General features: G+C 36.3%; 4 protein-coding genes and 1 long non-coding RNA gene across 6 annotated transcripts in view; 2 read left to right on the top strand and 3 right to left on the bottom strand.

Annotated features, from left to right (window-relative positions):
• Positions 1-4364: 4364 nt before the first annotated feature.
• On the bottom strand, positions 4365-5947 carry LOC148272462 (uncharacterized). The gene is made up of 3 exons (XR_015824828.1): positions 5755-5947; positions 5436-5626; positions 4365-5283 (listed from the first exon to the last, which is right to left on the bottom strand). It is a non-coding gene; the product is annotated as an uncharacterized LOC148272462 (long non-coding RNA).
• Positions 5948-10359: 4412 nt separating this feature from the next.
• LOC148272463 (ATP-dependent DNA/RNA helicase DHX36-like) lies at positions 10360-28348 on the top strand. 2 transcript variants are annotated; one of them, XM_088239999.1, is made up of 10 exons: positions 10360-10886; positions 11456-11833; positions 14387-14719; positions 17227-17797; positions 19153-19321; positions 20530-20933; positions 23270-23791; positions 24259-24454; positions 24730-24903; positions 28173-28348. In XM_088239999.1, the coding sequence occupies exons 1-9, from the start codon at positions 10581-10583 to the stop codon at positions 24794-24796; spliced, it is 2946 nt and encodes a 981-aa protein (XP_088096125.1). In that variant the 5' UTR covers positions 10360-10580; the 3' UTR covers positions 24797-24903; positions 28173-28348. The 2 variants fall into 2 exon arrangements, with proteins under 2 accessions (XP_088096125.1, XP_088096126.1); XM_088240000.1 differs by lacking the exon at positions 28173-28348 and having other exon boundaries at positions 10372-10886; positions 20522-20933; positions 24730-24820.
• On the bottom strand, positions 28346-37231 carry LOC148272464 (lanC-like protein 2). Its single transcript, XM_088240001.1, has 6 exons — positions 37195-37231; positions 36707-36791; positions 36451-36627; positions 36221-36372; positions 29095-29236; positions 28346-29017 (listed from the first exon to the last, which is right to left on the bottom strand). Exons 1-6 carry the CDS (start codon positions 37203-37205, stop codon positions 28379-28381), a joined length of 1206 nt encoding a protein of 401 aa, XP_088096127.1. The 5' UTR covers positions 37206-37231; the 3' UTR covers positions 28346-28378.
• A 5996-nt stretch (positions 37232-43227) lies between these two features.
• On the top strand, positions 43228-45156 carry Rad23 (UV excision repair protein Rad23). The gene has a single exon (XM_088240002.1). The coding sequence runs from the start codon at positions 43453-43455 to the stop codon at positions 44383-44385; it is 933 nt and encodes a 310-aa protein (XP_088096128.1). The 5' UTR covers positions 43228-43452; the 3' UTR covers positions 44386-45156.
• Positions 45157-48216: 3060 nt separating this feature from the next.
• Positions 48217-72089, bottom strand: part of LOC148272466 (actin-binding protein IPP) — a 24058-nt gene continuing 185 nt past the window's right edge. Inside the window, exons 1-10 of the mRNA XM_088240003.1 lie at positions 72020-72089; positions 71718-71897; positions 70657-70801; positions 69499-69637; positions 66975-67320; positions 59613-59776; positions 59412-59547; positions 59040-59250; positions 58328-58548; positions 48217-56572 (exon numbers count right to left, since the gene is read on the bottom strand). The exon at positions 72020-72089 is cut by the window's right edge and continues 185 nt beyond it. Of these exons, the coding sequence (XP_088096129.1) occupies positions 56339-56572; positions 58328-58548; positions 59040-59250; positions 59412-59547; positions 59613-59776; positions 66975-67320; positions 69499-69637; positions 70657-70801; positions 71718-71879 (1758 nt within the window). The 5' untranslated portion in view covers positions 71880-71897; positions 72020-72089 and the 3' untranslated portion in view covers positions 48217-56338. The remainder of the gene's footprint in view (positions 56573-58327; positions 58549-59039; positions 59251-59411; positions 59548-59612; positions 59777-66974; positions 67321-69498; positions 69638-70656; positions 70802-71717; positions 71898-72019) is intronic.

Consider the following 72089-nt stretch of genomic DNA (forward strand, 5'->3'; position numbering starts at 1 on the left):
TCTTTTCCCTCTTTCTAAATTATGAAAGTTTACTTCTTAATGTAAATGTATCGATTCTATCTAAATTTTTACGTAACTGCACTTTTTCAAGTTGGTGGTATAACTTAAAAAAAAACTCATTTATGTAGTTATTTTATAAGTTTTATAATAGTGTACTTTGTTTAGATTTAAGAAACTAATTCTGATGCTTTTCTTATGTGAACATTTAAATATGATTAAACCCTGTAGAGAAATAAGGAGCCATTGGATGCTAACTTTTTTACACTTATTTTCTGTAATGTGTACATTTTTGAACTTTAAGACGTCAAGTTATCAGGCAAAAAGCAGTTGAAACTGCACTCACAATTTTATTTATTCTCAAAACATGTTTAAAATTTGTATTATTTTTTTTTTAGATTTAAGAAACCATTTAAGTAGTTTGTGAAAAAACCTTGCATATATAAGCAAGGTGAAATTAATGAAAGGATAATAAAATTATTTAAAAAAAAAAAAAAAAACCTAACCTAACCTAACCTAACCTAACCTAACCTAACCTAACCTAACCTAACCTAACCTAACCTAACCTAACCTAACCTAACCTCTGCATACAAGAATCTTCGAGAAATCTCGAGAAAAGAGGCATTGAATGCAAATTCTTGTGGATACGTGGTCATAACGGTCTCTCTGGAAATGATAGAGCTGATGAGTTAGCGAAAGATGCAGCCTTACACGTAAAAACTGTAAAGCTATACACAAAGTTTCCACTAAGCTACGCAAAAAGGGAACTAAGAGAAAAGTCTCTCGAAGAATGGGAAAACCGATACCAAACAAGCTCTACTGGGTCAGTAAATAAATATTTCTTTGAAAATTTAAATGACTGCAAACAATTTGGCAAAGCAAACAAACACACCTTTGAATTAACACAAATTCTCACAGGTCACGGTGCTACACTTTCGTATCTTCACAGATTTAAATTGAAGAGTAGCAGTGCCTGCCCATGCGATACGCTAAGCGAGCAAAATGTCCAACATCTTCTCCTTCACTGCCCAATGTTTGCGAAAGACAGGTATGATTTGGAAAAAGAGTGCAACAAAAGAAAAATTGCAATTGAAGATTTTCGGACAGTTCTACAGCACAGCATATTGTCCCAAAAGTTCGTGTCTTACGCTAAACTAATAATAGAAAAAATAAGGCCAATGAACAAGTAATGGGGCAAGTACCCAAAACTTTTCAACTGTGATATGCATGCACTAACAATAGACATAGCTATATTTTATATTTAAATTGCTATAGTTTAACCATTTTACAGTTGTTACTGTTATTTTGTTACTTGTTGTTACTTGTTGCTTTGACTGACTCTGTAATGTAACTTTTGTTACATTATTGTTTTGAAGTTGATATGTAACTTTTGCTACATATATATTGTTATGAAGTAGGTGCGTAACTTTTGTTAAGTATCTATTGTTAAATAACTTATTGTTACAAATTATTATGTAACTTTCGTTACATTTATTGTTATTATGTTATAGAAATATAAATTTATGTTAATCCCTTTCCAGTCAAGGTTTTACATGGTTCCCTTGACAACGGTGCTGATTCCAATTCCGAGTCTCGACATGCGCACGTGTTGCTGGATATGTTGTGGTGACTAAGTTAGTGTACGCAGAGCGCACTTGGCAAAAACCGCAAGGTGACCGCCTGTGCATGAAGCGTGACACTGGACTGGGAATCGCGACATTGTTTGGTAAAACGTGGGCGGGCGGGACGAAGATGGATAGGCACTAGACGAATGTCGGAAAGTGCAAATAGTCCATGTCACAGCTTCAACACAAAACATAAACACATAAAATCATACACAAAGCACTAACAAAAATAACAGCCCAAAAATATCACCTTGTATAGTTATAAGCAAGGGATATCAAATAACACAACAAAGAAAAAAAAAAAAAAAAAAAAAAAACCTAACCTAACCTAACCTAACCTAACCTAACCTAACCTAACCTAACCTAACCTAACCTAAACGAATAAAAAAATACTTTTGTCGGCCTCGTGGTGTAATGGTCAGCGCATTTGCCTACCAAGCAAGAGGTCTCGGGTTCGATTCGCGACATGGTCGATACAAAATATTTATTTAAAGGGTGTTTTTACACCAAAATATTTCATAGTCGTCGAGCCTTGATTACTTTACCAAATTCACGAGGTACCTCGGCATACTCCACAATGTCCTGTTCGGACCAGTGCGAAGGGATGCCTTTGATAACACCCTGTTTAGTAATTTGGAAAGTCGGGATTAATACCTACATTGAAATTACCCTTTTTGGCTATTTCAGATGCTACAAACGTATTGGCTTCGTTTGCCGTCTTAAACTCCACAGAAACGCGGTTACGACCGACGGACTTAATTCCGTCCCGGGCAGTCCAGATGTTATTTCTATGAAAAAATCAACCAAAGTCAATATCTTACAGGTTGGTCGGGGTGACACCGTCTACTTGTACCTACTTTGGTTACGTGTACAATGAATGGTGCGCGATCCATTCCATTATACATTCGGGATTGAACTTTGGTAGGTGTGGTGGTAGGTGGAACCGCGTTTAGGACCTGTGAGGTACTTGTGGTTGCAGAAGTCAGAGGTCGAGAGGTTGAGGGTTTGTGTGGGAGGGGGTGGTCTAAATCAGAACTCGATTTCTTCTTCGTATTAATAAGTTTCGGTTTTTTGGATTTAGCCTTTATTGTTACAAATTCGGCGGGGTCTGGAACTGCATCCATAGTGCCGCACGATAAATCAGATTGGGATTCATCCGGTGAATCCGGTGGTTTCTCTTTATCATCCATGTGTTTTTTTAAAATATTACAATGAAAATTAACTAAATTAAAGAATATTTACACATGCGGAAAAAAAAGTTTTGTTACCTGGTTTGAGGTTTCAGGACAATCGGAATAAAACAAAACTAAAATAAACTCATTCTACTATAGACACTTTATAGTATAAAAAGAATATAACTAACCCTCTGTTTTTTAACAAATTAGTACGTTATTTTCAATTAAACATATATTAAACACAATTATAATTTTTTACGACACAAAATCAACTGCCACCAATGTAAGTCATAGACAATCATTTCTCCAATTTATAAATCAGGCCCTAAATCGGAGGTCATAAATTATAGACCGATTTCTAAACTATCCATTTTTTTCAAAACTACTTGAGAAGAAAATTAATTATCAAGTATCCGTAGCACTTAAGTCTTCTCTTAGTTTATTCTTCACAGCATGGATTTACATCTGGTAGATCTACCATGACCAATTTAGTTTATTATACTAAATATCTTCTTAAAACTTATGGACAACCGATTCCAAGTTGATTTAATCTACACGGATTTTAGTAAAGCCTTCGATTAAGGTGAGGTCATAAAGTTCAACTTCAAAAAGTTAAACTAATTGGCATTAGTGGTAATTTATATCGATGGACGTGTCCTTTCATTAAATACAAAACCAACTGGTTTTCCGTTACTTCTGGCATACCCCAAGGATCAATAAATTCTAGGGCCCCTTCTATTTAACATATTTATCAACGTCATTCAGGAATGCTTTCTTCGTGCCAAATCTGTACTCTTGCTGACAATAGTAAAATATTTATGAAAATAAATTCAATTGAGGACTGTAATCTCTAAAGCTAGGGTTTCCTAGGACAGCGGCGCCCCTTGTCTTAACTGCCGTAGTGAACGGTGATGCGGTGTTGTCAACACCGTTTTTCTAGGAAACCACTCTCTAGTCACCGTTACGACGGCTGTCCACCGCATCACCGTTCAGTCTTAGGAAACCCTAGCTTCACAGGCTGATTTGATCCGCCTTTCAGATTATTGCTGCATCAACTATCTTAGCCTTAATATAAAAAAATGCACTGCTTTCTCGCGTAAACATAACACTTTAAATTTTTAGTATGCGAGAGTTTTTATGAGAACGGATCAAATTATAACTAAAGTAAATACATTTTTAAAAGATCCTCCAAACTCGAAATGCGTGTTTGGTGGGGGCCAGTTTTGCAATCCAGATTACCGATATCTTTACTCTCCTTATTAAAAACTTTTACATTTAATGTTTTCCAATAAATACAATGTAAAAGAAGCAAGAATATAAAATTACTAACTTATTGATTTAAGTTAATAGGTAAGTACACGTTCAATGCATAATGTTTTAGATAATTAAATATACCCGACCAAAACAGAGATTTGATAATTCCTTATGGGTGAATTAATAATTAAGTGATATTAGTGAGCATGAAGTGTCCGGGCGGGTGAAAACTACAGTTTTCGGTGTAAAATGAAACCAGATTTTTGGACATGGATTATTATATTTTTCATTACACTTTACATTTATACAAACGTATAATTATTGGTATAAATTTAAGTTACTAGAATTTCACTCGTCCATGCACTTTGTAGCTGCAAGACGATTAGTAATCTAGCTTCAATAGGTAAATGTTATCAACCATTAAATTTCCAAATTGAGTAAATTGGGTCTAAAATTCCAACCGTCCGTGCGCTCAGTAGCTGCAAGACTTGATGTAATCTAACTTCTATTTATATATATATATTTTTTTTTTAATATCACTTAAACTCATTTATTGTACAGCGCCCTTGAGATGATTTCTACAAAAACGGCGCTTTATAAATTATCCAACATATTGGTCGCTCACCGGTTATTCCATATGCCATCTCAGTGATACATTCCAGTTCGAGCAAACCAATTATGCGTAATCCCGTTATATTTTTTCTAAAAATGTCAAAGATGCCACGTTCTACGTTAAATCAGGCAAATAAAAAAAACTGGTGGTCATAACCCAGATAGCAATTTAAACTTGCCTCAAGCTTGTATCAAGTTTGAAGTATCAAGAGTTCAAGCTTGACCCAAGTTTGAGATTGCAACTCTGTAAACTTGAGGCAAGTTTAAAGCAAACTTCCTAGTTACCATCCAACAAACTTGCATGATGTTTGTTTTTACAAACATCATGCGAGTTTGGATTTATTTAGAAAAAAAACAACAAAAAAAAAACAAAAAAAACAAAAAAAAAAAGAAAAAAAAAGAAAAAACAAAAAAAAACAAAAACAAAAAAAAACACGAAGCTTCTTAAAAATATTAATATTAAATAAAATATCTTGTTATTATTACTCAGTATATTTATTTTAAATAAATAATAAAAATTACGGGCTATTTTTGCCAAGAAAGTCAGATGATGTGATGTCAAATAATTTATGTCAATTGACTAGAGATCAGAGTCCGGTGCATTTTTTTGTCTCTCAGCTCTGAAACAAATAAATAAAACTGTTTTATGACTTACTATCTTTTTGACTAATGGAATTTCATCATGGTTAAAAGTATCCGATATTCAAATCCAAACTTGTTGCAACAGAGGGAAAACATTTTGAGAAGGGAATATGGAAGTCTAGGTATTTACTGGGTTTATGTACTGTCATTGGCTGGTTTAAGTGGCCACTTTACAAACTGTGTAACATTAAGCGTTCTGCCTGCGTTTAAACATCTTCATTTCCTCAACTCTTCCATCTGTTAACTTTTGTGAAGTATAAGATCCTCTGGGGTTAAAGTATTGGTTTATTATACCCATATATTATCAACAGCCTTTTCGTTCTGTAAATAAAACATAATTCAATCAATTCTATTTAATAATAGTATAATGTTTGTGATATTTAATAATTAATCAGTTTAAACTCTTGTTAGCATTATGCAGTGGATGAGATTATCATACTCGTACTTACATTTAAAGAGCTCTTGACAAGACGGTTTTGTCGAGTGACAGTGCAACAAAAACTCATTTTTAATGTTTTTTCCTCAGTGGCATATCAATTGTTTATCCTTTAAACTAAATATTAACACTTAGACAGTATTAAAAGTTTTAAAATCGCCGGAAAAACGTCCAATGATAAATGCATTAATAAAAATGACATGACACCCACGTACAAAAACGGTGAAATATTTCATTTTTCTATGACTTTGATAGTATTGCCAATCTGAATGTTGTTTGGAATTAACCTCTTTTTTGGATATTTGTCATGCACTAATTTAATTCGGCGGCCTCCGTGGTGTAGTGGTTAAGACATTTGGCTCACACATGGAAGGTTCTGGATTCGACTCCTGGTGAGGCTGGGCGTACCGTGCTGTAATTCACTGTTGTGGTGCCAAAAAAAAATCGGTCTTGTAGAAAAGTCCTGGGATTGATTTGAATTGATTTCATTCTATGTACCACCTAGATTAAGCAGAACATCTACAATATTTTATTGTCAAAATTCTCGAACGGTAGCTCAATATAACTCACCTATTGTTATATTACAGAATACCGGGAATGAATATGCATCACATTTTGATATATTTAGTTTATCTCTGCCTAACTTAAAAAATAAAGTGACCAACATATTTTTATCAAAAAGAGCAAATCATCTTCAGAGGATTGGGTTGGAATAGTTATAATTTGATTGATTAATGTATTTTGTTATTGTATAATTTCTTTAATATATGTATGTATTTCAAGTAATTAATAATGTGTACAGTACGAGTATATTAATATTTCATACTCGATTTTTTTTTGTAGAAATGCCGTATATAAATAAATAAATAAATAAATAAATAACAGTTTAAATTAAAAAAAGGAATTCTCTCCATAGTTTTATGTATATGGCAATGTTTTGATCATCACTATATGACTTCTGGAGCTCAATCACAGATGGCTATCGACATGCTAAAAAACGTGCTAAGTATTTGAGCGATCACCACGAACAATCATGAACACGCTGAAGTTAAAGCGGTCGCGTTGCAAAACGAAATTCAACTTCGGTCAGTTCAAGAGGATTGGTTGAATCTCGCACAGGAACTTATCTATGGCGTTTTGCAACGCGACCGCTTTAACTTCAGCGTGTTCATGATTGTTCGTGGTGATCGCTCAAATACTTAGCACGTTTTTTAGCATGTCGATAGCCATCTGTGATTGAGCTCCTGGATTCTGAAATACCATTCTTGACATAACAAGAGTCCAGCAAGTTTCGTCAAAACTTGTCTCTTCAAATTTGACATAACAATATTCCAGCAACTTTTGATAAAAACTTGTCGCGTCAAATTTTCCTTTTCAACCTTCCATCAATCTTAAATCAAGTTTGTACCAAGTTTCACTGCTATCTGGGAACTGTCAACTGCTAAACCCTAGTATTGCTAATATGTTATTGCGTCACTCTCGTATTTAAAATGTCAACATGAACCAATTGAATTTATTTAAAATAAAACACTTTGTTAATTTACCACACAAGAGTTTAATACATTAAAACACGACTAGTTTCGGGTAATCAGTATTACTCACCCTCAGGTGTAAATATTTACACGATTACCCCAATTTACTGATTACCCGAAACTAGTCGTGTTTTAAATGTATTGAACTCTTGTTTGGTAAATTTACAAAGTGTTTTATTTTAAATAAATTCAAAATGCTTTTCCCACAAAGTAAATGCTGAAACGATAAATAATATGAAATAATTGTTTAATGGGTCGTATCACACTGTTATATTTTATCATTATTAAACTAGCACCTGAAGCGTGAAATCGATCGCCTTACTTTATAGTAAATACTTGCGATAAGCTGCATTTATTTTATCTTACAGCATCTTATGTTCCATCAGGTAAGGGGATAAGGCTTTGAAGATGATAATTTTTATAAAAAAATACGTTCGAAATTGATAGTTTGTCACTGATTATTTATTTCAAATGTAGAAAATATGCATGAATCTATCCTCTCTGCTTACTCTTTTGTAGAAACATCATGATGGCAATATACTTAATTAATGGTTAAAGCTTTATTGTTAATAGTATATATTCGTAGGTATTATTAAATATTGATTTTTTTTAAACAAAAATGAAGGTATGCAGTTATTGCAAACATAAACAATCGAAAAAAATCATGTTAACTGATGATTTGAAAATTACAGTTTTAGTCATTTAATTTATCCAGTCATAAAAATATTTTTTATTTCGATATTACACACTTAGCTAGATCTATTAAACGAACCCTTGGATGTCTAGACTGACCATATATGGTGATGTAACACGTATTGAGCTCGTGGCGAGCACGTGCAATGAGGGCCAGTCTCGTTGAACAGGGTTGTAGCACAGACTAGGGTATAGAAAAAACGTCATTCGAGACTTGAGAGTTGTTTTAGATTTCAAGCAAAATGCTTGGCTTAAAAGGATAAAGAAAAAACGTATAAATTTAATAAAATACAAATTTGATTTTACTCCAAATGCAATTCAAACCTGGAGTACAAAAAAAGTGATTGCAGATCAATTATTACCAAACTACATTCAATTTGCCGGTACCCAGGACAAATTCAAGAAAGAATGATTTTTTCAATAGAGCATATCATTATTACAATAGACGTTTTATAATACGCCTGCACTTACGTCATCAAAAATGTACATTTATGTTTATGTTTTGTATTATCTTCAATGTTTTTATATAAGTTGTTTTGATTTATTTTCGTGTTTTAAAAATATATTTATTAATTTACTTATTTATTGTATATAAATAAATAAATATTTTTCATTTATTACAATTATTTCATTTTTTTAATTACTTTTATTTAATAAATTAATATTTATATTTATTACACAAACATATTTTATTTGTAGTATAAGAACTACTAATATTTTTTAATTTTTAAATTAATTTTATTTTACTACTGGGTACTGGATAAAATATGTGTACACTTTATATTATGTATCTTTTTTGGGTGATACCGTGTATGTTGGATTTGATCCGACGTTTCGGCTACCATTGCAGGAGCCATCTTCAGGGAAAACTGTGTGTTTTATAAAGAAATGTATGTGTTTATGTACTAGTAATTTGTACCGTGTCACAGTCAGTAGTAGGCACATTTCTAGTTTTGTAGGAAAGAATAATTATGTTTATGTAAGAAACAAATTGACAACATTATTAAATCGCAAGGGACAAAGAAGAACAAGGAAGAAGATATTACCAGAGGGACTGCATACCTGCCATATGTACAGAATGTAACTGACATGATAGCCAAAGTGCTGAAGAAACAAAATATTGCAACAACGTTTGGGACTGTGGGAAAAATAAAAGACCATTTAGTAAACCCAAAAGTTAAAAATCCTCTAGAAACTGAAGCCGTGTACAAACTAAGTTGCCAAGGATGTGATAAAGTGTATATTGGACAAACAGGGCGCACAGCAAAGAAGAGAATTGACGAACACAAAAGAGCGTGTAAACTTGGCCATCCAGACAAATCCGCAATAGCGGAACACTTTATAGACACCGGACATTTTTTCGCCTTTAAACCAAAAATTCTACATAAACCTAGTAATTATAGTGCACGAATAATAAAAGAGGCAATTGAAATACACAGACATCCAGATAATATAAACAATGACGACGGGCTTAAATTAAATTCAACATGGTTCCCAGCACTACATATGACAAAAACGAATAGATATATGCCTACTGCCGGCTGCGACACGGTACAAATTACTAGTACATAAACATAATTATTCTTCCTACAAAACTAGAAATGTGCCTACTGCTGACTGTGACACGGTACAAATTACTAGTACATAAACACATACATTTCTTTATAAAACACACAGTTTTCCCTGAAGATGGCTCCTGCAATGGTAGCCGAAACGTCGGATCAAATCCAACATACACGGTATCACCCAAAAAAGATACATAATATTGATAACAGTGACCGTGAAAACCTTCGCACCTATGTGTACACTTGTTTGATATTTTATATTTCTGTGGAAAACGATCACTAGATATTTTTACGATAACTATTTTAGTTTTAATGTACTCTAATTTTCCATATGAATGATATGTAAAAACTGTTTTGTTTTTCCCAAATAAATCAATAAACATACGTACATATTTAAGCTTTTTAAATTATTTTCCAAATTACACGTTTTCAGAATAGATCCAAGTTTTATTCTTTTCTTTTGGACATAAATTTCATTTGGGTTTAATAAAAATTACATTATCCTGACTGAGAATTAAAATAAGAAAAACACATGACAAATTATTTTCTATCTTTTATATTTAAAATGGTACCAGGAAGACGTGATTTTCTATTTAATATCATGTTTCTGATCGGCGGATCTTCCTTCCAGCTTCTTCTCAGTTGGCGGAGAGATGAAAAGCTTCCGTTTTTTTATACGTGCGAAGCGCGAAACTTTATTTTACACCCTCTGAAATAATTTAATCTCATCCTATTTTTTTCTCAATCTCGCACCTTTTCAATAACAAGTTACCCCATATTTAACTCCGATGAATAATCATCCACACCAAAGAAGAAGAAAAAGATCAAGAAAATGAAATAATCAAATAATTTGACATTTGACAATAAATCGTTGATTAGTTTTGTCATTTTTTGTTAGATAGACGGATACGGGATAAGTAATTTTTGGTAACAAGATTGACAAGCCGATATCAACTTCATCAATGTAGAATGCACAAACAAAAATAACTACGTGAAATGTGCTCGTAATGATTATTTGACATAGTTGTAAGTTAAGTAAACATATTAATATGTCATTCGCGAATAGTGATAGCTCTCGAGGGCGCCGAAATCGATATTTTCAAGAGTCTGACCATCGCTATCCGCAGCTCTCAACTGGAGACAGTAGTGGAGACCACAGACCGTACGGTCGCGGCCATCGCGAAACATTCAGCAGTCGAGACCCCCTCGAGCAGGAGCCCTCGAGATTCCGCAGGGGAAGAGGCGGGCGCGGAAGACCCTTCAAGCGATCAAGTCATCCACCGCATTTACAAGGAAAAGAAATTGGTCTTTACTATAAAAACAAAAAGAGAATGAACAGGGATAAAAAAAATATGGTAAGAACCTACTTTACAGTTTTACGTTGTTGTTATCAGCTTGTGTGCGTGTATCAACTCATGTGGCTGGCGAACTGCTGAATGCCGTAATGTCCCTGTTTTTTTGTAATCACTACACCTTGATGTGGATCTTTGTATCGCGTTTAGATCAATAGATTCGCTTTTATTTATCATCATTCCTTCAGCGGGACATTAGTCTCCGCCTGTCCATGAACCGTATTCCGACAATCCACAAGTACAAACATCCCTCATTGGATAACAGCTGGGTGGTAATGAACTCTTCAGTGATTAGGGTTGATATATTCCTAACAAATATTTCTTATAATTTACTCGCACATTTCAATTTATAGACCATTTTCAACTCGTCAGAAATAACCCTGAACTAGTTGAAATTTTACTAAAACAGTGTTTGAACCTCAAATCTCTGATCTATAGTAAATGGCACTACCACAGGACTAAAACCAGAATCCAATTTACTCTACATAATCGTTCAACGGAAGAAAATATTCAGAGTTCATTATCGCGTAGAAAATAACATTTCTAATCTGATGTTTTAAAAATATTTCTAGCCAGTACTGGAACTACCCGAAGAGAGGCAAGTAGCCATCGAGAGGTTGTTGGACTCTCTCAGGTCCGATCCAGCGGAGCCGCTCCTGGCGGAAAACTTGCTGTTTCGAGATGAATACATCGATATTACTACTGTCCCTTTTCTGGACAAACTTGACCAGTGCTTAGAGAAAGGTTTACGGGCTTCGATACCTTCGGATCTCAATGTTGCATTGCGTTCGGAACTTTTTAACAAAATCAACAACCCCGAATTCGTGAAGATGTTAGATTTTCGTAAAAAGTTACCGGCATACCAGAAAAGGGGCGAAATCTTAAAAAGTATTCAAGAAAACCAAGTGACAGTCATCAGCGGAGACACAGGCTGCGGAAAAACCACTCAGGTTAGTTGACATACTTAATACCTTCTTTACTCTCCAACCCCAAAATCCCAACTATCCGGATTAATGAGTTCCAAATGCTATCACATCAAAACTTACTTAAACAACTCCGGCAAAGTTAATTGCTTCGACGAAGAAATGGGCCGGCTGCCAACTCCCTTTTTTATTTAGTATTATAACATCTCCTTAATTTTTTATTTCCTGATAACGATCCTGATATTTGGCCATCCGGATGACTGGAGTTCAGATAAACAGAGTTTTACTGTAATTATTACAATAAACCTCTACTCTTTCTAATGTTTTTTTTTTACATTTTTATTATTTTTTTGAAATTATAAATGATATTGCATTAAAAATTAAATTTTCTAAATTTCATAAATACAAAATTTATATTTGAAGCACTAACTTTGTGGTTATTAATTTGATGGTTAAAAATAAATGGCTTATTTTAAAATTTGTTTTGTTTGCTGATGACCTTAAAATATTCAAAATCATAAAAGACTAAAGACTATTGATAACTGCCATAAATTACAAAATTACCTTGATGCTTTATTGTATTGGTATTATGATAATTATATATATTTTTTGTATAAGTAAATGTTTGTCTATTAAATTTACTAAAACATAAAAAGAAATGTATTTAATTAATAACACCATTTTAATAAACGTTGAGACGATCAAAGATCTTGGGATAGCATTTGATAGTAAAACTAAATCACATTGATTACATCTCTAAGAGAGCATCCAAAGTCGGTGGATTTATTTTGAGAATATCTAAACCATTCAAATACCCAACAATTGCAATTTCACCGTCTAAAGGGACTTTTTTGGTGCAAGTCTTTCTATCAAACAATCACTAAGATAGACCAGATCTTGTCTCGAGGTAGTAATTATTATTTAATTCTTGTCCTACTTTAATTTCCTTTAGTTGTATTTTATTTCAATTATACCTGTAAATATTATAAAAAAATGTATATACCATTTTTAAATGGACTTAATAAGTCCGTTAATAAATAAATAATTTGTTCATAGCTTGCTTAAATTTAATTCTATAATATGGTGTTATAATCATAATTGGATTGATTCAGTTCAATGTAAATTTTTTAAATCTTTGATTTTTAAAAAATAATGAAATACTCTTATAATTAACTATTATGATCGTCTAGAACAGCCTTTTCCAACCTTTTAAGCCTGCAGACCGGTGAAAATGGGAGAAAAATTTTGCAGACTGGTAACGCAGGTATAAAAACTTTCATTTATGTAGTATTTTGTTTATTGGTTTTTATTGTTTTATTATAACAGGTGGAAAGGCAAATAAAAGCGGCCGATTCAATGACGATGGTGGGACAGGTGGCCCGTCGCACTTATTAACAGGACTTAACCTTTTATTCTGAACAGAGACTCATTCTCGAGGTCGTAGTTCTCTTTCTAACAATCTTAGGTGACCTCTCCTACAGTCTCCATCGCTTTACATTAAAAGATGGGGTGCTACACTACTTAATAGAGAGAGAAAATTTACTTTACGCACAGAGTTTAATCACTAAGAGCTGAGGCGTCAGTTTGAGAAACGGGTTCGAGGCGTCGAACCCGTTTCTCACACTGAGGAGCCGGTCGCCGTTGGACAAGGTGGTACCCGATTCTCCACGCGCAACCGCCGCTCCTGCACTTGTCTCGGGGGTACGGCATGTACCAAACGGTTTCCTTGTTCTCCATGGGACAGTCGAGGGACGGCGGTTACCCGGAGCGTTGAGCTCTGGACATAGGCTACTCGGGTGGTGTTCTGGAAAGACAATACGAGTATGTGTCTAATGTAGAGGATCGGATCGCGTTGTGTACATTTTTGAGGGCTTGAATTCTGGAATTTACTTCCTGACAAGGTATAGAAATAACAGATCATGCTTTAGTTAGTACAGGAATTTAATAATGGGCGACAAGTAATTCTGCGGACCGGCGGTTAGGAAACGCTGGTCTAGAATACTTTCACATTTTCATTTTAGAATTCAGAAGGGTTTTGGCTGGTTTAATATTCTTGCACAAAATAATATATGACTATATAGATGTCCATGATATCCTTGCTCAGATTAACCTTAAAGTACCTTACTGTAATTTGCGTACCAATGCTTTCTTTGCTGCAGGAAATTTTACAATGTCGGGTTCTTTTCCCCTCTGCCAACGATTCTCTGAACAATTAACAAAATCTTACTAAACTGTACTGTCGATGTGTTCCTACAGCAAAGGCTAGCATTCAAGAAGCAAGCGGTATAATTGCTCCTTTTTCAAAGGTGACACACTTCCCATGTCTGCCTAGATCTTGCCATGTATACTTTTAAATGGTTTCTTAAATAGTTTTTTAGATTCCAAGATGGCAAAGATTACTTACATTGTTTATGTTAAGTTTAATTCAATATGTTTCTGTCAATAATGCCAACCTATAAAGGCTTCCTTAAGCCTGTTGATTGACTCAAAAAAACTAATTAATAAAAATTAAAATATCTGCGCCTGCATACTAGGTAGGGTGGGATTCCCCATGAGGTTGTTGTATTTTTTTGTTCCCAGGTAGGACAACTAATCCTGGACGAAGCGCTGGTGGGCGGGCGAGGGGCGCAAGTGAGAGTGATGGTGACGCAGCCCCGGCGCCTGGCAGCCACCAGCGTGGCAGCGCGCGTAGCCGCGGAGCGCGCAGAGCCGCTGGGGGTTAGCACCGGCTACACCATCCGGCTGGACAGCGCGCCGCCGCGCATCCACGCCAGCCTGGAATTTGTCACAGCCGGCGTCCTGCTGCAGCGCCTGCAGCGGGACCCTGCGCTGCTAGGCCTCTCGCACTTGCTGCTCGACGAGGTCCACGAAAGGGACACCACTTGCGATATTCTGCTGGGAATTTTAAAGCTGGTGAGACACTTACCACTCCACGTTGCGTATAATGCTCGACGAAAAATACTCAATGTTATCTTTTATTTTTATTATTTTATTTTTATTTTTATTTTGTCTTTAAATAGTACAAACATAATAAATGAATGTCCTAATATTAACTTATATCTAATTATTATTAAAACATATACTAATTATTAACATTTTTCAAACGATATACGTACACTTAAAAAGAAAACTTCTATAAAGCTAACACGAAAATTTATCTGCTAAACACATGTTTTTTTAATTGACAAATGTCAAATGTCAAAAAAATATTATTTCATTTAAATAAATGAAATAATATTTTTTTGCTCTCTTATTTCCAATGGTATTTCCTTATAATATAACTGTACAGCTCGGTGCATCAATGAGTTCTGTGTACTTGTTTTCCTACGAAATGGTAGTCTTACTTCATGTTTATTTCTTGTTTTATATCCGTGTTCACATTGATTAGAAAAAACCTTTTGAGTCAACTCTTTTGAGGTATAACCATTAATCATTTTATGAACAAAAAACATTACATTAAAATATATTAGTTGACATACTGTCATAATTTTTGCTTGTTTCAGCATCATCCTTATTCTGGTGTATTTATTTTTTTTCAAAATTACTCTCATAGCCCTATTCTGCAGAACAGTAAGTTTATTTTTTTCCCCTTCAGTTGCCAAAAACAAAATACTACTACAATAATTTATATGAGGCACAATTATGGAATTATAAATCATCCTGCACGAAGCTGCAGTTATATATCTTCTGATTCTTCCCATAAGAGAAACCTTCCTTGCTATCTTATTTTTCACATATCTTGTATTCTGGGAAAAAGTCAATCTAGAATCTATTATAATCCCCAAATATTTTATCTCTTTCACTTCCTTTAATATTTCTGCATCCATCATTATTGTTGGTGAAATAGGAATTTCTTTATTTCCTATGTTCATAGACTTAGTTTTATCTGTATTCAGCTTAAGTTTATTCTTCTTCAACGATATTTTGATATTTTTAAGGTCATATTTTAGTTGAGGTACTATGGATTCATAATTTTCTCCTGCAATATATACCAGGGCATCATCGGCAAATAATCTTATTTTACAGTATTTAAGAATTTTCACCAAGTCATTAATGTAAATAATAAATAGTATAGGGCCGAGAACTGATCCCTGTGGTACTCCCAATGAAATCATAAGACTATCAGATAGAATATCTCAAATTTTCGTAGTTTGATATCTATTACTCAAATATTCTGTGAACCATTTTAAAGTAGTTCCCTTTATCCCAATTTTCTCAAGTTTTAAAATGATTATTTCTCTATCTATTGTTTTAAAAGCTCTTCTGAAGTCTAAAAATACTGAAATTATGTAATTATTTTTATCTGTATCTGCCTTCCAATCTTCTATTACTAAGTTAAGGGCCATTTCACATGAGTGATTATTTCTAAATCCACATTGTTGTTCATATAATGCGTTCTCTCTTTCTAAAAATGCTACAAGTTGGTCTTTTACAACATATTCCAAAATTTGTTCACACTTAGGCAGAGTATTTACGGGTCTAAAATCTTCACATCTAACGGCGTTTTTTAATTTTGGTATTGGAATAACCTTAGATGTTTTCCATGATTGTGGAAACACTCCCGAAGTAATGGATTCATTCATAATATTTAATATGTACTCTTCAGTGATACGTAATGATTCTACAATCAATTTTATCATAATCCCATCCGGACTTGATTTCGATGTCATTTTTTTAATACACTTCTTAAATTTTCTATTGTCAATGGTTTAAGTACAAATTCAATGTTTCTTTCTTCTATTTTACAATCGTTAATATCAAATTCTAGCTTTGGAATACTCCTATTAATGTCCTCAATGCTTTTTATAAAATATTTATTGAATTTATTGGCAATATTTGAGCCTTCTATTCCATCCGGAAATTGAATGTCTTCGTTCACTCCCTTATTATCACTTTTTATTAATGATTTAATTGTAATCCACGTCTTCTTTGGATCTCTCTTACCATTTTCAATTTTTGTTTTAAAATATTCGTTTTTTTCTTTTTTAAATTCAATTGAGTATTTATTCCTACAATGCTTAAATGTATCCCAATCTTTCGTCGTCTTTGTGAGTTTTGCTATTTTATACAGTCTGTCTCTTTCGTATTGCATCCTCTTTAGTTTAATATTGTACCACTTATTACTTACACCGTTTTTCGGGTACTACTTTATCAATTGCATATTTTAAATTTTTTACTAAGGTGTCTGCTCTTAAATTGTACTCTAAATCCATTATTCCATTCCAACTGTTTTTTAAATTCTTCTTTGTCATATTTTTAATAATTTTTATATGTTTTTGTCATTTTTGTTGGTTTATTAATTGTATTTCTGTTTTCCATTAGAATATGAATAATTGTGTAATCAGTAATTTTAGGTGAATCTAGCAAATTTACATTTATATCATATTTATTTGAAATGACAAATTCTTTTATTTGTTTAGATTCTCCCGAAACGCCGAGATTTGAAATTGGTTCTTATGAGCGCTACCATGGATGCCGAACGCTTCTGCCAGTACTTCGGCGGCTGTCCTCTCTTGCATATTCCCGGAGTCATGTTTCCTATCCGGGAGTTTTATCTAGAAGACGTGATAGAGATGACCGGCTTCGCCGAGTGGAAAGCGCCGGCGCCTGTAGGGCCGCCCTGGAAACGCGGGGAGCGAGCCCGCCGGCACGAAGCGGAGAAGGCTCACCTGCAACACGAGCACCTCGTGGCGCCGCTGCTGCAGCGCTTACGCAGCGCGGGCGGCTACAGCGCGCGCACACTGGCCAGCCTGCAGTTGCCGGAGAGCGAGACTCTGTGCGCGGAGCTGGTGGTGGCGCTAGTGCGCGAGCTTTGCCGCTCGCGCCCGCCCGGGGCGGTACTTGTGTTTCTGCCGGGGATGGCGGACATCTCCAAAGTGTGCCGCCTCCTGGGAGACCCGGCCCTGCTCCTGCCGCCCCACCTGCTTCTTCCTTTACATTCGCAACTGAATGCTTTGGATCAGAATGCCATATTTACGCCCCCCCCTGAAGGTTTTTTTTCTTTTAATCATTTTCATTTCATTTGTCTAATGTTTTTTTCTTTTATTGTATTTTTTGTAATTGAACCGATGAAATAGCGTTTTAGTACTCTGGCTTTTCATAACACAAAATAAATAAGTTTTTTTATGGATTTTTGCACTATCACCAAAGTACATATTACAATTTTGAGTCCATTTTCTAAATGCAGTAAATAAACTGAAAAATATTTCATGAACTTTGTTGGTATAATGTCAGTTGACATTTCTAAAATAAAATTTCTAATAATTCCTCAGGTGATATTCCAAACGTTCTCACGGCTGTAGAAAAAGCTTTTATATATCCAAGGGAATTAATTCATGTTTTCAGGGGTTAAACTTTCAAATCATGTTTCTTTATCTTTTTTTAAAAAAAATTAAGTCAAAAAGATTAATTTTTGGTAAGAGAAAAGTACTGGCATACATAATACTGCAAAGAGTTCAAGGGCCCATTATGCTAGTATTGAGAGAGAACCAGGCGGGTTCCATACCTGGTAGGTCATGTGCGGATCATATCCACAACACGCTGTATACAGGAGAATAAAGAACTTAATAGTTCCTTGGCCATGTGATTTGTAGATTATGAAAATGCGTTTGATAGTCCGCATAGATCTACACTCTGGAAAATACAAGAAGCATATGAGATGCCTATAAAATTAATCGAACTTATTAAACCAGGACAAATGTCGAATCAGAATTAACTATGCTGTCACAGATTCAATTCTAGTCTAGCAATAGCAAAGCATTGCTGGGTTCAGCTCGTAATAAAAAAATGATACACTGCATTGTTAACCTTTCCCTTACTGTCCTAAATACACCTGCGCGTTACGGTGCTGTGTAGTCACTACACATTTAAAAAATAAGAGATTTAAAAAGGGAAAAATGAAATATTTATAGGGAATGGATTTAATTAACCATAATTTAATTCAAAGATGATAATATTTCAAATCTAACTACTGAAAACATGAAAAAACCATTGGGTATCGGGCGAAACTAACGACTCGGGCGAAACGTGCACCCGCGCCAACTTCCCGAAAGCTGCTAAGTAGCTATATAGTACTGGACTATGTGACTGACTAAGAGTATACTTTTGATGATATTTGTTATTTATCCCCGATTACCGAGAAAATGCTTTTTTGTGCCTAATGAGTACTTATTATTTAATAACAAATTATTTCAGTCGATACGTAAATGTGTAATGGAGGAATACTGAAAATCTAAACCCAATATTTATTATATATATAAAGATATTATAGTTATTAGACGCAATGTATACTAGCTACACATCACCGGAGAGGGAGGGTTTAACTAATCAAATTTTAAATTTTTCAGGAGTAAGAAAGATTATAGTATCCACAAATATTGCGGAAACATCCATCACAATAGACGATGTAGTCTATGTGATCGACTGCGGGCGCATGAAGATAGGAGACTACGATGTGGACTCGGATGTGAAGACATTGCAGGCGGAATGGGTATCCAAAGCCAATGCACATCAAAGGTGAGCCACATTATGTAATGTAATAATATGTATAATCTAGAAATCGCAATTTGCATAGGCTACCCACCACTGTACTGCCGTCTTCAGCAAAAAGGCAGTTTTTTGGCAAAAAACACAAAACGCGATATTATATATATATAAATAGATGTCCTACAAGAAATTTCGTACTATTTAATATATATATAGCAATAAAACGTTGATGTTTTTTAATTTTTTTAAGCAATAAGACTATATCTAGAGATCCATAAGCAAAAAGTCAGTGTAGATATGACACACTCAGGTTTTATGCTTTAGAAACGATTGACATACTGTGTTTTAATTTATGATTATTTACAGTTGTTTTAAATATGCATAAATTAGATGAATACTAAAATGTGTCACATCTCAAAATATGACATATCAAAATAACTGCCTTTTTGCTTATGGCGGCAGTATAGCAGCCAATTGCCTCGCTTATTATGTACAAGGCTTATATTTACCACAAAAGGTATGTTCCTTCTGACTGCTCCTACTATTGTGTGAGAATCTATCTAGTGGGATAGTCGGCTGTGGCTTTGTTGAGAAGAGAAAACCACAGAAAACTCATTCGAGAGACGCCAGACTATTGACGAATATCAACAGACCTTTCATTCTACTTAGACAGTGTTCGTCATTTGGTCTTCTTTTGTTCATTTCAACAATTGCCTTGACTATTTTAACCATGTATGGATATTACCTCTCGTGATAACTTCCCGTATCTAACTACAGTCACAGGCGCCTCTGGCTGCATTTCCTCCAAGCTAAAAAAGGGACAATGTATCCACAAATGAGGAACATCTTGGAATGTATCATCATCATATGGAAAACTATTGATTTCACCGGTAAATATTTGAGTCCATTCATAGCCAAACCTGCTGCTTTAAAAAAAAACATGAAAAGTTGTTGGAAAAAATATTTTTGTTACCTTGTACCGTAGGTTAGTTTAGTTTAGTATATTCTTTACACGGAATTCATTGAATCACTTTTTAACATCAATAAATTATAACTATATAATACAATAAAAAAAATCGGGAGCTGTTTGCGAGCCTTTTCATCCACTTTTTCTCTGCCTCGAATTCCGCAGTGACCTCTTATCCACCCAATATCATTTTCAAGTCCGTAACAATCGTTTTTCACTAATTTCGATCATCTTTTGCTCGGATCCCTGATTACCCCTCTAAGATGTGCAGGCGCGGGCGAGCGGGACGGGTGCGCCCTGGGGAGTGCTACCGCCTGTACAGCTCAGCGCGCGCCGCGGTGCTCGCGCCGCGGCCGCCGCCTGAGTTGCTGCGCGCGCCCGTGCACGAACCGCTGCTTGCAGCCGCACTCCTGCGCCTGCGCCCCGCCTTCCTGGGCTCCCTGCTGGATGCGCCGCAGCCGGCCGCCGTGGCCACGGCCGTCGCGCTGCTGCGGCGGCTGGGCGTGCTGGACGCGGCGGAGGGCCTCACCCCGCTGGGCGTGCATGTGGCGCGCCTCCCGGTGGCCCCCGGCGCAGCTCGCATGCTGCTGCTGGCCGCCCTTTTCTCCGCCGCGGGCCCCGCCAGCTCCATAGCGGCTGTAGTCGCCTTTCGAGACCCTTTTGTTCTCCCTATAGGTATTTTTTTAATGTAATATTAAATTGACAGATAGTTTATCTCAGATGAAGAATCTTTTCGAGAAAGGAATATGGAAGTCGAAGAACCTTCTCAAAATGATACTCCATTGTATTGATTAGTTAACTTCCTACAGGTCAAACCTGATATGTGTCTTCTAAGATTTAAACATACTCAAAATATTGTGTCAATCGAATGAAATAGAAAAATATAACTAATCTGAGCAAACATCTGAAGATCCAGATTTGAGTAATTTCGTAAATTAAACATCACATCAACATGATTCCACTGGCCGATTTAACAAGATTGTAAAAATCCAGATGGCGCAGTAAAATTATCAGAGACTATTGCATATAGAGCAACCTTTCACAATAATTGAAATAGTAACCATGAAGCTAACTACTGTTTGCAGCTATAAAAATGAGCTGCGCTCAGGTCAAGAATTGCCAAATCAAATCTGCCTTAAAGGTTATATATTGTAAAAAATATATTTTTTTACTATTTTATGTATCAGAATTTTTATAAGTTTGTTTTGATTCATATTTATGCTATTTTTCTTTATTATCCTAAAATATAAGGTTCTTTTTTAAAAATCCTTTAATAATGACAAAATAAATTGTTTTATTTTTATTCAAGTTGTCAATTTTTATTATTATAATAAGTAAATTTCCATGTTATTTATGAACACAGTGATAGAAGTGCCCGCTACACATCCGTTGTCAAATAAAATAATAATGGCCATTAGCGGAGATATGTTGTCGCTATTCAAAAATTTGCGACGCTTTTCTTCTATTTGAGGGAAATGGCATTTCTATTAACGGTAGTGCGCGCGCTATTACTCTGAGGTAAAATTATATTGGGTGGATTCATTTTTATTGTATTTTGATACATATGTACTTAAATTGAGATTGTAGGGGGGGGGGGGGGGTCGCCAACTGCACTAAACTATTATTTTTTAAACGTCTTTACGAAACAGCTTAATTTGTGAAAAGGTAACTGTTATTGCTATTTTTATAAAAAACCGAAATGCCCACCTCTAGTACATATATGTGCCACTACCGAGGGATGATGGTATTGTTCCGATGACTCGATGTCCATTTCGGTCTGAATTGTTTCATTTTATGTTAGGTACGCAACTTCGGGCATTAGGCATTTAATAAATTATGTATTTAATAGAAAACATAAGTTCACTTTCAGTAGCACTGTTGTAATTTATTATGGAAGGGGGTAGTGTTCCAGATAGTCGAATTTGGGTACTTTCGAGTCGCAAAATACATTCTTAAACAGTTTAATGATTTCATATACTTTTTTATGATTTTAAAGTAAGATGCACACTGTTGTATAAAGTTTCCAATGTTCACAGTAGTATGCCACATATTTTGGTATGAATAAAGTGTAAAACAATCTTCAAGTCTTCTTTTTCCACTTTTTTTCCACACACTTAAAAAAAATAACTTAATGTTTTTTAACAGTTAACTACTTATTTTCTAATTTTAAGCTACGATTGGAAAGAGGAACTTTATTTCACAACCGGGCATTACGGTGGCTGAGCCCAAATATCTATGTCTCATGTACTGCTTTTTAACCGCATTCTTCCTTAAAAAAGTCTTTAAATAGTTTTGGAAATGGAATGGTAGTTGTCCACTCCAATTGGTTTATTGGCAATTTATTCCAGTCCGAAAGCACCCTGCTGGAAAGGAAGTTTTTCTCGGGATTGAGGTGGAATTGGGGACGATAGAGCTTCCAGTTATGACCCCTGTTGTTGGGATTTATTTGATACATCTCGTACAGGGGGCAGTCATAGTAATAATTTAGTATCTCGTTATTTCTTTTTTTATTGTTGAATTATTTATTTTTATCAAAATATGCATATGATTGCTATTTACGAAATAATAGTATGATAATCGCACTCTGTACAATGCCTCCCAATGTATGACAAAATAAAATTAGTCTGTCTAGTAAAAATATCAACTCTGTAAGAAGTAACCGTGCTAACTTTCGCCGTCCAGACCGTAAAACACCAAATATAAATAGTGAACTTACTAAACAATGCATGACGACGCGCGCCGTGGCACAGCTGGTTAGACCCCCCCCCACTGTGAATCTGGCATCGAGAGTTTGATTCCCGCCAGTTGCAAAACAAAATTCTTCCAAAATAGAGGCTCAGCGAGGTTATTCCCTTTTTTTAGTAACTGATAAATTGACCTTTTGTATCTAATAGGTAATAGGGTAAAAAATATCTAAAGATGACAGCGGCACGCGACTAACGTAAAATGTATAGTCACTAGGTGATTCCTTTTTAGGCCTCAAATTATCATTTCGTGTAAAATATCCACAGGTAAAGAGAGAGAAGTGGAAGCCGCTCGGCTGTCCCTAGCAGACGGCTCAGGTTCCGACCAGCTGGCGGCGGCGGAGGCGCAGCGGCGCTGGGCTAGAATGCCGCGGCGCGAGGCCGAGCACTTCTGCCGCCAGAACTTCCTGAGCGCACGCACCCTGGCCATGCTGGGCGCCATGCGCGAGCAGTTCGGGCAGGCGCTGTACTCCGCCGGCTTCCTGACCAGCTCCGACCCGGACAGTCCGGCCTCCAACCGCCACGCCGCCAATGTCGCACTCCTCAAGGCGCTGGTGGTGGCCGGGCTGTACCCCAATGTGGCGCAGTACTACGGCCGCAGCCGGCTGTCCACGCCCGAGGATGGCCGCGTGCAGTTGCACCCTAGCTCCGTGAACGCTCGCGCTCTTCCCCCTGCCCCCCACCTCGTGTACCGCCTCAAGCAGCGTTCCAGCGACCTCTTCCTGCACGACACGTCTCCTGCGGACGCCATGCCTCTAATCTTCTTCGGAGATAACTTTTGCATTTCTGGTAAAATCCTACTCTACCATTTACTTTTTATAGGTTACATAAAATCATGCGATTGTGATCTTACAAGAGAAGTTTCTCGCGTTCTCATTTCAACTTAAGGCTGTAGTCAACTTAAGGCTGTAGTGTAATGGCAAAATCGTATGATTTCATAATTTTGCGTTCGTTTCACCAGACTACGGCCTTAAAAGTGGAATCACTGATCGGATAGTAGGTACCTTATGCTTTCTAAATACGTAAATTAGATGTTAGTAATATATTTTTCTATTCATTTGGAAACAGATATGCCTCCATTATATTTGTGTTTTCTTTAAAAAGTTTATTTGTGAAAAATAAATGTTCACAACGCAAACAAATCCGTTTCATCCATCCAAAATATGAATTATAAGAATTATCTCATGGCCCCCATGGGTGGGTGTTGTTGAGGAGCGAAAATAAGTTTTAATGTTGAAATGTACATGTTATTGAAGAGATAGATAGCAAGAAAGAGGATAAGGAGGACATGTGTTCAGTGAGCAGCGGAGGGTACGCCTGGCATACAACGCAGCGCGCGGCTCAGCTGCTGGAGCGGCTGCGCGACGCTCTGCACGGCCTGCTGCAGCAGCACCTGGAGAATCCGCGTCCCGTCCGCTGGGAAGTCGACTCCGCCCAGACCCGTCTTCTGCAGTGAGTATTAAGGACATGTGCTCGGTGAGATACGACGCACTGCGCGCCCTAATTTTTATTATTTTTTTCACCAGGTAGATATATTCGCTTTGTTTAAATTTACTACACCGGTGGCAACGTATGCAGGCACTTTTGGCAGATTACAATAGTTTTCTTTTCTTTCGAGTTTCGAGCTTTTTTTTTATTTTTTAAAAAGATAAATTGGACTCCGGAATTAATTAACTTACTATATAACATACCACCATCTTCGGCATTTATTTTTTAATTTTTTTCAGGGCAATAATTGAACTCGTAACAGCGGAACAGAGTCCTACAGAAACAGCGACGGAGAATAATGCATAGGTGACAACCGATACAACAACAAAATGAATGTTACCAAATGAGAAAGAGAAAGGACACACATACAATATGTGCTTTATGTATGAAGATTCAACTCTGCCCACTAAAAAGTAAGTAATTTAATTCCCCGGGTCTTTACATGTTATTATTTAGCCAAGCAAATCAAGTAACTATGTTATGCAGTCCCAGGTTCGATCAGCTTGTCTACTGAACATAAAGCGCACAGTGTTTTTTCACAATAATTCTATTTATTTTTTCTTTTACAAATTTTACATACATATTTTTTTACGTTAAAGGCATACTGGGGTGTCTTGTGCCGAGAAAAACATTTTACATTATTTCGAAACACGCCACAAATACGTATTAAACGTAATAACATATAATTTCTAGGTTTCCTTGGAAAGGCATATGTAACGTAAAACTGTTCTTGCCTTTATTAATTTATTTGTGTGGATAAGAGTAGAGGAGAGAGAATGCGAGGCGATAAAATTACCGCGGTATTTTACGGGAATTTTAGCAGATTTTGGTAAAATACGCTATTTTTCGGAATGAAACGAATTTTTATTTTTCATAGATATTACAAATACGAGTAGCTTCATTTTAGGACACTTTACATGACTGCGAAAACCAGGTTTTGATCCATCGGGTGGTTGTCGAGATTTATTATAAGTATGAGACGTTCAAGGTCATTCCGTATGAATTTTTTTTATAAAAAAGGTTATTATGTTTTGAAACTTAACAGGATCGGTGGACATAAGGTCCTTAGTAAAACCTTAAGTTTGTGACCTTGAACAACCACCGCTCATGCTGCGATTTTGAAAAAATGGTTCTTAAAATCTGTTTTTTGTGTATAATTACGTCCCTGAAGGTTTTATAGAAAAAAATTTACGAAAGTCTGAGAAAATAAAATTCACTTAAAAGTTGTAATAATTATTTGATAGTTGACCTACGAAAAATCCTCATCATCATCATCATCATTCCATATCCACTACCTAGTTGGAGCATATGGTGTTCACAAAGATCCTCCAGGCATCTCGGTCGGATGCCAGTCCTGTGCATCCTCATAAGTCAGGTTCGCATCTCGTAGTTGTGACATGAACTACCAACTTAATTAGCAGCGGAGGTCTAAGACGAGAACTCGATGCCTCGTTAAGCAGGCTAACCTGAAGCAGCATTATATAATATTAAATTATTTTTATATCATAATGTAAACTGTTTAAAGTATTTGTAATACCTACCACCTGTATATTTGTTAATTTCAATACTTTTATCAGAATGGGATAATTTTCGTAAATGATGGTAATTTTACCGTGGAACATGGAGACTTTTTACTTAGTTTATCTCACCTAGACGCACAGATTTAGCTTTATTCGTACAAATATGTTAGTCAAATTGTAAAAAACTGTTTACTGACATTAAGATGGCGTCATTTTTATAAATCGCGAACATTTAAAAAAAAAAAACAGTTTTATCTAGTTTTTTAAAAGGTTGTTAGCTTTTTTACAAGTATACAAGGGGCCAAAAAAAACGTGAATTTCGTCATAAATTCTTTATTTTTTAATATTTTTACACCAAATTTTGATCACCTTCCAAGTATTCTCCTTTGACCACAACATATCTCTGCAAACGATCCTTCCATTGTTCAAAACATTTTTTTAATTCACTTATCGGGATGTTCTTTAGACCTTCCAGCGATTTTTGTTTTGCCTCCTCCACAGCATTCTGATCATTAGGGCATAAAAACCAAAGTTGCTCTTAAAAGATTTTATAAATAGCAGATTTTGACTTCTGGTGACATGGTTGGGAACATGAAAAGAAATTGATTGCAACAAAGATGGGACATCACTTAAAGCATTAAGTATTTTCAAAATGCATATAAGGTCCATCTCAGTTCTACGTCTCTCCAATGAAGACAGATTAAGAGATTGCTCTATTTCAAAATAAGAATAATTACCCCTTTGTAATCCGAGCAACCATGCCACTTTTCTTAGAAAACGGTGTTGGACAGACTCGATATAGACAATATGAGTCCTGTAGAATGGAGACCAAATAGGAGAAGCGTATTCTAGATAGGGTCGAACTAGTGAGCAATAAAGAGTTTTGATGGTATTAATATTTTTGAAGTCCACCGTCACTCTATTGATAAAACCAAGAAGTTTGAGAGATTTGTTTACAATATTATCAATGTGTTCACGATAGGAGAGTTTACTATCTAAAGTAATGCCAAGATCCTTTATTGACGAAACCATTGAAAGGGAAGTATTTTTTAGTTTGTAGTTGAATTGTATAGGTTTTTTTCGTCGCGAGAAAGATATTATTTTACATTTGTCAATGTTAAGTTGAAGACAATTGATGTCGCACCATTCATTAAAACAATTAATATCATGTTGAAAAAGAAGACAATCATTGGGAGATTCAATCAGTTTAAGTACCTTGTTGTCATCAGCAAAAATCCAGAATTTTGTATTTCGAAAAACATTGATAATATCATTTATAAAAATATTAAATAATAATGGAGCAAGGTGGGCTCCTTGAGGTACTCCAGAAGTAACAGTGATTGGAGAAGACAAGGAATTATTAATTTGAATCAACTGTTTTCTTTCACTTAGGTAAGACCTGAAAAATGATAATAAAGGATCTCTTATACCAATGGCTTGTAATTTAGCCAGAAGAATTGTGTGATTGACTTTATCGAAAGCTTAATATTGAATATGGATGATAATGATGACTTTTAGTAGGTCAACTATCAAGTAGTTAGTACAAAGTTAGTGCAAGTACCGCTTTTCCGCTATTTCGATAAAATGTATTTGATGTTCAAACTGGTATCTTGGAAAGTATTGATCCTCAAAAAAAAAAAATTACAATTTTTAAGTCAATTTTATTTTCTCATACTTTTGTAAATGTTTTTCTATAAAACCTTCAGGGACGTAATTATACACAAAAAACTGATTTTAAGCACCATTTTTTTCAAAATCGCGGCATGAGCGGTAGTCGTTCAAGGTCACAAACTTCAGGTTTTACTAAGGACCTTATGTCCACCGATCCTGTTAAGTTTCAAAACATAATAACCTTTTTTATAAAAAAAAAAAAGTACATACCGAATGACCTTGAACGTCTCATACTTATAATAAATCTCGACAACCACCCGATGGATCTAAACATGGTTTTCGCAGTCATGTAAAGTGTCCTAAAACGAAGCTACTATTTTTGAAAAATAAAAATTAGTACGTCAAATTCGTTTCATACCGAAAAATACCGTAAATTACGTTATTTTACCGCGCCTTTTGGTAAAATTATGTAATTTTTCATCCATAGATAAGAGTAAAAACTGCATTGAAATATACCTTTTTACTCCAACCCACTTATTTCATTGTTTCAGTGGGCCGCCAAAGAAAAATGCAGAAACAACACTAAAATGGGAGGATTGTTTTATCTCGAGAACAGTAGAAGAGTACATTTGATATCATTTGATATATGTATGTACATTTGAGATACATATATCTTAATATCGGATGTGGGTGTAGTAATTTGAAATTATTACAAAAAAAAACAAAATATTTATGTTGTTTTATTTTAAATTATAATTTACAATGTGTAAGCTGGGAATTTGGCTCGCGACGCATCGAGTATATCCGTCAGGAAGTAGAGGCGACCTGCGAGCCCCTCGAACAGAGACAAAGGACGGTCGGGCGAATGCTGCTCTGTGCCGTCGCGCTGGAGAACACACCATTCGGCCATTCGGGCCGCCCGGTACAGCCAGGCGGGGGCGCCGGTGGCCTGGAACAGCTGCAGCAGGGTGTAGGCGTTGCCCGCCACCCCGTGGCACAGGCTGTACCCCTTGGCCGCCAGGCCGCGCTGCCATACGAGCTCGCCGCACTGCTCCGCCGCACGCACGTAGCGGGGCTCACCCCACACGGCACCGGCCAGCAGCAACGGCGCTGCTAGCCCAGGCGCCCCGTGGCACCACTGCACCAGGCGGTCGCCAGAGCGACTGCCGAGCGAGGAGGGCAGGTTCCCCGAAGAGTGGCGCTGCTCCAGAAGCCAGTCCAACGCAGGGCGCAGCTCGTTCTGGTCCCCGCCGGCCTGCAGCAGCAGGTACAGGATGCCCGCTGTGCCGTGAGCTGCGCCCAGGTACAGGGAGTCGTGCCAGCGGTACAGAAGGGGACAGGCGGATCTCTCGCTCTGCGCCAACTTGTGTCCCGAATGCAGAATGGACTCCACAACCTACAATGTTACAACGGATACATATTGCCATCCTACGCAGATCCGAGGGCTTGTTATGTATGCAAGTTGATTTTTACCTTAGAGATTATGTTCTGCGAAAAAAAATCCTGCCCCGTTTCTCGATTAACAAACAGAAGAGCAAACAAATAGCCAGCGCGACCGTAGAGTAACTCATCTGGTGTAGAAGACTTCTCTGCGAGGTCCAGAAGTTTTTCTAACCTACCAAAAAAGTATTCTGATTATTTTTTTTTTTTTTGTTATTGATTATTATAATTACGTAAGATACGTAATTGAACGTAGTTACGCAGAAAGCAGCCAGTCATAGGAAAGTGAAATGGAGATAATAGCACTTTTGTAAAAAGAGTGAATAATTTTGGAACAACTGTTGGAATATTTTTGACCTTAATAAATGATAAACTATAACTGTAACTTTCCAAATAAGAGACTAGCTCTTGTGCTTAGAATACTTACAATTCTATTATTTATTTAGTAATTTGAAGTTATATATTATAATTTTGAATATACATGAAAAAAAAAAATTATACGACATAAAAAGAAAATGATAATACAGTATTACTAATTAAAATAGAAAGCTGTTTTTACTCGGGTTCAAAAGATTTCTTCAAGTTTACTTTGAATTTATTTACTTATATATTAATTTTAATAGTTTAAAGTGCATTGGGGAGGTTGTAATTTTTTATTTCTTTGAAAACAAAACTATTTTGACCATGACAACAATACCATATTTTTATAAAAGTAGTTCAATGAGGAAGTTCAGTGTCTTTTTTTTATTTGTTAATAGACTATTAAACTAAGCCAAATAATTTATTTTTTTTTGCATATCTTCACATTTATAGTTCCCTCAACTATAGCAACCGTATCAGCATTTACTATTTTTTTATTTAAACTTTGATAGAATATGTCACTGACATAGAGAATAAACAGAAGCGGGCCAGAACATATACCGTATTTATTCATTTTCTTTGCTTATTTTAGAGCACAAAATAAAACATATAAAGTTGACAAATCAAGCAGGCCTGTATGTATGCACAGCTGTTGATTTAACAGGAAACATCAATGTCAGCGAACATATTGGATCAAAATGAAATTGAGACATTGACTGTGTACTAAATTAAGTTTGAACATAAAACAGACTCCGAATGGTACATGATATTATACATTTGCAATCCTTATGGATTTCATCGACATCAATAGAGGTTTTCTTTTTGAAATTATTTTACTTCATAAAAATCAATAAATGGGAAAAACTAAAGAAATGTTTTAACATAATGATAACATAATCCTGCTTTTATGGTGAAAGCTACAAATGTAATCAATTGATTATAAGCTCCGTCAATGCCTGTACCTTCTTTGGAGATGGAGAACTTCTTCAGGAAGTTCTCCATCTCTGTTAAAATATTTATCAATCACACACCTCTTTTTGAAGGCAAATTTTTATCTACTGTCGATACTATCAAAAATTGGGAAACTATGCTTATAATCGTTTTATTTGTTCAGTCCATAGTTTTAATACGAACAAGAGCTGTCTGCCTGCTATACCTTTTATTTCTCTTACAATATTTAGTTAAGAAGTACATTAAGTATTATAGCAATAGACAACTAATGGTGCATAGGGCACTGGATTGGTACACCAATCGCAGCATATCTCGATCAATTTTGTTACGTGAAGGTAAGGTGATCAGTCTTACGCTTCAGGTACCAGTCCAGGGACTATGAAATATTGTAGTGTGAAAGCACCCTTTTTAAAATAAATATTTTGTATCAACCATGGCGAGAATCGAACCCGGGACCTCTTGCATGGTAGGCAAACGCGCTGACCATTACACCGCAAGTCCAATTATCAGCTGTTCTGTAGATGCGTGCCAGGATAGAATGGTGGGTGAAGTTTATCCTATTGTACTATTGTGGTCGTCATGGGTACAGTAAAGTTTATCAGGGACAGTGATTTTGGGCAATATATCAGGGTGCATATCAGTCATCATTTGTGCATTAGAGTGAGGTCAGCAATTGTCCCTCTGGTGGAAAGCAATGGTAACCTCAACTCGGACATCAAAGTTTGGTAACAAATTTCACCTACAGGTTTACCCTTTTTGAACTGTATGTAGCAAAACTTACGCTGAACTCTTTCCAAGTTAAAAGAGATACAGTTATACAAAGGGCTCCAGACTGACGATGCATATTCCAGTTGCAGGACCAGGGCACAATATGGAGATTTTATTGAAACGATGCTACTAAAATTTGTTGTATTCCAGATTATTATCCCAGGATCTGCAAAGACTTATTAGCAAATGTCATCAAAAGTTACCCCGAGATCTCTGATTTGTGCGACGGTAGTTATTAAAGTATCGTTAATAGAGTATGGTGATGAAAAGAGGTTTTGTGAATGACAGAAAGACGTGTGAGAACATTTGTTTACATTTAAAAACAGATGGTTGGATTTGCACCACTTAAGAAGTATATCGATATTCCCTTGAAGGTAAAGTATGTCATTTGTGCAATTTATTTTTGTAAATAGCTTCAAATCATTTGCATATAGTGAGAAATCTACATTAGAAAATTGTGTGGGTAAATCTACATTACTAATTTAACAATCGTTGATAAACAGTACAAAGAGAAATGACCAACATGAGAACCTTGTGGTACCCCCGATCTAGCTGTAAATTCATAAGAGCGATAGCCATTTAGATTTATAGCAATTCTCCTATTGCTAAGATAACTCTTGAGCCAATTTAAGATGGTCCCACAAATTCCTAGTGCTTCTAATTTGGCTGCAAGTATAATAATATGGTTTACCTTATCAAAGGCTTTAGAGAAGTCTGTATATATTGTGATTTGAAGGCTTGTATTACATAGTGCTCATATAAAAGAAGGTTTGTAGTGGTCGAACACCCTGCTACAAAAACATTGTTTAACCCTCCCTCCCCGGTGCGCGGTGATGTGTAGCTAGTACACATTGCGTCTAATAACTATAATATCTTTATAAATATAATGAATATTGGGTTTAGATTTTCAGTATTCCTCCATTACACATTTACGTATCGACTGAAATAATTTGTTATTAAATAATAAGTACTTATTAGGCACAAATAAAGCATTTTCTCAGAAATCGGGGATAAATTACAAATATCGTCAAAAGTATTCTCTCAGTCAGTCACGTAGTCCAGTACTATAAAGCTACTTAGTAGCTCACGGAAAGTTGGCGCGGGTGCACGTTTCGCCCGAGTCGTTAGCCATACCCAATGGTTTTTTTATGTTTCCAGCAGTTAGATTTGAAATATTATCATCTTTGAATTAAATTATGGTTAATTAAAGCCATTCCCTATAAATATTCCATTTTTCCCTTTTTAAATCTCTTATTTTTTTTATGTGTAGTGACTACACAGCACCGTAACGCGCGGGTGTATTTAGGACAGTAAGGGAAAGGTTAAGAAAAGAAGGTGGTATTATGATTGTCATAGATGCTGGAAAAGAAATCAGCAAAAAGGTTGGCTATGTCAGGACCGTTATCAGCTAATTTATGAGCAAGGTGCATGGACCTTGGGTAGCCACAGTTTTTCTTCATTTTACTGACGTGTTTCCAAAATACTTTGGGATTTGACTGAAGGGAAGCCTCAACACCTGAGATATAATTGAAGTAACGCTCTCTAGATAAGACTTTACATTGCTTTCTTAAGTTTGAGAAAACAATAAAGTCTTCATGAGAGCAGGATTTTTTTCAGATCGTGCTAAGCTGGACAGTGATTTTAAGGAGCCTCTAGCTTTTTCAGTTCTTAAGCCATGTTAGTAGAAATAGACGGAATACAAAATAGCTTTTTTAGTTTAAGTATTATTTTATCTTTTTTGACTTAACATGAGGGGATTACTTAAAATCTTAATAATAATAATTATGGATAACTTATATAGCGCCATTTTCGTAATATATTACCTCAAGGGCGCTTTACAAAGTGATTATATAAAGATATAAATTTAATTTTAACTTTTTAATTTAAGAAAAATAATGTACCACATGCTAAGAATTTATTCAAATGATTTAGATAACAAGTGGGTTAGTGGCAGAATTGATTCTTTTCGATAGGTCACAGACAAGATCCAAGGGAGTAGGTCGGTTTTTTTTAGGATGGTCATCCTGGGGTGGTGGATCATTATTGACGGTATTTTTAACTTTATTGGTCTGCATAATTTGTTATGATTTTAATTTATTGAATAATAATAATCGTAATGCAATAATAATATAAATACGACTGTAGTTATTTTTCTATTATTATAATTATTATTTTGATTAGTATTTCATATTCAGTTTATGAATAATATTTATTTTAATTCCATTAATCCAAAACGAGTTTGAGAAAACGAAAGAAATTAGTTTTGATCGACTCCAAATTATCTTTTTACAAAAAATGCAGACTATATTATATACTATCAAGAAAATTAAAAAAGAAATAAGTTAGATCTCGAAACCTTTGCTGATATATAAGATTATTATAATTGCGCACGAAAATTTAAAAAATGTTTAACTTCTAGATATTATGACAATTGATCAGAGAATCAAATTTAATGTTGTTAATGAAATTAACAAAATTATTCAAGGTATAGTGCCGAGATAATTACATAACAATCTAAAAAAAATAAATTTTAACTATGCTAATCTACATATATAAAAGGCAATGTTCGAATGGTTCTCCTCGATGGACTGGATAACTACGGGACCGATTTACGTGCAGTTTTCAGATAAATGTACATCTTTGTCGCAAGAAGGTTTATAGCTCATAAAATCTTCAATTTATTAAGTACAAAAAAGTTAGGACTGTAAATGTTTTTTTTATCCATCACCAGGGTTGCACTCGCCGAGAATGCGGATACAAAAAAAATAGACGGCGGTTATTTTTTTGTGTATAAAAAAAACTAGTTTTTGAATGTTTACAAACAACATTTGTTTTTTTATGGATCCCAATCAGATTATTTCATTGAAATCCTTATAATTTCTACGCATTTATTTCTTTTTACTGGATTTTTAGTTAAACTAAAATAATATCAACTAACATTCGACACATTTTTGAAAATCACATTCCTGACTAAAATGCATCCCTGAGCAGAGTTTGACATTTTCTAAAAGAATTCTTTATTTGAAAATAATGAATTATTTTATGTTTTGGAATTCAAACACAAACAAGTACTTGGGTACCTACTTAAATTAAATATTTGAATATCAATCTATTACTTTTAGATTTGGAATTCAATCATAAAGAAGTACCTACTTACCAATGAAAAGTTACAACATCTTTTTTACGTTTATCCAAACGGTTTTTACTTAAGATTTTTTAGTAAATTTTTGTAAGTATACTTAATTATGTTTAATCTTAAGAGGAAACGCGGTCTGACTTTTCTTCATACAAACGTATTCATGTGTTTTCTCTCTGAATTATGACACTAGAGAAATGGTTTTTTTACAATAACAACAACAAGAACAAACTATCACGCCGCTTCCCCCTAAAGGTAGGTAGAGAGGATAGAACGCCACATCACTCTATCTTTGCATTCAGATCTCGCTTCCTCTACGTTCATAGATTTTCTCATGCACGCGCGCCGATTATTCGGACTTTTACCTTGTCCTTTTTCAAGTATTTGTTGGATTTGGTCATGCCATGTCTTTCACGGTCTTCCTCTATTTCTGCATCCATGAGCATTTGCATTGTATATATTTTTAGCCGTTCTTTCATTGTCCATTCACTCTATATATCGAAACCAGCGCAGAGCTCTTTTTTACACATTATAGATATTTACAATTGGCATGTCTCTATATTGTTTCGTTTTTTAAAAATGCGCATACCTATTTATCAAAATTCTCTGTCCTCACAATTTATCTAAACCGAAACACAAAAATTATAATGTTTACGTACATATCTAATTTGGACTAAATACAATAATTTATATCAAACTTTCGATTGTGTTCATTTAATATATTTAGCAAGAACTCAAATATAGCAAAGCATTGCCGGGTATAGCTTGTCTAAAATAAACAAGACTGGAAAAGAAATCAAAAAGAAATGCCAGAAAACATAAAAAATAACAATAATAATTTAATAAAATATTTTTAATTAAATGGAAAGAGTAAAAAAATGTTTTTAAATAATAATGAACTTGGTTATTACGAGGAAGACGGGACCAGCTGAATTTGCTCATATAAGCATTACTCTTTGTACCAGAGAAAGAGTTTTTAAATCCAATCGCCATTGCATATTGTCACTATTGAAAATTATAATAAATGCTTACAAACATACAATTATTGTTGACAATGTGAGAATGATAGAGAAATCTTTTTTCACACTTCAAAATACTTCACGCTATGTTTTATTATACAAATAATTGCCTCTTTTTCAAAAATTTAAACACTTCTCATAAACGTAAACCAATCCCAACGCCCAGCGGCATCGGTGATAAAAGTTAGTCCCCCATTTGGATTTTATTACTTAGGTTCTTATTTCGAAAATTATGTTTTTAAACGATTGAAGAGTTTTTGCTCAACTGTTGACAATATTTTTGTTCGGTATGTCCGAGAAGAAGCTGGTTACGAAAGTGAATAAATGTATGGAGAAAAGCACAAACCTAAATGTCAACTAATGTTTCCTCATTATGTCCGAGATCTCGCTATTTCCGTGATCGTTATAACCAAGTTCGACTATATATATATAAATATGTATAAATATAGTCGAACTTGGTACATATATGGTATATATATAATTATAAGAAATTTTAAATAAAATATATACCCACACATAGTACATGCCTTTGTGGGTTTTTTTTTTTGCTTCTGTTATTAGTGTATTTTGTATTTGTAACTTATGTACAACATACCCATTGTGAAATCCATAGAAAAAATTATAATAAATAAATAAAAAATATAATAATAGTATAAGTGTACATATAAAAGAACAGTTTGAATACTATAAGTGTTCTATAGTGACAAATAATGTTAGAATAAGTAGAGATGTAAATATTGTATTAGACTACGTTAATCATAGAACTAAATAAAAAAAATGTAAAAAAAGCATAGAATGTACATTTATATATATGTATATTTATATATATGACTTTAAAGTACTTCATTCATATTTGAGTTTTTATCTCAGTTGATAAATAATCACTCCATTCAACGCGTATAACACAAACAGCTTGTCGGTTTACTTAGCGATGTAGGGCTGGTGGGGCAGCCCCAGGCGGTACGAGGTCACAGCGGCAAGGGCCAGCGGTCCTGCAGCTCCGCACAGGAAGCTCGGTCCCTCCTTCGTTCCCTTCCCGCCCTTCCTGCAGCTCTCCTCCGCGTAGTGTAAAGCCTCCTACGACAATAAATCAATGATGTTCCTTTGTTCATGTTCATCGTTCTTGCGGTAAAGGGCAAAGAATGGGTAACTCACACGAAGACCGTCCTTTCCATTGGGACTATTCTTGGCTCGCAAGTAGAGGAGAAGTCCTACTCCGGCTGCACCCGTGTAAACACATCCACTTGAGAATATTTCTTCTTCTTGGGACAAAAGTTCTTGCAATTTTGTATTAACGAAGAGATTAATTGTTTTCTTTAAGCCATCGGATAGCTGTAATTTATTTGGAGAATTTTTTAATTCAAATCCTGTTAATAATATGCTTACAAATGAAACTACACTCGTGACTCACATCAGTAAGGTTTTCATTAAGATATTCCTTCGATTGGGCTATTCCAAAATCATCCATTGTATTTTCAAAATAATTGGACATTTTCCTAAACAAAATTATATAGTTTAGCATTTTTCATATACATATATATTATTGTGAATGTGTATTCCTCTCGGTCTAATGTTCAGCATGTTTGCCGACGTGTTTTTTACTCTGCGTTATTTCATAGTCCCTAGACGTGGATTTACATGATTAAATGTGGATTTAGAATCATTTATACAAGGATTTACAACCTCTATAGATGTATATATATATTACAAAATCAGGTGCGTAGGTTTTCACGGTCAGTTATATCTATGTATCTTTTTTAGGTGATCCAGTGTAAGTTGGGTTCGTTCCGAAGTTTCATCTACCATTGCAGGAGCCATCTTCAGGGTAAACTGAGTATTTTGTGGAAAAAAAAATTAGTTATTACAATACTCGAATAATAGAAGAGGCGATTGAAATACCCAAATAACATAAACAAAGGCGACGGGCTGAAATTAAACTCCACATGGTTCCCGGCACTACGCACTAAAAAAATGACACGGAATGTGCCTGCTGCCGACTGCGACACGGTACAAATTACTAGTACATAAACACATATATTTGTTTATGTTCAGTACACGTATAGTGATTGGCTCCTGCGATGGTAACCGAGACGTCGGTACGAATCCATTTTACACGAGACACTAAAAAATATACATATTGATTATAAAATCAAGCTTAAGTAATATAAATTAAACCGCTCTCAAATCTATAATTAAATGCTGCGCAGTTCGTGCTTACATAAATGCTTATTTTAATAAAGAATGTAATTAATTTTTTTAACGTTCTTATTCTTTTATCTCGTATTATAATTTTTATTTATAATAGTGAGAATTCAAAACGTAATTTTGAAATATCAACATTCCGAACGACCAAAACAAACTGATTTGACATTTGACGGAAACGGAAGAGATCAGTGCAGCGTTGCCAGACCCGATCAAGTGAAAAAAGGTAGATTCAGAAAAATAAATTGGTAGATTCGAGAGAAAATGCTTGGTAAATGAACAATTGAAAACCAAAAGGACTGCAATAAGTGAATCACCAAAATAAAGTGATTTATATTGTCTTCTTTTTCTTACAAAAAAATGTAAATTACAATATTTCATTTTAATACTCAAATATTCATTTAAGAAAAGAAATATTTGAGTTGGTTCTTATAAAAAATATTAATATAATACAAAGATTAAAATTCAAAATATTATTTTATTGAATGAATGACACAATTTTATCAAAATATATAGTATTTTTATTGTCAAACAAAGAAATAATTGACGTTTTAAAGTTCTTTCAGTGCAACTTAAAACTTAATAAAAACTGCTAACTGCTGAAGTAGGTACTGAACAAATTATTAAAACAATGATCAACTAAATTCAAATAGATATTTAACTGAAGATAAAACCATTTAAATTATTTACAATATGAAAAGTGATCCCTCTACATTTTACTTCATAAAATAGACATATAAGTATACATTTTTCAATAATTTCATGAAATCGTATGCCATGATTTATTTAACCATATTATATTCAACAATACTAGCCAATTCCATAATTAATATATAATTCATTTTATACTTATGTACGCTATCGTATCTTATCTATATAAGCAGTTTTTTTGAATAGGCAACTGATGGCAATCGAAGTGAGCAAACAAGCAATAAATTATTATAAATGAATTTGTTTTATTTGCATTGAAATTTTGTTCTGTGGAAAAAACAAGGAAATGTATAAAAATCGGTAGAATTTCAATCGAATTCGGTAGATTGCTCCCAAAATCGGTAGATCTGGCAACGCTGGATCAGTGATTATACAGATATCTGTAGTCTGTGGATTAATACACTTTTTTTATGGTCAATGTTCAAGACGATTTTGTGGTGATCAATGTTCAAGCCGCGGACCATAGACAATAAAAAAATGATTACAAAAGCAGAGTTTATCGTTTATTAGGGCTTTCTACCATAACACGATAACATTGGCCAAAATAAGTTACATGTGATACGAGCTATGCATAGGTGTCTAAAATATTCAGACATTAAAATCTGGTCCCGTAAAAATAAGCAGGTATTTTCGTTTTAGATTATAAAATCAACCTTTGTTTGTGTTGGGGAAAAACGCGGCAATATTTTAGGCGGCCTCCGTGGTGTAGTGGTCAAGACGCTTGACTCACAGACGGAAGGTTCCGGGTTCGATTCCCGGTGAGAACACAAAAATTAAATGTGATTTTTCTCAAGCCTGGGTGTTCTGTGATGTAATTCACCGCTGTAATTGGGCCTCCTGGCCTGTTGTGGTGCAAAAATAAAAATAAAATAAAATAAAATAAAATATGTCGATATGAATTTAACCCTTAGACTGCTCAACAACGATATATCGTTGTTGTTAATCCCTATCATAAAGTTCTAACTAGACTGATGCTGACGTCATAATCCCCAAAAGGGTAAATGAATTCGGGAACTGCTTGTTGCACTTAACCGTCAGTGGTATAAAACATTTTCAAAACATAAAACTTACTTATTCGACGGGTTATTATTCAGTTTCGTACCTATTTCAGCCCTACGGAAAATTTAATACAAAAAATGTTTTCTTACGCGCGGTAAAAATTTGAGCATTAAATTGTACAGCAAAGTTTCTTGAAAATTAATAAAAAATAATATAAAATATTTTAATAAAAACGAACTACTTTGAACGACGTCACTTGTTCATATGAATCAACCAATGATAAGAGGGTTGTGGAAGATTTCCGGTTTGCTAATCGTCAATGGAGCAATCAACAGAACAAATCAAGAAGAAGCGGAAGAGAACTTGAGACGTCACACGTGGATTAATTTCGGAAATACAAAACTTTAAAAAATCGTAGCGCTGATAAAACGATACATAAAAATTGAAAAAAAAGCTTTGTTTAATAGTTTACTAACAAATATATATTTTTTTTTTTTAAACAACTAAATTTCCTCGTTATACATTTACTTATGATGTTTAAATTTGTAGTGCTTTTAAAAAAAGAGAAACGACTAAACACAGGAAACTTCTAGCTGGCCGGGACCGGAAACAGGGAATTTTTTTACATTGCAAAAACAGTGAAATAAATCATTTTAATATTTAGAATTTTTAATCACTTACATTATGATATTTGAGAAAAATAATCATATTTTGTGTCTTCCCTGCTATTATACCCGATCCAGTGATTACAAAAATATTGATGTATTTCCATAATGAATAACTAATTGAATACTTTACCTTTAATATAATAACTCTTATCTAGTAAGGTCCCTATATCACCGGAAAACCCCGTAATTAAGAATATAAACAAATAAGTAAAGAGCCATAAAATATAAAAACAATTCACCATGGAACCTAAATAATTGTCAATTAGGACGTTTGAATATTAAAAAATCATTTGTTGATTTATTATAATGGGTACCTACAGTAATGTGAAATTAAAATGTTTTAGCTGTTCATTAGGTAGTAATTATTACTCTACAAACACAACGTAATTATTACTATACAAACTCTTTTCTAGAAACTATTCTACAAACAAAACGTAATTGTGGTAAATAAAGTATATCAGCTCGATCTTGATCCAAAAGTATTTCAGAAATGCTTCTTCGATTTTGAGCTCTTCATAAAAGTCATATAAACTATCATCACTATCACTTAGAAGTTGATCGTTGTTGTCGAATTCACTTTCGGAATAGGTTGAACTGCTAAGATTCCAAGTTTCTAGGTGAGGTATTATTATTTCTATATCACTTTTAATATCCGTTATCATTTTGAATGATATACTTTGTATATTTATTCACAATAAAAAGGACCCTTTGCAGAGTTAACTTGTCAGTTAGAGTAACAAAGTAAGATTAAAAATATATATAAATGTACACAATATGTAATTTACCACAGCTGTTTGTAATTTCAGCAACTGTAGTCTATCTCGCTCAAATCATTATGCGTGAACTAGCTATTAGTGAAACGGAATATTTTTCTTGGAAGTGATATCAATTTGTGAGACAGTTGTATAAAAACATTATTTTTTAAATTAAAATTATATTATAACATCTACCAAGAAATAACATTACTTCTTAGTACATTTACCCGTTATCATGAAGTTTCAATCTAAATAACTCCATACAAACATTTGGACATACTCAAAATACTGTTGATCGAAATAACTTGCATAAAAAATTTAGAGTATTTTTAGGCATTACCTAGGAGGTGAAATAATTTATCCAGATGAAACTCGCCGAATTCAATAAAGGTTTCAGCTCTTTTAGTTTGCAAAAGTCAACAGATGCAAGAGTTGAGGTAATGTAAAAATAATCATGAATGGTGAATATTTCGCAGTGTGTAAAGTGGCCATTTAAAACAGCCAATGACAGATCATAAGTCCTGTAAATGCCTAGACTTCCATATTCCCTTGGCAAAAATGTGTTCCCTCTCTGTTGCAACAAATTCCAAGATATATTTTACTCAAATTTTGTTTAGCATGCATTGATGGAAGTGGTAGGTTTGATAATAAGGGCACTTTGCCCCGCAATCAACAAAAAAACCATCATAATACTGTCGTTTCAATAATAACTATTAAAACAATGCGCCTTTAGATTGCTGGGCGAGATCATTTTTGTTTGTTTTTATTTTAGATTAAAAAAGGGTTTACAACCACTGTACGAGAATGTGTTGCGGGCGGCACGAGGTGCCTATCTTGCTCACTCCACTGGGCTTGAATTAGATATTTATGAAATGGAAGATTTTTTTTGGAATTGCTATTTATTTTTAAAACAGTAGTTATTATTATTTTTTATTTGACACTTTATATACATATACAATAAATATACATATAAGGGCGGGCATCTTGCCTTAAGGCAATTTCTTCCTACCTACCCAAACCGTTCAGTTTGAGAAAATTATAAATACATGGACATATTGAATCTTACAATTTTATACAAAAATTAAAAGCAAAGATTAACAAAAATTAATATATATATATATAAAAAAATAACACTTTACTATGAAGAGAGGAGAGGGGATGGGAAAGAAAGAAGAAGGATAAAGAAACAATTTAAATATTTAGATAGTGACATTTCAATCTTGACCTTAATGTAAATAAAGAAGGGGCGTCTCTAACATTAGTGGGTAGATTATTCCACAATCGAGCGGCTACTACTGTGAAAGAGGAGGCAAAAAAATTAGAGCGATGACAGGGTATTAAAAGGGTTCTCTCGTTACTAGAACGAAGAGATAGTCCGTGTTGTGAAAGAGGTTGGATGAGCCCTCTCAGATAAACAGGCGAAGTGGGATTATTTAAAATATTGTGAAGAAGTGATAGAATGTGAATGTTTCTTCTATGCCTGATACTGAGCCAGTGTAGTTGCGTGCGATACTCGGTTATGTGGTCAAATTTGCGAAGATTAAAGATATAACGAATACAAATATTCTGCAATCGTTCTAACTTATCAAGCAATTCAGAGTTAGCATCTGGAAAACATACATCCGCGTAGTCAAGGAGTGGAAGAAGTAAGCTCTGGACTAATGTTTGCTTAACATTAATTGGCAAGAAATTCTGTAATCTTTTAAGTGAGTGCAAACTGCTATAAAGTTTACGACTAACTTCGTTAACCTGATCGTGCCACTCTAAATGCTTATGAATGATAATACCTAAGTTTTTGACTGAAGTCATGAATGGAATTTCTGTACCATCTATTTTGAAAAGAGGAAGTGTGTTTGGAAAACAACGTATTCGATAAAATATTTTTAAAATGTATTAATAATAAGATTTCTGATTAGATTCTTGAAAAACTGCGTAGCAGCGTAAGGGTTAAATATTAACATACTAACTTGTACATATTATATTACTAAAACATGTGTATATATGTAAAAAAACAAAAATACTCGACACTGGCCAGAACACCCGAATTGAGAAGTGAAAAGGCCATGAAAAAAACGAAGAAGATTTCCAACTATTGTAAATAATCAAAAGCCAGGCTTTAGCATGTCATACCTTCGTTTCGTAAGTTCGTTCGTATTTCATATATCCATCTCACTCTAACGCAATCAAAATTTTACTTTAATCTTACTAAAGACTTAATATAATCCCGTAATCAAAGATCTGAAGTTCGAACCGCACTCTCTATCACAACTTGATACTTATTTTTAAACACATTTATTTCCGATCAAGAAAATATTTGGGTAAATCGTAAGAGCGCAATATTTTTTTCATTAAAAAAGTGGTCTACTCTTTTGGTAGGTAGGTACCTTACCATTTGAATAAAATGATTGGGCCTTACGTACTAAACACAAAGTATTCAACTTGTTAAAGCAGGTATCACTTCGTAAAAAAGTAATATTTTTTAATCCGTCTAAGGTGAAAAAGTTAAAACTGATTTTGTTCCTTTTTATATAAAGCCTACCATAAAACTATGTCATCAGCTTTCAATGTGGACCCGGTAGATACATTTTATATAAAATCATTTTGCTGTGTAATGTAATGGCCGCAAAGAATGCAAATTAATTTTGACGGATAAAGGTCGGCCATATCACGTAGGCTTCGAGTGAGGTTATGTTTACTCGTCAGTTTTGTTGAGTCAGTCAATATATCTAGAAAATAATACTCGCCTTTGTGGTAAACATTTAGAAGGCTCAAGATCGTTCGTTTAATATTCGTAGAGTCGAGTGAATAATATAAACAACAAAATGTTAATTACTTTTAAAAACTTACAACAGCAAACTTTTCAAATTGAAATTGATCGAACCGAAACGGTTAAGGCTCTAAAAGAAAAAATTGAATCCGAAAAAGGTAAAGATTACCCCGCGGACAACCAAAGGCTCATCTATGCCGGTAAAATTCTCACCGATGATAACTTTATCGACAGTTACAACATCGACGAGAACAAATTTATCGTAGTAATGGTGACAAAACCAAAAACGGGAGAGTCTGCGACAGAACCAGCGCCAGCAGCTCCCGCGGAAGCCGCGGCGGCCGCCCCAAAAGTACTGATCACCCCGGCGAGCGCAGAGGCGCCGCCTCCTGCGGAGGCGGCGGCGGAGGGCGCCAGCGCGGAGCACGAGGAGCGCGTCCGCTGCCTTATGGACATGGGCTACAGCCGGCCGCAAGTGGAGCAAGCCTTGCGTGCGTCGTTCGACAACAGCGAGCGCGCCGTGGAGTACCTCGTCACAGGCATCCCCGAAGAGCTGCTCGCCGAGCGCCTGGAGGAGGAGGGCCCTGATGAGGACCCGCTGGGCTTCCTGCGCGGCCAGCCGCAGTTCCAGCAGATGCGCGCCATCATTCAGCAGGACCCCTCGCTGCTCAACAGCATTCTGCAGCAGATCGGGCAGACCAACCCCGCACTGCTGCAGGCCATCTCGCAGCACCAGCAGGCCTTCGTGCGCATGCTGAACGAGCCAGCGGCGGCCGGCGCCCCCGCGGCGGCGGCCCCCGCGCCGCCCGCCGCCCCGGCCGCGCCCGCGTCCTCCCCGCTGTACATCTCCCCCGAGGACAAGGCGGCCATCGAGCGCCTCAAGGCTCTGGGCTTCCCCGAGCACATGGTGATTCAGGCGTACTTCGCCTGCGAGAAGAACGAGAACCTGGCGGCCAACTTCCTTCTCTCGCAGAACTTCGACGATTAATGCCGAGCCTCCGGCTGTCTGTAAATATGTGAACTCTGAAGTGCCGAAGTGGGAGGGAAAATGTCCGCGTCGTGTTGTCTTTATTTTGTATTTTGATCGGCTTTAATATTCTGCGGTCGCGGATCTAGTTTAAAGCTGAGAAATATTTTTGGGAATATAAATTGAATAGATTCCAGCCGGCAATGGCCACACTTGAATAGATTATGACCATCCGTGGCGGGTTTCCAATAGATTCTCGCCAGTCATGGTGCTCTTTGCAGACACGACTGAGGTGGTTAAGCGCAATTTATTATTGGTAATATATTTTTAAATAAATAATTTTTTATATTTCCATATTCTTATTTATTTATCGCACAATGCGATGTGAATATTTCTACTAAAAAGCACCCGGCCTTACTATGGAAAAATAATAAATTATGTTCCCTATTAATTTTTTCTTGAAGAGAACATTGAAATATTTTGTATAGCTAAATTTTGGGTACTAAACCTTGATTTGTTACAAAGATTCGTTACAAGGAGAATATAGCTGAATAAATAAATTGTAATGAAATGTTTCACACCTGTGTGAAATTCTATTTAGTAAAAGCAATTTCAATAATTAATCTATTGAATTTTTATTTAATATTCCGCTTAATATTTTTTTAGAAACCTTTTTTTTTACAATTATTAAAGAATATAAGTAAAAACATGCACAGCCTGCCTTAATGAAGCAACTAATTATCGGTTGTAGCACTTCATGTCTCTAATAAAGTGGAAATGATAACTCATGCAGTACTTTGTTTTTCTTTTATTTGGTCAAGTTTAGTAGGTAAAGTGATACCGACCGATTCTGTAGCTCCACACTCAAGCCACAACATGACGTATTCTAAATCAATAACGTCTTGTCAATATCAGTTTAACAAATATCGGGAGCTGCCAGACAATCATTTGTGTTATTAACTCCATTACTCGAGTTTCCACCGTAAGAAGATTCTCAATTTGAGTGTTACCATTATATCCGCATCTAATGACGAGTTGTGATCCTGTGTTAATGTCCCGGACTCCTGGATCAGAGGTCCGAAGTTTGAACCCTCTACCGCAACTTGTTTCCTATTTTCTAACATGGCATTATTGACAACCAAAAAAAATGGTCTTGAAATTGAAATATTTGCATAAATCATAAGAACACAAATGTTTATTATATAATATAAAAAAAATATGCATAGGGAATTGCGTCGGGTCACCGATTTCAGTATAACTTTTTTGTTATATGAAGGTGGAATGATCAGTCTTGTACTTCAAGTGCCAGCCCAAGTACACTAGACTAGATATACCTAAGGGCAGTCATCATTCCGCATGGACGTCCGCTCCTCAGTTGGAGCATATGGTGTCCACGAAGAGCCTCCAGGCATCTCGGTCAGCTGCCAGCTCCTGTGCATCCTTCCAAGTCAGGTTCGGTTCCTGTAGTCCTGGCGTGATCTACCAACGAACATTCACTGGTGGACGTCGAGAACCTGATGCCTTGTAAATTAGGCGAGCGCGGTTAGTGCTCTCAGTAAATAGGTACTCAAAATATAATAATAATAGACAAATAGTTATGTATTAATGATGTAATAACTTATAAGTTACTAATTAAAAATACTTGGTACACTTCCACTTATTTTTTCGACATATTAGCGTTTTTTTGGTGAACAATAATGTCAACAGTGTAAGAATAAAGATGCCCATTAGAGGGTGAAAGCGCTAATTGGTCGAAAACATAAGTTGAAGTGTACTAAGTATTTTTAATTAGTAAAAAGTTATTACATCATTACAATGGAATTCCATCAAGAATTGTCAATAAATAATTGAAATCAAATAAAGTTACGTATTTGTGGAGCTTTGTGCCCTAATGCTCAAAATCCCCTGACTCTGTCAAACCAAGTCATTGAAAGGGCCGAGAGTTTCAAATACCTGAGAGTATGTTACGGAAAATGGCGGCTTTCAAAAATAACTGGGAGTGCGGCTAGGAGTAGCAGGAGCCACATTCAAGTGTGAGCCGTCACAGACAGCCTTGTCTGGATATCGGATATTTACTCGGTGAAAACCGAATACTACCTATACAACGCCTGCAAAACACCTCTTCTCCTCTGTGGATGTGAATCATGGAACTCACTACGGTCCAAAACAGCAAAATACTGAGGTTTGAGAATAGGTGTCTTGGAAGAATCTCGGTTGTGCGGTGGTTTGACTTTGTAAGGAATGAAGTAATGAGAGAACGGAGGTAGCAAACTCCGGTGACGACGATGCATGGAGGCTCCACAAAGGTAGACACCATATGCTCTAACTAGGGAGCGGACATGGAATGATGATGGAATAATCAAATAAATACAATAATATAATGGTTTTGAGTATGTCCAAATGTTTGCAGACTGGCTGGATTTCCTCTCTAGGGAGTTATTTAGATCTAAATTTGTTGCAACAGAGAGGGAAATTGGGAAGAGAATATTCCATATGGAAGTCTAGGCATTTACAGGGCTTATGACCTGTCATTGGCTGGTTTAAGTGGCCACTTTACATGCTTTGTAACCTTCACCATTCTGCCTATGTTTAAACATCCACATTTCCTCAACTCTGTTACAAATGTTACACAGTATGTAAAGTGGCCACTTTAACCAGCCAATGACGGGTTATAAACCCTGTAAATGCCTAGACTTCCATATTCCCTCCCTAAAAAGTTTTTTTTTCCTCTCTGTTGCAACAAATTTAGATAATATTTTGGTACTACGCACCCCAAGCCTTGAGTGATACAAAATCTTCTTATTATACTTTTACAAAAGTTTGCGGAATGAAAGGGAAGAGGGGTCAATAGAAAGATGGTAATATTTTTCAGTATATTCTCCTTTAACGTGTTTATATTTTTCAGATTTTTAAATGTTTTTTTTTGTACCCTTGAAAAGTAAAATGTTTTATTTCTGTCCTGAAAATAGGCTGAAATTGCTGACTTGACTGTTTCATCACTTGTAAATTTCTTTCCTCGAAGATTAAAAAAAAATTAGGATTAATAATAATCAGATGGGGGCAGATCTGGACAGATCTGGCCTGTAGGCAGGGTGGTTTAATATTTAGAAACCGCACGTATGAAGAGCAATCATTGGAACATGACTTTTTCTCATCTTCAGATTCTTTTGAATACTCCGGTAAATTAGTGTAGTACGTTCCAGTTATAGTGACACCATTTTATTTCTAGTCGATCAACAGGATACTCTCTATATCCCGAAAAACAGAAGCCATGACCTTTCCCACCAATTGGAATACCATAAACTTCTCAAGGTGTGGTGTGCCCTATTTATGCCACTGCATGGGATCTTGTTTAAATCCAGGCTCATAATGATGAACCCACGTTTCATCTCCGGTAACAATAGGATCCAAAACATTTTACCTTTTGTCACTGCAGAAGTCTAAAAAATCACGAGATCTCTCAACGTTCTGTTGCTTTTGAAGGGGCGTAAGCATTCTTGGCACCCTTCTTGCACCTTTGACATACACCATATTGATGGTGATGTCGAAATATCTACATCTGTAGATGATATTCCTACCATTTCTGAAATCTGCTTTTTCTTCAAACGAACATCCTCCAATATAAGCTTTTGTTAAAAAATTGTTGAAACTTTTGTTGAAAATGTTAATTTTCAATAGTTTGATGATGTGACCTCATCAATTAATTCTGCGATCTTTGAAAAGACTATACCATTTTTAAATCATGGTTTCCCCGGGACAAGAATCCCCTATACTGCATACATCTCTTTCTTAATGATACGCTGTATTTTATTCTGCAAACGGAATAAATCACCAAAGTGAGAAATTGGATGAGGGCTCAAAACTCAATTTATTATTTTATTTATTTATTTATGCTTTATTAAATTAGTTCATAACATCTTAAGAACTAATATAAACTTTTAACAATATTAGATTTTTTCAATCAAAATTTGTCAATAACATATTTTTTCAAATCAATTTGAAATATTTAGATTTTTCTATTTCCTTTATTTCTTCAGGTTACTTATTGTACAGCTTCAATCCTTTGTACAATGAGTTTTGAGATTCTGTTTTTCTCCTCATTGGTAATCTTATCGTTTTTTTACCCCTTGTTTCATATGTATGACGTTGTTGGTTGAATTTTAATATTGTTTTTATTTTATTCATCCCCTTAATTATTTTATGCATAAAAATTGCTACATTATATTTAATTTGTTGCTTTACTGTGAGCAAGCCAATTTCTTTGTGCATTCTTTCTACATTGGAATAGATATTTCTTTTGAGTACAATCCTCATCGCCTTATTTTGAAGAATTTGTATATTTTTCATTTCTCCTTAATCTCCTATGTAATGACATAAAAAAAGAATGGAAGAAAAGTAATTTAAGTGTGGACATATTATTGTTTTATATAAAAGAATACTACTTTTTAAATCTATTACATTTCGTAATCTTCCCAGAATCATTTCTGAAAAAAAAAAAAAAAATTTTTTTTACACATTGTATTTCTTCCGGATTAACTAACTCATTCAGGTGTATGTAAGTTGGAAACTAATTACTCGATATTTACTAGTGATAAGTCACTATTTACTCATATATATCAGCACCCCCACCCTTCTGGCAACCCTTCTATTCCACAAATTTTTGGACCACTAATAATACCCAAGAGGGTAGGTAGTAGATTGACTTAAAATATCAGTTTCTGTATTAAGCAATCAAATCAAATAAACACTATCCAAGGTTCGAATCCCTCAATGGGAATGTGAGGAAACGTTTCCCATTTTATGACTAATGGAAAATGGCCCCAAAATTGAAATGACAAAAATGCCCAATATTTCTTTTCAATATTGTATATCTTTCAATACTTCAGGGCATACTCAATTTCGCTATGCTCAATTTCCGCCAATTCTTCAGATCCTACATTAATTATACACAACACTACTATGGATGTGAGGATTAATGAGGACACAAAAACTGATAAAACCAAAATAGAAAAAGGCGTCAGACAAGGGGACTCGCCAAAACTCTTTACGCTAGCCCTAGAGGATGTATTTAAAACCCTAAATTGGTAAAATAAAGGTGTAAAGATCGATGGCATGTACTTGAGTCACCTCAGATTCGCAGATGATATAGTAGTCATAAGTAAAGACATGGATGAACTAGGCGAAATGATTATGGAACTACACGAGGCTTCAAAAAGGATTGGTTTGGAAATGAATATTCATAAAACAAAGATCATGAGTCCAACAGGACGAGACATTTTCATTAACGATAATAAAATCGAAGTGGTTGATGAATACATTTATCTAGGACACAAAGTCAAACTTGGTAAAGATAACCAGATAGTGGAATTACCAAGAAGAATAGGGCTAAGTTGGGCTGCTTTCGGCAAACTTAAATATATTTTTGAAAATAAACAAATCCCTATATGCTTGAAAAGACAAGTATATGAATCGTGCATATTGCCGGTGACAACATTTGGACTAGAAACCATGTCTATAACACAAAAAAGTAGCCAGAAATTAAAATGCACGCAACGATCCATGGAAAGACAGTATCATTTCTTATTATGTCTCTTAGACATACACCAAGCTAAGAGATGAAGAAATAAGGCGCCAAACCGGAGTCGTGGATATCATGGATCGTGCAGCGAAATTGAAATGGCAGTGGGCAGGGCACTTGGCGAGACAAAATGATGGCAGGTGGACACCCAAAATAATAAAGTGGAGACCATGGGCAAACAAAAGAAGTGTTGGAAGGCCACAGAAAAGATGGGTCGACAACATTGCCTCTATTGCCAGTAAAACGTGGATGATGAAAGCGGGTGATAGGAAGGAATGGAGACGTTTGGAAGAGGCCTTTATCCAGCAGTGGAGAGAATAAGGCTGCAGAAGTAAAATATATCTTTCAAAAAAGACTTGTTTTTTAAATTATGTTTGTCCAGTCAGTTTTTAAACTCAATAACTGAATATTATGTACTTATGGCTCTCGGGAAGATATCGGGTTTGTCAATAAGATTGTCCTGGAGTTGGGAAAATATTGTAGGAAAAATATGGCAATAAATAAAAACAAACTTTTTAGAAATATATAATGTATCAATTTATTAAATAGTAACAGAGTTACACATACAATTATTTACACTTTTATGAGTACTGGTATTTGGGATAACATTGCCTACAACGGGTATATTATACTCTATTCGGTGCATGTTTACAGAGGGGATACTTCATGCGTGTGAAAATAAAAATAAAAATTCGAAGGCGTATTTTCACTGCCATGTCATCTGAAGCCGTGGACAGAGTTAATTGATACAGATACAATAAATAGAAGAGTTAAAATGGAAGCATTTACAAAAGTTTGAAAAATATTTTGTCATAGCTATGCTCCTTAGCTAGGAGCATTCATTCCTTACATCAATCTACCAGTAAATGATTTTAATAAATCGAAATTCATTTAAGTCTACGGTACTTCACATACTTCTACAAGATTTTTTACGCTAAATAAAAATATGCTTGTAATAATTAAAATGACTAATTCAATCACCATTACACTTCGTTTTAACTCATTGTCAAATTAAAAAGTAAATATTATTACAAGTGTAACGTTTCATTTTAATTAAAAATGTTAAAAATAAACGCGAGCCTTTAACCATCTTACGATGGTGGTATTGACATGGTTTTATTTATACTACGAATGAACAGAATAAACAGGACGGGTTTAACAAGAGTTGTGTCAGTGCATCTACATAGATGCGGCGCTACACGGATACGAGTCTGCTGTGTTAAGTCCTTCGGGTGCCTCGAGAAAGCCTGAACCCGAGCTGTCTCTCCATACCTGCAGGCTCCTACTATCCCGCAAGGCAGAACTTGGAGATGCAGGGTTGGTAGACTCAAATAGAGAAAGTTAGTATTCTTATACCCGTTGATCGGAGAAGTAATCTCCACAAACGGCAGTAAATATTAGCAGATCATTGTTGAATGTCCACTAAGATTATTGTTACTCTTAATTTTTTGAAACGATGATATCTCGAATGGCTTTTACATAGTAATAATACTCATTACAACTCATTTTAATTTTTTTTTTAAATTAAAAATAAATTAAAACGAGTTATAAACTAATCTTGAATGTCAACATTATAAAATATCCTGAAATTATTTTTTGAACTCAAAGATTCGTGTTTTTATTTTTGTTCAATGTTGAATCAACATACTGACAAAGAAACAATATAATTACATACATCACAGACTACAATTGTCAAATAAATAAATAAATCACTATTTTCTGTGAAACATCGTTTTTTCTTATTCATAATTAGTAGTTTGCAAGATTCCAGCACAGAAATATTGTGCCGTCTACAAATAGTTGTATCGTCCATGGTATTGTAGTTGTATTGTACATGGATTTGATTTCACAGAAATATTGTGCCATCTACAAATAGTTGTATCGTGTCATGATACCATGTATGGTATTGTAGTTGTATTGTACATGGATTTGATTTCACAGAAATATTGTGCCGTCTACAAATAGTTGTATCGTGTCATGATACCATGTATGGTATTGTACAATAGTACATGGATTTGATACAACTATTTGTAGATAGCACAATATTTCTGTGCTGGAATCTTGCGATAATTGAATAATTTATTGCACCATGTTAAACCGTATTCATATCAGTAAGAAAGTGGAATTTCAATATCTGGATACATTTACATGACTCGTGACATGTTGTTATCGTTGTCTGGTTTATGCAACACTCACCATTCTGCTCTTAAATACATAGAATTCCACTTTCTGTGTTGAGATATCTGTTTATCTGGATAAAACACTGCGAGGATTAAAAACTCGGTACTACTCAAAATATTGTCGATACAAATGACCTTTTTTGGACCTTTTAAAAATACAAACTACTTATGTATTACATCGCAATAATCAAAGGTAATAAAAATATGATCGTACTGGAGCGGTATATAAGCAAAAAACGCTTTTTAAAATATTGTTCATATTCAAGTCAATAATTTGTTGTAATACTTGATAACTATTGACAAACTTCTGTGAGGCACGAAAATGCCCCCATTCCACAGAAAATGAGCAAACCCCACTTTGATTGAAAATGAGAGGTGTCATCGCGCTTTTGCAGTTGAGGCGTATTTCTATATCAGAAGATTTTAAGTGACGGTACTTCGAACCAGTTGAGACGGTCGTGGGTGCGGAAGTTTAAAATAACAGGATCATTTGGAAATGAGCCTCGAACAGACCTTCAACTTTTGTTTTAGAGTCAGGAAATGGTGAACCATGAGACAAAATTTTGCAAAATCCGCTCGTGTGGCTGGCCACATAATCGCGCAGTCGCAGTACGCATCGAGCGCTTACATCATTTTTGAATGATGTATATTTCTTTATATGACATTGATATACTTAGCTGTACTAAAATTGCATAGCGCGCACACTGCCACAGTTTCATCGTCCATTGTATAGCAAAGACAAATGACAAGTGCGGTGCGTCAGCGCAAGGAGCATAGTGTGGCGGGGCTGTATAGTGCGAGTAATCTTTGTTAACTAACCTGGTGATCCTCACTATGGAGACGGAGCCTGTGAAGTGAAACCCGAGTTGTATTGTGTATTAGTAACTGTACGTGTGTAATATTGTGTATGAGTACTTGTGTACTCTTAACATCAACTGACTTCAAGAAAGCTTCAGTGCCGATACAGAGATACCTACCCACATTTTCCCTTTAGCATTTTCTTTATAATATGGTAGACCAAAAAAGGGTAGAAAATAGTGAAAATCAGAAATACAATTTATTTTTATATTGCCAACACCAAATTATAAGTTACTCATTTTGTGATCAATTATGACAATGTTACAACATTATGTTAACTGTTTATAAAGTGCTACCATTATAACAACTTCAATTAATTTCGACTATTTTGTTGACAAACTGTATACATTGAATAAAAGCCAACATAAGCTAACTTAGACGAAACATTTCATTTTAAATCAGGCATTTAAATCTTTTATGTACAGTTAGCCAATTACAATTTTACAGTGACAGTATAATATTATGTTCATGGTGAAAAATTATGTAAAAGAATAAAGCATTAAAATAAGTAAGACCCTGACGGTTCGTAGCAAAAGCATCAGCCAAGTAGAGTGGTATTACTTAGGTTACACGGTAAAATATTACAGTATTTATTATTTAATTTTAATTTGCTACAGTACATACACACATTTGTATCTACTCATCGAGATGATTTGGACTAAAAAACACACAGTATTATTTAAGATTTTAAACAATTTCGTTCGATGGAACACGGTGACGCCCTGGTTCTCTGGTCTGGGGACAGACCGAGCCTGCAGAGTATTGCTGCGTTTCTGTCTCCCAGAATGATAGAGTGTATGAAAGAATATGTCTTTATCTAGACTTATGTTTGCCAGATTCAATATTGGATTGACTGGAATTATTTTAATAATAGGGTATACGCCTGTGAATTCTGACTGCGAATCTGAGAAAGATAAGTTTTGGACAAGTGTGATGAATGTAATGAATGGGAAAAAAGATGGTGAGAGAGTAATACTTGCGGGAGATTTGAATAGGTGGGTGGGGACTCGAAGAGACGGGATGGAGTCGGCCCTAGATATGCTTGGGGATGGAAGGCAGAATGATAATAGAAGAAGGCTGCTAGAGGTATGTCTGGAATGGAACCTTTTTGTGTCAAATACGTTCTTTGATCATAAGGAAATCCATCAGTATACGTGGGAAAGGGGCAACGGAAGGTCTATTATCGATTATGTAGTCATAGACTCTAGATTGAAACCTGTAACAGTTGATAGGCGCGTATATAGAGGAGCCGAAATGGAAACCGATCACTTCTTGGTAGTATCAAGAGTAATATCGTTCCAAGGATGGCGGTCCAAAACCCGTAAGATACAGGCGCTTTCTAGAGTCAAGTTGAAAAACTTTTGGATGTAGACATGTAGTTTGGACATGTAGAGCGAATGGACAGCGAAAGAACGGCTAAAAGGATCTACGATGCGAATGTTGATGGATGCAGAAAACGAGGAAGACCGAGAAAGACATGGCACGATCGAGTCCATCAAATACTTGAAGATGGACATGTCAAAAGTAGGAATAATCGGCGTGCATGCATGAGAAGATGTATGAATGTAGAGGAAGCGAGGTCTGTATGCCAAGATAAAGTGATATGGCATTCTTTTCTCTCTGCCTACGGCGTGATGGTTTGTTTGTTTGATATTTCAACATTCATTTCTAAAATTATATTTGATTCTCGACATAGTTGACATGAAGTATTTTTATTGAAAAAAAAGTATTTTTACACTAGAATGTTTTATAGTCCCTGGACCTGAAGCGTAAGACTGGTCATCTTACCTCCATGTAAAAAAAATTTATCGAGATACGCTGCGATTGGTGAACCAATGCAGCGCTCTATGCACCATTAGGTGCGGAAAGGGAATGATGATGATGATGATAACTCCACTAATTCCTAATTCAAAGTAATTGTCTAGTAGGTTTTTTCCAGTAATATTTATATGAAATATATCACAAATTTATAAATACATCTCTTTTCGATAATTCTACTTTGCTCATAGTAGAAATACATTAATTATAAATAAAAGACTTATTGAAACAATATTCATCTGAAACTAACTTAACTATGCAGACAATAAATTCTAAAATACTGCGTGTGTTCTGTAAATCATCATCATTATATGTCCGCTTCCCAGTCGGAGCGTACGGTGTCCACAAAGATCCTCCAGGAATCTCCCAAATCAGGTTCGCGTCCCGCAGTCGCGACATGAACAGTGAGCAGCGGACGTCCGGGACATCGAGAACCTGATGCCTTTTAAAGCGGGCGAGCCTGGTTAAGGCTCTCGGGAGGCATCCGAAGTACACGGCCGAGCCGACCGCATCGCATCCGCTTGATGACAGTCGTCCCGGGGTTTGCGGCAGCCGTTCCCTTTATTACTTCATTCCTTACAAAGGCAAACCACCGCACATCCCAGATTTTTCAGAGACATCTATTCTCTAAATTCAGTATTTATTCCAATTAAGAGACAACGTTTTTAAAAATCATGGAAAAAACAGAAATTAAAGAAAAGTATTTTGCAGTTGGAATAAATATATTTTCTCCAATTAGCCTTCATAAATTATAGTCTCTTTCATACTTTACGAAATGTTTGAGTATTCGTGAATATCTAGACACATTAAAAACAATTGTATTGTCTGTGCATAGTAAAATGTAAAATACTAGATTTAAATAAAATTTTCTAGAAGTGGTTTGGTTCTTCCATCCAACAATTACATGTAATTGTGAATAGGAAAATATTACGTACTAGGAATACCGATAAAAATATATGAAATGGATTTAGAATAATTAATTGTATTTTTAAAATCAATATGGATATTGTGGAGAAATGTTTTCATATATAACTTTGAAAAAGAAAATATAAAAAGTCACTAGAAAAGGGCGACATGCATTGGCATTGATAGTTGTGACGATGTTCTGTAAAAGTTACAATGGTTTGGAACAAAGTTGAAAATGAACACGAATCGTGACGTATTAGGGGCGTGGCCAATGCGATGACCGTTTTTGCGGGAATTCAAAATGATAAATTATGTTTCATGCTACATAGCAAAATTTTTTTTTTACTGTACAGTATTTCATAGACCCTTAAATTACCCTAAAAATGTTTTTAAAAAAAGTGATATTTCCCTACGTGGGATTTTTCAAATATAATTTTAGAAATCTGAAATAATGATGTGTAATTTTTTCAGGCTAAAGCAAGTTAACAAGTAGATATAAACTAGTGAAGTAATTCAATAGTATAATATTTTAGTGAATAATAAACCGTCTGAATATTTCTAAAATTGTAAAATTCACTCAAAATACTTAAAACAAGCATCAATAAATTCTGTTCAATAAGAGCGGTAGCATGGGTCAAAGGGCTGCGGCACCGGCCTCGGAGCGCGGCTGGGGAAGGGAGGGAGCGGGCCGCCAGAGGTCGCGCCGGGGGTCATACAGCTCGGCCGATGCCATTGAGGCTCGCGCCCGGTAGAAGGCGTCGCCCTCGTGCAGCTGGTCACCCCCGGCCACAAGCAGCCGGCCCTCGGCCGCCACGACCGCCGGGCTGGCGCGCCCCACCGACATGCAGCTCACGTTGGACCACGTGTCCTGCCGAGACAGACAGCGCTCGTTTATACTAATAAAACTGTAATATGATGTACAAGGTGTGGCATTGCTATCTCCCTAGTTTGAATAGGCTCGTGTGACACAAGGATAGGTCGTAGGAAGGTGAGGATAGCGTCGATATGTGCTACCCTCGACAGCTGGGAAGTTTTCGAGTCAGTACTGTCAGTTGCAAATATCGCGTGGACGTATGAACAGCGCGCTTCTTCCGTAAAAGCGTAGTGCACATTGTCACAAAATGGGATCATCGGACCTTACTTTTTTGAAGAGGGAAATCGGTAACAGTCAATTCTGAATAATATGGCCCCAGCAATTTTTTCTTTTAGGGTTATTTTAAAGCTGAAGTTTATAAACATCACCCGAAGAACTAACAAAACCTGAAGGATGCAATCGGAACGAAAATTCACCACACACCCTGAGAAATGCTGTAGAGAGTCGTGTGAGACTTCGGAGATCTTTTGCAGGAGGATTTGTCTAACATTCTTTTCAAAACAACATAACGCTAGCCCAAAGCTACAGAGAGAAATCTCTGAAGAGATAATGGGGACTTCGAGGTGTGCAAAGCGTCTGACTGAATAATATTATTTGAATTATATTATGAATACTATATTTTCTCATAGCTTAACTATTTAATTTCAAAATTTTATAATTTGAAAATATTAACTTATTTTATTTATTAACATAATATATCCGCATGTGTATCTTAAAATTGTAAATTTCGAGTTCATCTCACCGTTGCTTTGGGCAAGCGATAAGATAAAATTTCCTATATGGTAGTTCTCAGAAATAAAATAAAATTTTGCTGTACCAAGAATAGGTTTTTATTTATCCACCTACGAAACTGGGGAGGTAGGAATGCCGCACCTGTTGATGTCACTGGAAATGTATTAAATACAGCTCTGTATATAATTCTCAGGAAATTTATACAGGGTGTTCTTTAAACCCTGTCACATCCGAAACCACGATGATCAGTATGAGCAAGAAGACATATTGGCACATCAAAAGAATTTTTTTGAACGACTAAAATCTTAAAAATAAAAGATAAATAAAAAACAAATGGTTGCTTACTCCTGTAGGGGAGAAACAAGGAGGGGGAGGGGGGAGCCTGATACACTGTCAACCGCACAGCCGCGCCCCCTTCGCTTCTCCCCTGCAGAAGTAAGCAACCATTTGTTTTTTTTAATTTTCTTCGTTCTAAATACTTTTTTAAATATTCTAATATGTCTTCTTGCCCATACTGATCATCGTGGTTTCAGATGTGACAAAAGAACACCCTGTATATTTTCTTCCTAATTAAAACTGTGTTAAATTTAGGTTTTCGGCGATCGCCTGCGGAGGCCGGGGGCGCATATTTGTAAAGTGACTTCGTCGTGGGATATACGTCTGAAGCGTCTTCCGCCCTAGTAATAAAACTAAAATTCTTTTATAAGCATTTATGGCATAGCCGAGATACTACAATGAAACAATATTTTTTTTGTTGAGAACAGTAGCAGGCGCTACTCAGGGGTGATTTATCTCGATTATCTTGATTTCATATATTTCCTACCACTAATTAGGCATTTAAAAAAAAAAATTTCGACCTTCATATATTTCTTAGGAAAAGTATGTAATTAAGTATTATTTAAAAAAATATTTACGCATTTCCTGGATCAAACCGGCATTTAATAAATTTCCTAGGAATTAGCTTCAAATATTTCCGATAACATAAACATACATTATTCAATTATGGCTTGCACTCACCTCGTCAAAATTGTATCGTTCTACTGTGGAAAGCACTTCCTGGGACTTGCTGTTTCCCCCCACGACATAGAGAAAGTTGTCCAGTACAGCCACACCGGCTTGAGAGCGAGCCGTGCGCATGGGAGCCAGCGGGCGCCACTGGCCCGTCACGGGGTTGTATGCCAGCAGCGAGCGCAGGTGCCGCTCCGCATGCGTGCATCCCCCCACCACATAGATCAGCCCTGAAACCGCCTTCATCCGGTTACGCTTAGCCGGTAATATACTAAGGAAGTCACACCCTGAACAACAATAAGGCCGTACCCTAGCGAAGAATTATTACTCAACTGTAAACAAGTTTATAATAAATAACAACGTGTTTGCTGGTGCGCCTATATCTCGTTTACTGCTTTTTTTCTGCGTTCTTCTTACTTCAAAAAAGCATCTGAATATTTTTTTAATCGGTTGACTGGAATGGAATGGACAACTAGGCTTGGCAACTTATTACAATCCGAAACCACCCCCGTTGGAAAGGAAATTTTTCTAGGGATTGAGGTGGAATTGGGGATGAAAGAGCTTCCAGCTATGACTCCGTAAGTTGGTGTTGGGATTTAATTGATATAGCTCGTGCAGGGGGTAGTCACAGTAATCATTTAGTATCTTATAAGTATTTATCAAATTTATTATTTTATCGATGGATATGAAAGACAGAAGACATAAAAATGTGAATACTTGCCGTCGTAGGTGACGACACCCATACTGAATCGGGGCTCAGGCATGGGTGGCTCAGGAGTCCAGGTGCCTCTGTTGGGATCGAAGCTCTCCACCGAAGCCCCGATGTCCTCACCCACCCAGCCCCCCAGCGCGTACAAGCAGCCACGCCATGCTGCCAACCCAAACTCGCAACGCGCCACACTCATAGCCACTACGGGGGACCACAGATCCGCCTGCAAATATACCGCTTTACTAGTGTTCCTCTCAATGCCTGCTTTTTGCTACCCAATATTGAATGACAAATCTCCATACATTAAGGCTAGCTGACCAAAATGAAAGTTCATCAAAAGAGGCATAAAAATATTGCTGGAATATAATAATGTTTTAGACACACCTGCGGATCATACACCTCTCCATCGGCCAATATCTGACTGCCCTGTTCGCCCCCCACCGCCCACACACGGCCCCCGAGTGCGGCCACTCCCGGAAGGATGCGACCGGTGCTCATAGACGACAGCTCCTTCCATTCTCTGCAATACAGACAAATTAATCTTTGTTCCTAAGATCTAACGGAAGGATTTCAAGTGTTACATACTCAGTTTGCAGGTCAAACTGAAGAACTGAGTTGAAAGTGGTATCAGTGGCTCTCTGGGCAGCCCGCGGGGGCTCACGACAGGACCCCCCGAGCAGCAGAAGATGGCGCCTCGCACGGGTTCGGGGCATTGCTTCTAATTCCACTAATGCTCCTTTCCTCGATACCTGTAAAGTATAAAAAACAGTAATTTTTGTAATATTCGATACACTAAATACAAAGGCTATTAATGAATTTCCGTAAAAAAGAAAGCTTAATATTATAATCAAGATAGCACTATTTGATTTTTCCATAGAACTTGTTCTGCTTCCTTTTCCGGGAGCCACTGTACCATTCTGCATTAGTTATGCCACCCATGATAAATAATATTGCAGTAGCGAACGGTGATTTTATTTACAGGTAAGCTATAAAAATAAAAAATAAAATTGTACCTACTATTTTTGATTTTTTTATTTTATTAATTTTCACGCCCATAAGGCTTTTACATACATGAAAGTTATATAAAATATGAGTATATAAACAACATTAAATTTAAAAAATACAATATAAAGCAACAAAAGATAGAGCAGTGTTTAGAAGTAAAGTTGGTATAAAAAAAGAACATGAGTATATAAACAACATTTTTTTTTTTAAATACAATATAAAGAAATAAAAGATAGGAACAATGTTAAGAAGTATAGTTGATATAAAAATAAAAACAAAAAGATGAGTGTATTAACAACATAATTTTTTTTTAACTACAATATAAAGTAATAAAATATAGAACTGTGTTTAGAAGTTAAGTTGGTTTTAAAATTTTTTAAAAATATTATAATAATATATATATGTATAAATATATTTTATTAAAATAAGCTAAAGAAATGCAGTTAAAGGTTTAAAGCAGCTAGGTACATAATGTTATAAAAATACAATATGAACAGAATATTAAGTTCTATTTGATATGGAACATATACATTGATATTTAAAATTTACAAGACTCATGTTAAAGACATCGATGTTGTTAGAATATTGGTTCGCGAGTACATGCATATATGTAGTGCACAATATCACCATCATCATCATTCCCTTTCTTCACCTAATGATGCATAGGGCACTGCATTGGTACACCAATCCCAGCGCATCTTGATCATTTTTGTTACATGAAGGTAAAATGATCAGTCTTACGCTTCACGTACCAGTCCAGGGACTATGAAATATTCTAGTGTAAAAACACCTTTTTAAAGAAATATTTAATATATTGAGTTTTTCTACTGACATTTCTTGGTGGAACTGCATTTTAATTATAATAATAAAAATACTTTATAGTTTTATTCCACTTTTATTTATAATTATTTTATAAATTTTTTACCAGTGACCGGGTTTCGTCGTGACCGACATCGTCAGACTGGTGAAATAAAATAATTATAAATAAAAGTGGAATAAAACTATAAAGTATTTTTATTATTATAAATATTTCATGTCGAGCACGTCGGGAATCAAACCCGAGACCTCTTGTGCGGTAGGCAAACGCGCGAACCACTATACCACAAGGCCGACCATAAATAATATAATGTATATATACTATAAATTGCTATTTTTTCTGTGGTTCTGTGTGATACAACAACTCTCATAGATGAAATCAGCTCAAACGACGTAACTTTGTGATATATTATATTGTGTAGCTATATTATCCATTAATTTTACACATAACTTATATAAAAGTTTATAAAAAATAGCACAATGAATTCAGTCAGTATTGGGTATTCTTATTACAATTGAAATGTCAACTGGCTGATTTGTTCTAAAAATGAATAATGACAAAAACGGCCACATCGAGCGCCACGTGTGTTGTGATTTATAAGTCAAAAGTATAATCTTAAAGAATAATGTTAGAAACACTGTTTTCCAAATCGAGAATCTTCAAAGAATTTGTGTAATCTGCAATTTTACTCTAAGAAAATAATCCCGCCACTGGTTTTAAGATGTTATATAAAATATAGTACACTTATTTGTATGAAGAAATAGTAGTAGTAGTAGCTGGAGTAATCGGCTAATTCCTTGGCTCATTGCTGGCGCTAGGCGCGCTTTATTAATATTTTTATTTATATTTGGAGAAAAATACAAATGGTTGCAATGATTTACTAGAAATAGTCATTATGTAGTGCCGTTCGTCATCCAGAACATATTTTATATATGTGAGAGACGACATTTCGATTCTTGTCTTGTAGTGGTCTAAATTAGCTTCCATTCTCCTTATATTGTCAACACTGGGATGACATCATCTATATGCTCTGTGATTGGTCGTTTGTTTTGTCACCGGCAGTTGGCATCATGCACAATTTTTTGTTAATTGACATAGAAATTCTTTCTATGTGGTCACGAATTATCTCGCGCTAAGTTTTTTGTGATACATTAAGTGCTAGAGATAACTCAATTGTTTATTTAAAAGCTTCCGTTGTTTAAAGAAAACTATATGATATAATTGACTAGGAGTATTGCGTTTATTCACTGTTTTTTCGTGTAATTTCGTATTAGTGACGCGCATTGTTTTGTGGACGCCATCTTGTTTACCGGTTTTTATTTTTTAAAAACAACGTGCGTCGTTGCGCTTCAAATATTATTTACATATCTTTATCATCACATAACCCTCGCGCGCCGTAATGTCATCTGTGGAACCGCCGACTCTGGCGAAAACTACCAAAAAACACCGAAGTGAGAACACGGACTCAAGTACGCGAAAGCGTCGTTATGGGACCACGGATTCTGATTCGAGTTCGGATGGCTCGCGACGCGTAAAAAGTAGGAGACACAGGAAAAAGTCTCAAAATAAAATGCTCAAAAAGCTGACGCGCCAGTTAAGCGATCTCCAGAAGTTCGTTTTTAAGCGAGATGCCGGCGGCGTATCTGGCGCAGTTGACAGTGAATTTGAGGGTTTCGAAGTCGGGTTTCGAGTCTCCCTTAAGCCCGGTGGAGACTCCAAATGTGTCAGGGCCTAGTGTCAGTGCCTGCAGCACATCCACGGCTCCGGTATTTCATGTACCGGACCCCGCAGTGGCACTAAAGGAACCACTAATGGGAGCACCGACCGATGCCATGTTAAAGACAGTGGAACGCCTACAGAATTTCGACACCCCCGGTTGGTGTAATGTCCGTTACGCCAAGGTGCTGAAGGAGTATGCTGCTGACCCGGGATTCAAAGAGTTGGAGGTAAACTGTGAGGTTATCACGCCTGCATGTGTCCAACTCACAGGTATGGAGAGGGCTTTTGCTGCCATCTCCCACGATGACTCATCTGTTCAATGAGGACAAACTTGTCACCCAGTTGCAGAGACTGGGTGGGGCAAGCAAAGTCTTTAGGGCTCAGTTTCCGCAGACCCCTAGGGTTAGGAAAACAGTGTCAAGGCCAAAGAGCGGAGCACAAACAGTCAAACAGACTCAATGTGCTCCTGCGGGAAATCTGGGTCCCACCCAATTTCTGTTTCAGTACCGGCGGGCAGACCCCGGTCACCATTCTGGCCTTTCCTCCTCTGCCAGCAGAGGACGGAAATTTCGGAGGCAGACGGGGCGTGGGCAGACCTCGCACCGTCGCCCCCAAAACAATTGACAACCAGCCCGGGCGATTTCAGGGAGGGCAATTGCAAGGTTCTTTAGAACAATGGCGTACCGCAAATGCCCCCGACTTCGCCCTAAAAATTCTCAATGGCTATCGGATACCATTTTGGATAAAACCACCGAATCTCTTGGCGTGGGGCAGAGTCTCAATGGATCGCAGCATGACGCTGCTCTACCGGGTGTTGTACTGCGATCAGGTACGAAGGTCGTCTGCGGACGATTCCGAGTTCCGACGCCGAACTTAAGCTTGGTCAGAGGCGGGACGCCATCGCGCCGGGACATTTAACCACGCAGCGCGGTGCTCGTCCCGCCTCGTCGGGCTTCGACGGAGGCCCCCGCGGACGGGGGCCGCCTGATAGATGTCAAATTGTTTAGAGAGCCTTTCGACTCGCGGAACTCACATCACGTATCACCGCCCGATTTGCCTAGGCGGGATACGGCCTTAGAGGCGTTCAGGCCTAATCCTGTGGATGGTAGCATCGCACCACCGGCCGGTCGACTGAGTGCGTGAACCAAATGTCCAAAACTGCCGTTCCTCTCGTACTGAGCAGTATTACTATCGCAATGATCGGTCATCAGTAGGGTAAAACTAACCTGTCTCACGACGGTCTAAACCCAGCTCACGTTCCCTTTTGATGGGTGAACAATCCAACGCTTGGCGAATTCTGCTTTGCAATGATAGGAAGAGCCGACATCGAAGGATCAAAAAGCGGCGTCGCTATGAATGCTTGGCCGCCACAAGCCAGTTATCCCTGTGGTAACTTTTCTGGCACCTCTCGCTAAAAACTCTTTATACGAAAGGATCGATAGGCCGTGCTTTCGCAGTCTCTATGCATACTGAACATCGTGATCAAACCAGCTTTTGCCCTTTTGCTCGACGCGAGATTTCCGGCCTCGCTGAGCTGGTCTTAGGACACCTGCGTTATTCTTTGACAGATGTACCGCCCCAGTCAAACTCCCCGCCTGGCAGTGTCCTCAGAACGGATCACGCGGGGAAACGCGGCGACGCGACGGTACGAACGGAGGCTGAAAAACCGCACACTGCCCGCGGCCGACGCGACCTAAACTGGTGGATGACCAATGTGAATACCCATTCCCTTATTCATTTCCCGAAAGCATGCCACTTCATTGCGACAGACGCAGCAGACAGCGGATGAGGAGCGCAGGTAGACGACACTCCACTATCAGGTTGCTGGACACCGCAACAAACCAAATGGCACAGCAACCTCAAAGAAATGTTTGCTATTCTCCAGGCATTGAAGTATCAGAGAGCCAGTTTGAGCAATTCTACTTGTCTCATTCAATCGGACAACAGGACGGTACTGGCATATCTACGCAACGAAGAAGGTACGAAATCAGCGAACCTTCTTCAGTTGACATATCAGATTCTGGCACTAGTGGATGCTCTCAATATAAGGATGGAAGTGTATTATCTCCCGGGGCGATACAACGGACTCGCCGATCATCTTTCACGAGGGACCTTGTTACCCGAATGGCACCTTCTACCTTCAGCGACCGACCGAATATTCCGCTTGTGGGGCAGACCCATGGTGGACCTATTTGCGTCCGAGACAGCTCACGTGGTAAACAGTTATGTTTCCATAAACCCCACCGACACAGCAGCCCTATTCCACAATGCTTTCAGCAGAATTTGGCGCTTCCCACTGGCATGGGTGTTTCCACCACCTTGCTTTATACCGAGAGTCCTGGAACATCGAAACAAGTGTGTCGGTATTTACCTATTGGTAATACCAAGGTGGCCCAAAGTGTTCTGGTTGCCAGATCTCCAGTCGAGAGCCCTAGCCCCAGCTTTGCAAATAACAAATCTAGCCGACAACCTAGTGGATATGTCAACAGGTCTTCACCCTCCTCAGATCCAAAAACTAGAGATGGAAGTATGGATGATTGGGGCTGGGGAGGAGCGATAAATGGGTGGTCAGAACGTGAAAAGGCCCTTCTCAATGCTGGGTGGCGATCGTCCACAGTAACTGCCTACAAATCAGCATGGAAACGGTGGGGCCAATGGTGTGTTAAACATAATGTTAATAGGATTGACCCGTCAGGTTCGCAGCTAGCAAGATTTTTAGCACACTTGAAACTTAAAGAAGGCTTGGCTCCTAGTACCATTGCTCTTCATAAGTCGGCCATTTCAACTTTAACTAACCCAGAGTGTGAATCGAGGCTTAATAATCACACGGTAGTTAAACAAGTAATGAAGGGTATAGTCAATACTACTATAGGGAAAAAAGTATTACCTATCTGGGACCCGAGACAGGTTAGTAACTGGTTAAAAGAAAACCTTCCAGATACAGTTACTCTGTTTGATGCCTCTCGAAGATGCGCTGTCATACTTTTACTCGCATCTGGGAGAAGAGTGCACGACCTTACTCTGTTACGATGCACACCAGACAGCTTGTGGACAATGGGGACCATGTTATTCTTTGGCCAGCTTTTGGATCTAAAACTGACTGTGCAACTCGCCAGCAGTCCGGGTGGAAACTTAATGCGTCCTCAGAACAAGGTACGGATCCGGTATATTGGCTTTGAGAAGTATGCGCTTTATCTAGAGTAAGAAGACAAGAATTAAATTCCATACCAGACTTATTTATCTCAACCACGGGCTTACCAAAACCTGCCACAAGAACAATAATTGGAGGATGGGTAAAAACAGTCCTAAGAAGTGCTGGCATTGATGAATCAGCAGGGAGTACAAGGTCAGCAGTAGCATCGCTCAGCTGGTTAGAAAATTGCCCAATTGAAAAAATCCTGGAAAGAGGAAATTGGAAGAGCGAGAACACATTCGCAAAACACTACAGAAAGGAAGTAATGGAAGGTGGCAGCTCCTCTACATTGCCATCCCTCACAAATCTGTTTGAACCTATACTCGACTAATTAACAACCTCTCACAATTGACATCAGTTTTGTCACCAAGGCGATAACAAACACTTCTCACATATATAAAATATGTTCTGGATGACGAACGGCACTACATAATACTAAAGTTTTACCTACCATTAAAACTCTTATTATGTTGCCTTCGTCATCCAGAACATATTTAATTACTGCTTGGTGAGATTAGAATTGACAAAAAATTGTGCATGATGCCAACTGCCGGTGACAAAACAAACGACCAATCACAGAGCATATAGATGATGTCATCCCAGTGTTGACAATATAAGGAGAATGGAAGCTAATTTAGACCACTACAAGACAAGAATCGAAATGTCGTCTCTCACATATATAAAATATGTTCTGGATGACGAAGGCAACATAATAAGAGTTTTAATGGTAGGTAAAACTTTAGTATTATTTGTTTGTTTTTCGGTAAATAAAGTTACGGTAAAACATTATTATGGATAGTCAAACATAACGGTAAGCTCTGTATAATCACTTCTATACACGGTTCGCCCCTGTAATATTGTTATTGTTGTTTTTGGATTACAGACAAGCAGTCTTCACTATACAGAACATTTTTTCTACATTCTACATAAAACCATCCTAGCAATTAAAAAATGAAAGGACCGCAGTGGAAAAGACAGTTATTTTAGATAGAGGAGAACATAATATTATTTCTGTATTTATTATGAAAACAAATGTGAAATGCAAATTTTAGCTTCCGCAGTCAAAACTGCCAACCAAACAAGATTGAAGAGCTTTGAGCAAAAAAAGCGCCCAACTTACGTAGAATAAAATGAATGAAAAGCAATAAGGACATTTGTTATAATTATAATGAACTGAATGATTATTCTATCAGCTCGTAGTAATTATACTTACCAAATCGGCCCGATGGTTGCGCAGCGCCACTCGGAGAGAAGAGTCCCGGCAGCGCAGCACGGCGCGGTCGAGAGCAGGCGCGGGGAGCAGCGCCAGGCGCACGGCCCCCAGCAGCCGGAACACGTGGCGGCGCCGCTCGGCCGGCGCGTGCTCCAGCCAGCGCAGCGCGGCCAGCAGCACCTGCAGCTCAGAGTCCACGCGCAGCTGCTCCGAGCCCAGCAGGCGCGCCAGCAGCGCCGCGGGCAGCTGCAGCAGCTCGTCGCTGCGGCTGGCTGCGCTGAAGTTCCACTGAATGTGCTCCAGGGCGGCCGCTGCCAGCTCCGAGCAGTTGTGCGCCTCCGCAAACCTGATGCCAAAATAAAACTATAGTCGTGTTTGTGTCCCGTACCCCGTCTATAATTGATATTTATAGCCGTCCAGTGTCGTAAGATTTAATAAAGGACTTTTGTTTAATTTAATTTTTATTTTTAAGTAATAAAAATACTTTATAAGAATACTTTTAAATACTTTTAAAAATACTTTATAAGAAAAAAAACAAATAATTTAAATAATAAACACTGACCGAACTTATATGAGCTTGATTTCAAAATCTGATGTCTGTATGCACAGACATTTTTTAATACATATTCTTTAATACGAACATTGAAACAACTTTCGGTCAAAAGATTGGTCTACTTCTCCATTAAAGTGTACAACCTACAACCATACATTGATGGATGGATCAGGCTAAATAGGTAGAAATATGTTTTCATGTATAGTGTTTTTATTAGTGAGTTTTATGTGTTTTTATTATGTTTTATATGTATTTGATATTATGATATAATTATGTGTGTTAAGGCATGCTTCAAAATGATATAAAATGTCTTCCTCCCCATGGGACACCCCAGTGAGGGAACATTATCATTAATGTGTACATTAATGAGGCATGCAAATTTTTAGGCCCAAATTTTTTTTATTCGTTTTTACTAATAATATTTCATTGATTACAAACTTTCAAAATGTTCCTTCTTTTAAAAAACATGCACTTTCCTGGATTCAAACTAAAGATACGGACTCTTTTTTTCTATGATTTATTTTGTTACCCTTTAATAATAAGGAATATTTTTGTGTTTTTTTTAAATATTTTTTTTTTCCTTTTTTAATTACTTTAAAAAAAATACCATATTATCTTTTACAGAATATCTTATTTTTTCTTTTTTATGTTACACGAAAATATTATAACTGTCCATTATTTATTATAGGAGCAAAAATTCATTAGCATTTTCTTGTATACCCACGAACAGGCCATGTTTTTTTTAAGTTAATATCCCTACAGAGATGAGGTAGAATTTTTTCAAATTCAGGATTATGGATATTCGAGCGTTTACAGGGCTTATGACCTGTCATTGGCTGGGTTAAGTGGCCACTTTACGTTTGAGGGCAGCGCATGAATCCTGCGTTAAAAAAACTAGTAATCTTTTGAAGTGATCCACAAATCGATCCAATTTTTTACTTCTTCATAACCGTGCCTTTGTGATCGAAATAAGTAATAGTCAGAGGAACCGACATCTCGAGAATATGGTGGGTGGGATAGGAGTTCCCATTTCTACAACTGTCTTGACCAATTTCACAACATGGGGTCGAGCATTGACACGCTGAAAAATCACCTAATTGTGTCTCTCGTTGTATTGCAGTCATTTGTATTTCAATGCTCGGCTCAAACGCATTAATTAAATAATAAGCGTTCAATAATAATCATCTATAATTGTTTCGCTCGGTTTTAACAGCACATAATACACTACCCTGAGCTGCTCCCGCCAAATACACTCACAACACATTCTTTCACTAATGGCGGCCTCACCATAAGCATTTGAGAGCATTCGATGAGTCTCAACCGCAGATTTCTTTATATTGGCTTAGGCTCTTAAAAATTAAATAAATTTTGAAACAGGAAAAAAAACCTCCCGCAAATTATGAGAATTCGTCTCGTAAACCGACATTTTCAACAGAGAATAACTTTATGATGCAGACAAAATCAACTAATGTTTCTATGAGTGGCCACTTTACACACTGTGTAACATTCACCATTCTGCCTATGTTTAAACATCCATAAAGTGGCCACTTAAACAAGTTAATGACAAGGCATAAGCCCTATAAATGCCAAAAACTCCATATTCCCTTCTCAAAAACGTTTTCCCTCTCCATTGCAATAAATTAAGATCTAATTAACTCCCTAGGGAGGAAATCCAGCCTATCTACAAACATTTTGACATACTCAAAACATCAAACATTAGCGTTCTTATGATTTACTAAAATATTTTAATTTCGGAGCCAATTTCAACAAATTATAAATAACTAATTATTAGAAAAATGGGAATAGAGTTGTGGTAGAGCGGGGTGCGAATCTCAAACCTTTGATCTGTGAGTCTACAATAGCCACAGGACCACAAAACCCGATTCAATCAACTGAAAATAACCACAACATCCCCTGGCCTGTTCAAGATTTTTTTTCTTGAGACTTTGCAATAAAAGTGAGGATTTATACATGTAGATGCCAATGGCGTTAGAGGGGTGCAGCTCCCGGATGAGGAACTCCTGGCAGCCGGCCACCAGCTCGGGTAGCTGCAGCATGTCGGCTGCAGCCAGCACTTCCTGGACACTCCCGCGGGACAGCATCACCTGACCTGCACCGCAGTAAAAGGATTCATGTTAACTTTATCCCAACTGAGCGAGGAAGGACAGATAAGCTGGATGCTGGAAACATGAACATTGAAGAGATTTCTTATTTAACCTCCACTAAACCTGAATATTTGGATGGTGCAATCTCCAATATTGCATTCATAGCATTTGTTCAGTTATTTATCAGCCAAGATCTACGAAGAAGAGGAAAATAACAAAAAAGCTCATTTGGTGTGGAATATGTTACACAGTGTCTAAAGTTATTACTTAAACTTCCGTATTCCCTTCTCAACAATATTCTTTATCTCTGTTGTAATATATCATATCCATATCTTTGTGTCGATTCTTTCATAATTTATAGTAAAATAAGTTTTTTTTTTTTTAAACGAATATGCTTGATATATTTTTTTTTTCTTTTTTATTTAAATAATATAATTATACATTTTTACAATTTTATTCAAATGTTATATTTTTACTAAATCTAAAATCCCACCAAGCCAATTTCTGTAGCTTGTTGATGTTGGTGGATTTTGTATAAACAAATCATAAAACACAATATTGTGACGTACATATGAGGCAAGTTAAAACAAAGATGGCATTCCCCACTTTTTTTTCATTTAGAATGATATAAAATACATGTTTTTTTGTAGTATCTTTCCCAAACTGCAAGGATAATTTATAATTTTAGTTAATAACTGTTGTCCGAAGTTACTCTTCGCGTACATTTTATTACGATTAATTGATAAATTATTGACTTGTTTAAAATTAAAAGATGGCTTAAGTTTGTTTTTCAGTTTATGTTCTGTAACATAAAGGAGACTGCTGGTGTTTTTGCGGAACTAAGTACATTGACTCAAAAATATATGAGATACTGACATTTATGCTCTGAAACCATGTCTGTTATCAATAGAATTTTCGTTTCACTATCTATCGCCATATCTAACTCATTTCGGACCAATGGTGGAGATTGCTATGAAAATTGCTAATGAATTAAAAAAAAAAAAACAACTAGTAAATTAATTACCCGTATAGATAAAGTCAATTAGAATAACGAGAGCTTGCGGGGGCACTGTGGGGAGGGGCACGGTAGAGCGGCGCTCCTCAGCCAGTCCCCCCCCAAACATGGCGGCAAAGTACGCGCTGCCGCCTGACAGCACAAGGCGGTGTGCCTGCAAAATTATCATTGTTACTTACTTGCTCATAAATCATTTCAAAACTGAGAAAACGAATATTTTAGCAGAAAGAGGAGTACGTAGAGTTATTACGCTACATACAATTTAAAAAAGGTAATCTTTCTGATAATATATTACAGAAGTATCGCTTATGAGGGGCTGTCGTTAAGGAGGTGTTCTATGGCCACTAGAATTATCTAGATGATCTGCTGTAAGAGCTAAATGATGTACAGCTTATAACTCAAGCGAATGCTGACAACTTTGTGGGCTCAATTGTGGATAAATCCTCGAATACCGTGCAGATTGCCTCGAGGAAAATTAAATGCCGGCAAAACAATCATAGTCTCATTCGCTAAAAGGAGGAAGTTAGCCATTTTTAAGGCCCCTACTCTTTTCATCAAAATAACATTATAATATCAACTCGTGTATTTACCCAGCTTTTTCCAAATTTGCAGATCTAAGTATCACTTGTCTTATATACAACATGTAATCAGAAAGACCGAAATTATACTGGGCATTGCAGCCAGTGACAGCCGAAGACTTTACGTTGGGTGCATAAAGGCATGGTAAGATGCAAAGCTTGGCACAACAAAGCCCAACAAGAGGTATTCAGCAAAGCATTATCTAGTTTACAAAAAATGGCCTGCAGCATTACCACTGGAGCAATGTGCTCTACCCTAACAACAACAACAATGGAAGTGAAATTCTCTACACATTTGTGTACAGATGGAGGTGAGTATGAAAGGGTAAAGAGTGAGCGCTCTCATATTCTCAGGTTTACTCAGTGGTCCTCCGAAGACATCACATTCACATAAATGTGAGTAGTTTAGCCAGATGAAATGTTCGAGAATGTAAATTATAACACCACACCACCTTAGGTGGCGTACTTAATGAAGTAAGGAAACGATCAAACCTTTATAGAGGTATCTCCAGAGATGAGCTCCACGTCGCAGAACTTGCCGCTGTAGCGCAGGGAGTTGAGGTTCCCGAGGACGTTATGGGCGTAGTTCTTGCACATGTAGGGCCTCTCCCCCGCCAGCCTCCTGTCTCCCTCGCCATTCCCATTCTCCGACATTCTTCAGGGACTTTCTCGCTAAAAGGACCAATAATTCATAACTTCGAAATACAAATTTTGTACAAAGATTTGTAAATCGATTCATTATACACTCTATTTCCTAAAATATTCGGGATAAATAATTAATCACTTATAATTACCATTTTACGGTTACTCTACAAATATCAAATTCAGAGAAAATATTCAAGAGTGCATAACTTTAATTGTATA

The sequence above is a fragment of the Micrasema longulum genome, unplaced genomic scaffold, assembly GCF_059751315.1.
Source record: "Micrasema longulum isolate JH-2025_06_02 unplaced genomic scaffold, ASM5975131v1 h1tg002326l, whole genome shotgun sequence".
NCBI lineage: Eukaryota > Metazoa > Arthropoda > Insecta > Trichoptera > Brachycentridae > Micrasema > Micrasema longulum.

Coding starts and splice junctions, on each gene's coding strand:
- LOC148272463 (XM_088239999.1), top strand. CDS start 10,581: ATGTCATTCGCGAATAGTGATAGCTCTCGAGGGCGCCGAAATCGATAT. Junction 17,798..19,152: donor ATTTACGCCCCCCCCTGAAG/GTTTTTTTTCTT, acceptor TAAATTTTTCAG/GAGTAAGAAAGATTATAGTA. Junction 24,455..24,729: donor GCCCAGACCCGTCTTCTGCA/GTGAGTATTAAG, acceptor AATTTTTTTCAG/GGCAATAATTGAACTCGTAA.
- LOC148272464 (XM_088240001.1), bottom strand. Junction 29,237..36,220: donor CACCAGCCCTACATCGCTAA/GTAAACCGACAA, acceptor CTTTTTTGGTAG/GTTAGAAAAACTTCTGGACC. Junction 29,018..29,094: donor CGCAGAACATAATCTCTAAG/GTAAAAATCAAC, acceptor GTAACATTGTAG/GTTGTGGAGTCCATTCTGCA.
- Rad23 (XM_088240002.1), top strand. CDS start 43,453: ATGTTAATTACTTTTAAAAACTTACAACAGCAAACTTTTCAAATTGAA.